The sequence below is a fragment of the Salvia miltiorrhiza genome, chromosome 5 (genome assembly GCF_028751815.1).
Source record: "Salvia miltiorrhiza cultivar Shanhuang (shh) chromosome 5, IMPLAD_Smil_shh, whole genome shotgun sequence".
Classification (NCBI taxonomy): domain Eukaryota; kingdom Viridiplantae; phylum Streptophyta; class Magnoliopsida; order Lamiales; family Lamiaceae; genus Salvia; species Salvia miltiorrhiza.
In genome coordinates, this window is record NC_080391.1 from 40929000 (window position 1) to 41000882 (window position 71883).

General features: G+C 38.7%; 4 protein-coding genes across 11 annotated transcripts; 2 read left to right on the top strand and 2 right to left on the bottom strand.

Annotated features, from left to right (window-relative positions):
* Window positions 1-9388: 9388 nt before the first annotated feature.
* Window positions 9389-15810, top strand: LOC131024447 (tRNA(adenine(34)) deaminase, chloroplastic). The gene is given in 6 exon segments (XM_057953952.1): window positions 9389-12867; window positions 12939-13026; window positions 13808-13935; window positions 15095-15188; window positions 15190-15243; window positions 15245-15810. Coding segments are annotated over 6 exon segments (3792 nt in total). The 5' UTR covers window positions 9389-9559; the 3' UTR covers window positions 15365-15810.
* Window positions 15811-16498: 688 nt separating this feature from the next.
* LOC131024449 (uncharacterized) lies at window positions 16499-20173 on the bottom strand. Of its 2 annotated transcripts, none has more exons than XM_057953954.1 (5): window positions 20158-20173; window positions 19321-19581; window positions 18972-19107; window positions 18391-18519; window positions 16499-17794 (listed from the first exon to the last, which is right to left on the bottom strand). In XM_057953954.1, exons 2-5 carry the CDS (start codon window positions 19491-19493, stop codon window positions 17699-17701), a joined length of 534 nt encoding a protein of 177 aa, XP_057809937.1. In that variant the 5' UTR covers window positions 19494-19581; window positions 20158-20173; the 3' UTR covers window positions 16499-17698. The 2 variants fall into 2 exon arrangements, with proteins under 2 accessions (XP_057809937.1, XP_057809938.1); XM_057953955.1 differs by lacking the exon at window positions 20158-20173 and having other exon boundaries at window positions 19321-19392; window positions 19523-19581.
* Window positions 16687-17640, top strand: LOC131024448 (lysine-rich arabinogalactan protein 19). The gene is made up of 2 exons (XM_057953953.1): window positions 16687-17268; window positions 17354-17640. The coding sequence occupies exons 1-2, from the start codon at window positions 16687-16689 to the stop codon at window positions 17453-17455; spliced, it is 684 nt and encodes a 227-aa protein (XP_057809936.1). The 3' UTR covers window positions 17456-17640.
* Window positions 20174-25837: 5664 nt separating the features above from the next.
* LOC131024450 (SUPPRESSOR OF ABI3-5) lies at window positions 25838-34018 on the bottom strand. 7 transcript variants are annotated; one of them, XM_057953959.1, is made up of 17 exons: window positions 33642-34018; window positions 33205-33275; window positions 32967-33007; window positions 32446-32655; window positions 31873-32305; window positions 31707-31778; window positions 31504-31596; window positions 31346-31425; window positions 30806-30956; window positions 30335-30419; window positions 30168-30259; window positions 30019-30087; window positions 29710-29889; window positions 28841-29030; window positions 27032-27982; window positions 26544-26728; window positions 25838-26277 (listed from the first exon to the last, which is right to left on the bottom strand). In XM_057953959.1, exons 2-17 carry the CDS (start codon window positions 33250-33252, stop codon window positions 26095-26097), a joined length of 3063 nt encoding a protein of 1020 aa, XP_057809942.1. In that variant the 5' UTR covers window positions 33253-33275; window positions 33642-34018; the 3' UTR covers window positions 25838-26094. The 7 variants fall into 7 exon arrangements, with proteins under 7 accessions (XP_057809942.1, XP_057809940.1, XP_057809943.1 ...); XM_057953957.1 differs by having other exon boundaries at window positions 30806-30959; XM_057953960.1 differs by having other exon boundaries at window positions 30806-30959; window positions 32458-32655; window positions 33205-33333.
* Between the last annotated feature and the right edge of the window lie 37865 nt (window positions 34019-71883).

Here is a 71883-nt window from a genome sequence, read left to right on the forward strand (position 1 = left end):
AGCCGAAGAAGCGGTGCTTCTGCGTGGCCTGGTCCACGTCCAATGGCGTCTTCACATCTTTAATGTCTCCGAAAGAGATGAAGGCAGCGTGGAGTATTTGCTCGTTCACCTTGGCTAAACCGCCGACGTAGAGAGTATTTGCACTCCTTCGTTCATGGCAATTTTTTCATTTCTCCACAAATCGGATTAGTATTAATTGGCTAAATTGTCTTCGTTCATGGCAATTTGCTCGAATTATGTTTATAAGTTGTCAATTTTTTTGAAGTGGGTTAGTGGGACGGTTAGTGGGACGGTTATGCATAAGTGAGAATACATGTATAATTATTGGTATCAATTTACGTGGGTTAGTGGAAGTAAAAAGTTTTAAATTATTTTTTAATTATCTTTAATTTAAATTTGAATGTAGATAAAAAGTTAAACTCCATTTGGATTGAGGTATCCGAAAATATGGCATTAGTGTAGTTGAAAACAAAAACTAATTTTTAAACTTTGGCGGTAAAAAATAGCCGTTAAATTGCCTTTTTATATATTATATAGACCGAACCGCAAAAATCACCAGTTTCGGTCGGTTTAAAACCGAACCTACCGATTTTGATTCTAATTCATAGATGGCAAAGACTGAAATACAAATGTTCATTGAAGCTGTGTAACTCGAATAGCCATCTTTTAACCCAGTACACATACAACCACTAACTCACTTTAATAAATGTGTATTTCGAATTAGTTATCCTATCAACACCAACACATTATTGAAAACAAAACATAATGAAAATTAGCAATAGTTAATAAGCATTTTATAAAGTAATAGTATAAATTACCTGTTGCAGTGTTGCTGTCGTAGGTTGCTGCTGAACGGCGGCGAGCAGGAGGGAGGAGGAGGAGGGTCGGTCGGTCGGCGATTGCGAAGGTGCTGTAGTCTGTAGACGGACAACTTTCGCTGCGCCAGTGGAGGATGGATGACTGCCGCGGCGAGGCGGCAGAATGAAAGGCGGTAGGTGGAGAGTGGGGGGCCGGTAGAATGTAAAATAGGATTGTAATTTTGAAATATGAAGTGTGAATTGTGTGTAGTTTAGGGTTTTAAACTGCACCAAAAATCGAACTACACCGAATCTAAAATTCAACCGCACCAATACTGCCCAATTGTAAAAAGAACTAGTACACCCGTGCATGCGTTGCACAATGGGATTTATTTTGAAAAAATATTTTAAGTGAAATAAATATAAATCTAATTTAATACAATGAGCGTTATTTTGAAAGAATATTTTATGTAAAATAAGCATAAAATCATCATAAACATAAAATCTAATTTAGTATGCTCGTTTGTACGATGCATAACCAACATCAAAATTGAACAACATTTAATTTTAAATAAATAAATATACACATTAAAATATAATTTAAATATAAATAAATGCAAACATGAATCTCAATAAAAATTAAAATTATCCACAATATAATCTCAATGAAAAACATGAATTTAAAAATATTTGAATTTTCAAATTAAAAAAAATTAATTGATTTTAATTAATAATGTGAATTTCCTAGACTCCAGCATTCTGCTCATAAATCTCAACTTTAGCCTTTGCATAAGATCATCAGCAGCAGCATCTTTCTCGCCTTCTCGCTCGTCAGCCATTTTCTTTCTATGCAAATCTTAAGTTGTTCGTTGCTCTGCTTGAAGCCGCAACATTTCATGCTCTCTTGCTGCTTCCTCTCGAACCAGGTGTCAACATCCTCCCAAATAGGTTTGGCCGCCAACCCTACTCTCCATCGTTGATTTTATTGGGAAGCGCATAATTGACGGTGAAGATGCGGCTGTAGAATTAGACGTCGTCCATGTTGTCCATGGCGAAAGTGGCGCCTTCTCTCTCTAGAAAAGTGACGAAGCCGAAGAAGCGGTGCTTCTGCGTGGCCTGGTCCACGTCCAATGGCGTCTTCACATCTTTAATGTCTCCGAAAGAGATGAAGGCAGCGTGGAGTATTTGCTCGTTCACCTTGGCTAAACCGCCGACGTAGAGAGTATTTGCACTCCTTCGTTCATGGCAATTTTTTCATTTCTCCATAAATCGGATTAGTATTAATTGGCTAAATTGTCTTCGTTCATGGCAATTTGCTCGAATTATGTTTATAAGTTGTCAATTTTTTTGAAGTGGGTTAGTGGGACGGTTAGTGGGACGGTTATGCATAAGTGAGAATACATGTATGATTATTGGTATCAATTTACGTGGGTTAGTGGAAGTAAAAAGTTTTAAATTATTTTTTAATTATCTTTAATTTAAATTTGAATGTAGATAAAAAGTTAAACTCCATTTGGATTGAGGTATCCGAAAATATGGCATTAGTGTAGTTGAAAACAAAAACTAATTTTTAAACTTTGGCGGTAAAAAATAGCCGTTAAATTGCCTTTTAAAATATTATGTAGACCGAACCGCAAAAATCACCAGTTTCGGTCGGTTTAAAACCGAACCTACCGATTTTGATTCTAATTCATAGATGGCAAAGACTGAAATACAAATGTTCATTGAAGCTGTGTAACTCGAATAGCCATCTTTTAACCCAGTACACATACAACCACTAACTCACTTTAATAAATGTGTATTTCGAATTAGTTATCCTATCAACACCAACACATTATTGAAAACAAAACATAATGAAAATTAGCAATAGTTAATAAGCATTTTATAAAGTAATAGTATAAATTACCTGTTGCAGTGTTGCTGTCGTAGGTTGCTGCTGAACGGCGGCGAGCAGGAGGGAGGAGGAGGAGGGTCGGTCGGCCGGCGATTGCGAAGGTGCTGTAGTCTGTAGACGGACAACTTTCGCTGCGCCAGTGGAGGATGGATGACTGCCGCGGCGAGGCGGCAGAATGAAAGGCGGTAGGTGGAGAGTGGGGGGCCGGTAGAATGTAAAATAGGATTTTAATTTTGAAATATGAAGTGTGAATTGTGTGTAGTTTAGGGTTTTAAACTGCACCAAAAATCGAACTACACCGAATCTAAAATTCAACCGCAGCAATACTGCCCAATTGTAAAAAGAACTAGTACACCCGTGCATGCGTTGCACAATGGGATTTATTTTGAAAAAATATTTTAAGTGAAATAAACATAAATCTAATTTAATACAATGAGCGTTATTTTGAAAGAATATTTTAAGTAAAATAAGCATAAATTCATCATAAACATAAAATCTAATTTAGTATGCTCGTTTGTACGATGCATAACCAACATCAAAATTGAACAACATTTAATTTTAAATAAATAAATATACACATTAAAATATAATTTAAATATAAATAAATGCAAACATGAATCTCAATAAAAATTAAAATTATCCACAATATAATCTCAATGAAAAACATGAATTTAAAAATATTTGAATTTTCAAATTAAAAAAAATTAATTGATTTTAATTAATAATGTGAATTTCCTAGACTCCAGCATTCTGCTCATAAATCTCAACTTTAGCCTTTGCATAAGATCATCAGCAGCAGCATCTTTCTCGCCTTCTCGCTCGTCAGCCATTTTCTTTCTATGCAAATCTTAAGTTGTTCGTTGCTCTGCTTGAAGCCGCAACATTTCATGCTCTCTTGCTGCTACCTCTCGAACCAGGTGTCAACATCCTCCCAAATAGGTTTGGCCGCCAACCCTACTCTCCATCGTTGATTTTATTGGGAAGCGCATAATTGACGGTGAAGATGCGGCTGTAGAATTAGACGTCGTCCATGTTGTCCATGGCGAAAGTGGCGTCTTCTCTCTCTAGAAAAGTGACGAAGCCGAAGGAGCGGTGCTTCTGCGTGGCATGGTCCACGTCCAATGGCGTCTTCACATCTTTAATGTCTCCGAAAGAGATGAAGGCAGCGTGGAGTATTTGCTCGTTCACCTTGGCTAAACCGCCGACGTAGAGAGTATTTGCACTCCTTCGTTCATGGCAATTTTTTCATTTCTCCACAAATCGGATTAGTATTAATTGGCTAAATTGTCTTCGTTCATGGCAATTTGCTCGAATTATGTTTATAAGTTGTCAATTTTTTTGAAGTGGGTTAGTGGGACGGTTAGTGGGACGGTTATGCATAAGTGAGAATACATGTATAATTATTGGTATCAATTTACGTGGGTTAGTGGAAGTAAAAAGTTTTAAATTATTTTTTAATTATCTTTAATTTCAAATTTGAATGTAGATAAAAAGTTAAACTCCATTTGGATTGAGGTATCCGAAAATATGGCATTAGTGTAGTTGAAAACAAAAACTAATTTTTAAACTTTGGCGGTAAAAAATAGCCGTTAAATTGCCTTTTAAATATTATGTAGACCGAACCGCAAAAATCACCAGTTTCGGTCGGTTTAAAACCGAACCTACCGATTTTGATTCTAATTCATAGATGGCAAAGACTGAAATACAAATGTTCATTGAAGCTGTGTAACTCGAATAGCCATCTTTTAACCCAGTACACATACAACCACTAACTCACTTTAATAAATGTGTATTTCGAATTAGTTATCCTATCAACACCAACACATTATTGAAAACAAAACATAATGAAAATTAGCAATAGTTAATAAGCATTTTATAAAGTAATAGTATAAATTACCTGTTGCAGTGTTGCTGTCGTAGGTTGCTGCTGAACGGCGGCGAGCAGGAGGGAGGAGGAGGAGGGTCGGTCGGCCGGCGATTGCGAAGGTGCTGTAGTCTGTAGACGGACAACTTTCGCTGCGCCAGTGGAGGATGGATGACTGCCGCGGCGAGGCGGCAGAATGAAAGGCGGTAGGTGGAGAGTGGGGGGCCAGGTAGAATGTAAAATAGGATTTTAATTTTGAAATATGAAGTGTGAATTGTGTGTAGTTTAGGGTTTTAAACTGCACCAAAAATCGAACTACAACGAATCTAAAATTCAACCGCAGCAATACTGCCCAATTGTAAAAAGAACTAGTACACCCGTGCATGCGTTGCACAATGGGATTTATTTTGAAAAAATATTTTAAGTGAAATAAATATAAATCTAATTTAATACAATGAGCGTTATTTTGAAAGAATATTTAATGTAAAATAAGCATAAATTCATCATAAACATAAAATCTAATTTAGTATGCTTGTTTGTACGATGCATAACCAACATCAAAATTGAACAACATTTAATTTTAAATAAATAAATATACACATTAAAATATAATTTAAATATAAATAAATGCAAACATGAATCTCAATAAAAATTAAAATTATCCACAATATAATCTCAATGAAAAACATGAATTTAAAAATATTTGAATTTTCAAATTAAAAAAAAATTAATTGATTTTAATTAATAATGTGAATTTCCTAGACTCCAGCATTCTGCTCATAAACCTCAACTTTAGCCTTTGCATAAGATCATCAGCAGCAGCATCTTTCTCGCCTTCTCGCTCGTCAGCCATTTTCTTTCTATGCAAATCTTAAGTTGTTCGTTGCTCTGCTTGAAGCCGCAACATTTCATGCTCTCTTGCTGCTACCTCTCGAACCAGGTGTCAACATCCTCCCAAATAGGTTTGGCCGCCAACCCTACTCTCCATCGTTGATTTTATTGGGAAGCGCATAATTGACGGTGAAGATGCGGCTGTAGAATTAGACGTCGTCCATGTTGTCCATGGCGAAAGTGGCGTCTTCTCTCTCTAGAAAAGTGACGAAGCCGAAGGAGCGGTGCTTCTGCGTGGCCTGGTCCACGTCCAATGGCGTCTTCACATCATTAATGTCTCCGAAAGAGATGAAGGCAGCGTGGAGTATTTGCTCGTTCACCTTGGCTAAACCGCCGACGTAGAGAGTATTTGCACTCCTTCGTTCATGGCAATTTTTTCATTTCTCCACAAATCGGATTAGTATTAATTGGCTAAATTGTCTTCGTTCATGGCAATTTGCTCGAATTATGTTTATAAGTTGTCAATTTTTTTGAAGTGGATTAGTGGGACGGTTAGTGGGACGGTTATGCATAAGTGAGAATACATGTATAATTATTGGTATCAATTTACGTGGGTTAGTGGAAGTAAAAAGTTTTAAATTATTTTTTAATTATCTTTAATTTAAATTTGAATGTAGATAAAAAGTTAAACTCCATTTGGATTGAGGTATCCGAAAATATGGCATTAGTGTAGTTGAAAACAAAAACTAATTTTTAAACTTTGGCGGTAAAAAATAGCCGTTAAATTGCCTTTTTATATATTATATAGATTTTTTCTTTTCTTTTCTTCTCTTTTCGTTTTGTTTTGTTTTTGGATGGACGAGCTGTAGCCTATTGCGTTATTATAGATTGGCCCAAAACCATCCGAATCCAAATATATACCTTTTGGTTGTGAATTCAAGTAGTTGTGAATTTGGGGATTTTTAAAGTTTGAATTCACAATTAAAATTAGAATTTATTTTTGTTGTGAATTTATAAATTTGGTTGTAAATTCAAAAATATTAAGTTGTGAATTCATCGAGCTAGTTGTGAATTCAAGAACAATAAGTTGTGAATTCATCGAGCTGATTGTGAATTCATGGATCTAGTTGTGAATTTAAAAACATTAAGTTGTGAATTCATTAATCTAATTGTGAATTCAAGTAAATTACGTTGTGAATTCATAAATCTAATTGTGAATTCAAGAAAATTACGTTGTGAATTCAAGAACATTAAATCTTCAGCGAAGCTCCTAACAGTCAATTCAAGATCTTCTAGCATCACAACTGAATATTAACAAATCTCTCTAGTGGCACTCAATATTCTCATTATATATCATACTGCTACAAACCAAGAAATGATTTTACCGGCATGAAAGCCATTTTTCATCATCAATTTATACTCCCATCTACCTACTAAAATTAACCTCTGCAATTGCTAAAATAAACAGCAAGCTCTGAACATTAACAATGGAAGCAAATTTTGTAGTAAGCACTAAATTTTCTCATTACATATTACACTGCAACAAACCAAGAAATTATTTCATCTGCATGAAAACTATTTTCCATCAACATATACTCCCATCTACATACCAAATTTACCTCTGCAATTGCAAAAACACACAGCCATTATATTCATTCTCTCAAGATAACCAGCATCGTCTAGCTCTGTCGTTTCGACTTCTCCGCCACCCAGCCCTAGATCGAAAATTGCCGCCTCCAATTTCGATTCCCGGCGCGTCGGCAGTCACAGACCGCCACCGCCGTTGCTCCCATCCACCTCTGAACCCCAGCAGTGGCACGGCCACAAGCCGACCTGCCGGATTTGAACCAATGACGCTGGAGGGGAGGTCGAAGGTGATGTTGACATTGCTGGAGTTGGCGGCGGCACTACCGGTGGTCTGGAAGAGAGTGCTGACGAGCTTGCCGGAGGGAGGGATGCGGCGGAGGTCGGAGAGGGAGAAGCACATGGAAGAGCTGATGGCACAGGTGGCCGAGCTCCGCCGCCAGAACCACCAGATCCTCACCAGCCTCCGCGCCACCCACCGCCGTTCGACCCCATCCTCTATTGCCCGCGCCAGATCTGCCGTTCAATGGGCAGCTCACGGCCGCACCAGATCTGCCCAGCCGCTGCAACGACTCCGACGAGGCGAATTGGAACCCTGGCGGTGCCACGACCACAAGCCACCACCGTTGGGATTAGATGCGCCGCCAAAATCTGGATGGGCGGCGTCGTTTTCGGCGCTGCTATGGGCGGAGACGACGAGGCCGGGGCGGCGGCGCTTCGCCGGAGGAGAGAAAGAAGGAGGGAGAGAGGGAGGGAAAGAGAGAGAGCGAGAGAAGTGAGAGAGCAGAGAGAGATAGAGAGAACACGCTAGAGAGATAAACAAATTTAGTGTAGTTGATTTTTTAATTTTTAAGAGAGGGTAATTCTGTCTTTTTGCTCAAAAACTAGCCATTTTTTAATATTTCTATTTCATAGGGTAAATTTTAATTTTACAATATGAAAGTGGATACTTTTATATATTAACTCTATTTTTTTTGCTTTTTGATCTATTAAATATTTTTATATAAATGCAATTAATTAGTATTTTACAGAATCTAATCTAGAAATAAAACTATTCAATCTTATACTTTGATTTATGAGGCAAATATTAAATTAATCATTTTGCTTAAGTAAAATTGATTCTAATCATAAAAATAAAACTATAATTATGATAACCACTACTACCCAAAATGCCCTTTTATTAATATTTATAAAATGAAAAAGTTTAATAAATTTAGAGGTTTTAAATTTCTGGAATTGGTTTTTTACAAGAGAAAAAAATCTGTAAAACCAAATTAAAACCCTATCAATAATCGTCCCCAACCACAAGAGGACACCAAGCGGTGCGATTTCCTGTGTGTGAACAGTGAGGTCCCGAGTTCAAACTCCCACTGCTCCTCCTCCCCAATTCCCCCAAGTAAAAAAAAACCCTATCAATAGTCAAATTAAAACCCTATCAATTGCCGCCACCGAACTGAACTGTGTTGATGTTGCGCTTCTGCCATCGTCCAACGCCGCCATACCAATTGCGACGCGTCATCATCTACCGCTGCCACACTCCATTGCGACTCGCCAGTCGCCACCAACACCACTGTGTAGCCTGACCTGTGCCATCATCGTAGAGACAGAAGAAGAAGAAAATTGAAGAAAAGAAGATAATCGAAAATAAAATAAAAGAAGAGAAGATTCGAACTGAAGAAAAAAGAGAAGACCACCAACTGTTTCTATTCGAAAGGTACTTTTATTTTTTTAAGGGTTAATTGCCCATAAAATACCAAACTTTCAACTAATTATGGTTTTGCATACAAACTTTAAACTGTGGCATGATAATTACTAAACTTTTGATTTTATCTGATTTTGCTACTAATCTAAATTCCGGCCAAATTTCGTCCAAATTCCATGCCAATATTTGACGTGTCGTATTTATTCTTGTGTACCAAGTAGTTCGACTCATTTGCTTTCTTTAAATATTTTATTGCAAATAACATGTACAAATCAAATTAGTCGAATATTGGCATGGAATTTGGATGAAATTTGGCCGGAATTTAGATTAGTAGCAAAATCAGATAAAATCAAAAGTTTAGTAATTATCATGCCACAATTTAAAGTTTGTATGCAAAACCAGAATTTGATTAAAGTTTGGTATTTTATGGGCAATTAACCCTTTTTTTAAACTACTGCATCTTTTGCAATTTTATGGAGCATATAAAATCCAAAAATCAATTTAAAAAATTATAAAAATTTAATTAAAAGGGCAATATTGTCTCTTTCCTATAAAATTGATTAGAATTAATATATTTTTATTTTTATGACTATCATTAACCTTTTATTAAGTAAAATGGTTATTTAGAGGTATTAACACTTGATTTATTACCCAATTATGTTGTGTGTCGTGTAAATTGTGTTTAACTATATTGTTATTGTTATTGTTATTTTGTTAAGAAAGAAATATACGAAAACAGGGAAGAGAACACAAGAAAAACTTCCATCCTAAAATTCTGTGTGCCGTTGCTCACAGATCAGCTGCCGATCTTCGCATCTCCTCACTCTTCGTCAAGGTACTTCTCTCTCTCTCTCTCTCAGTTTCTTCTCTCTCTACGAATTTGAGCTATGCTCAACACTGGTATAGCTTCAGCAATCTCACTAAGAAGTAGAGGATCCCTTTCATTCACCACGACTGACTACTCACATTGCTCAAATGGACGAAGCCCTTTTGACTATTCATCGCTCACGCCTTGTTGTTCTTGCTGTTGTACTTCATCATATGCAGTACCCATTTGCCCCAATTATGGCTATAATTTATACGGGCTTAAGCAATCCTCTTTGATCCAATGGTCTTGTTACAGGCGACCGATTTCAAATGGATTTGATTATTATGCTAGGTTACCAGCTTGTGACATTGATAGAACATGTTATTGTGATAAAGTTTCCAACTTTAGAGAGACAAGTGTGGGTAGGAAAAGAGGGGAATTGCGAAAATGTTTCGTGTATGAGGAAAGGAGTGAAATTTATAATCTTGGGGGTGTCGACGAGGCCGAGGCTATACTTAGCCTGTTGGCTGAGGACATCGGGGAGGAGTGCTTTCTTGAAACGAAGGAGACTCGAAGACTAGTAAGGAAACCGGTGGTGGAGAAAAGAAAGAATGGTAGTGTATGTCAGGAGTGTGGGAGTAAGAAGGATATAGTAGAGCAGGGTGTTTCCGAGAGTGGGCGTGGGCCGATGGTTAGTTCAAGGAAGGATGATAGTAGGAGGAGGAAGGAAATGATTCAAAGTGAAGAAAATAAACAAGCAATTTTAAGGGAAGAACATGAGTGCTCTTCATTGAAGAATCGAAGGGAAGAAAGAGAGAAAGAAGAGAGGGAGGCCTTGTTGAGAAAAGCCAGCCAAAAATCTGTAGATAAACAAGATAGGGAATTGATGAGAAGGAAGAATTTGAAACTGAGGTCAAGGACAGAAGATAAGGAAGAGTTGTTGAGGAGAGAGCATAGGCAGGTGGTGAGGGAGGATAGTTCAAGGAGAGACGAGAAGGAAGAGTTATTGAGGAGAGAGGAGCATATGCAGAAGGTGAGGAAAGATGGATCGAGTTGTTCCTCATATTACTCGTTGTCTTCAAATGGAGACTATGACACTGCCGATGAAGTTGAGCTTATCTCGTCAACTGGTCAGAAGAGTTATTCAAGGAATAATGAACTAGTTTACCAGGATACCGGGGAAGAGGGGCATGAGGGTTACAGAGAAGACCATGGGTCTAGTTTGGCAAATAGGAGTTCATCAAAGGAATTCAATACTGGATTAGGTGTTGTTGAGTGCGACTTCAGAAAGAAATCAGAGAAAAGACTAGCTGATATATCTGTGGAAGAGATTGAGTCGAGAACAGAAACCTCACTTAAGGAATCAAAATCTACAATTTCTCATGAACGTACTCATGAAAAGTCTTCTAACTATGTCGGCTGTGATGATAGGAAGGAAAAGTCAACTGAAAGCACGAAATTTGAAGAAGAGAGGACACAACAGCAAAGAGGTGGTGAAGTTTTGAGGCAATCTGAAACCATGCTGAAGTATAAGCAGTTTGTCGGAAGTCAGGATATCCGCAGTGGAAATGTTGTAGACTCTACTGGCTCTCAAAAAGTATACACTGGAAAGGGTGAGATCTCTGCTAAAGTTGCCGCTTTAATTCAGGGACGTAGTTCCAGAGAGGATGAGTATCGTAGGAATTCAAGTAAGAGTTCTGAAGTATCAGACATCCAAGAGATTGATATTAGAAAGACTTCCATTTCTCAGCAAAGTTTTGAAACTAATGTTAAGAGGGATGACTACTCAACCACTATCCATGGTTCTGTTGATAATGCAGTGCATCAGCAACAAAATGATCGAGTAAGTGGTCAGGTGGAATTTAGGGGAAAATCCCATCAATTAATCAAAAATGATGGTGAGTCGATTTCAAGAAGGCAAACAAATGAATTTGCAAAGCTAGAAGAGAATGTGGGTAGTTCTAGAAATGAATTCGATGAACTGAACAAAGTAATAGTCGCTAACTCTGGAAATACTGGTGCCACTTTGGTGGAGCATAGAAATAAAAATAAATCAGAGACACCAGTAAGACCTCCACAAGATTTATCAGAGATAGGTACGTTATCTCTGGGATCAACAGCTGGGATTGCTACTGATGATACTAATGGTGGAAGTTTACAACTCGAATCAACTATTTTACCTGGAATTAATGTACAGGGATCTTTAGTGGTTCATCCTGAAGCATACGGTGGGGACAAAACCAACAGTTCTCATGGCCAGTCTTCGAGATTCATCTCAGATGAAGATGCAATTGGATCTGCTGCCCGATTAGAGAAATCCTCAACACGCTACGTTGGTGAGTTTGTTGAACGGGTAAGGAGTGAAATTTTGAGTTCTGATATTCAAAGGGAGAAGGAAACTTATACAACTAAGATTTTGCATGGGGAGAGTTCTGGAGATCCTCACTCAATTGACCACAACTTAGTAAGTGATAATCAGCCGTCTGGAACAAAGGGGCCTTCGGATGAAATGTGGAATGTAGATGAAAAGTCAACTCAGGAGCCCTCAAAAGCAGAAGTCCAAGATAATGCAAGCAAAGATAGTGATGTCATTGTCAAGAGAACAGGGAGGTCCTTATGGAATACCATTGGAGATATTGTTCGATTTCGGTGGTTGGCACATTCTGATAGTCATGACTCAGGCAGGAAAACTGGTGGAAGAAGTTCACCAAATCAGTCTACGAGCAGCGAGAGGTGGTTTTCTGGACATGAAGCTGAGGAAAATGAAGAGGTGGTTGAAGATAAGGTGGGGGGAAGTTCCACACTCGGTTTATCTGGCAGGCATCAACAAGGTAAAACAGGTTCCCAAGTTGACAAAAGTTTTAGCTCATCAACTTTAGAGGGCCATCTTGGGCAAGCAGGAATGAATGCCCCCTCTTCCTCAGTTACTCAAGAAAGGAGTTCGCTACAAGCCAGCATTTCTTTGCCTACTGGTGGAGAAATTTCTGGAGATACATCCTCTGCTGTTATAATTGACTCCTCAATTCCTTTGCCTGCATTAAGGCTGCAGAGATCTCCTGCAGTGCGAGGGGTTCCAGAGGCAGGAGAAGCACGTGCATCTAGTGGTAGGAGTGAGCAAATAGATACTGGACTAGTGGAGCAAAAAGAGTCAGTGGTTGATGAGAGGGAGGTGAAACGAAAGAAACTTCAGAGGAAAGACCAAGTTGTTAGAGATAGATTTGATGAATGGGAAGAAGCGTATAGGCTTGAAGCAGAGCAGCGGAAAATTGATGAAGTGTTTATGAGAGAAGCATTGTTGGAAGCCCAAAAGGCTGCTGACAACTGGGAGGTACCTGTGGGAGCTGTTCTAGTGCACAGTGGAAAGATAATCGCTCGTGGGTGCAATCTGTAAGTTGTTTCCGTTTCGTCTGCTTCATTGTTTGTTATATGACTTTTACTTTTTATTGTGCATGTTTCAGGGTGGAACAGCTGCGTGACTCTACTGCCCATGCAGAGATTATATGCATAAGGGAAGCTTCAAACATGCTTCGGACCTGGAGGCTTTCTGTAATATATCTGTCTCTTTCTGTTTACATAATTTATCTGATTGGCTATGGTTTCAACAATTGTGGTAAACAGTTGCCTGGTGAATCTAATGTGATGTACTCCCTCCGTCGTAAGAGAGTATATCACATATGGGATGACACGGATTTTAAGAAAAAGTTGGTAGATAATGTGTTGAGTGGAAATGAGTGGTTGTAGTTGAATTGATTGTGGGGTTATGTAGAAATGAGTGGTTGCGGTTAAAAAGAGAAAGTGGGGTCATGTTCCAAAATGGAAGTGATATTTTCTTATGGGGCGGACGAAAATGACAAATGTGATACTTTTTATGGGACGGAGGGTGTATGTTGTTTGTGATAAACTGCGAGTCTGAGAGCATTTTTAGATTTTGTATATTTATGATGATATGAATTATACATGTTCCAGTTTGGAGTTAGAACAATCAAAATCCTATTCTCTTTCATCCAGAAAGAAGACATCGTATAGTTGGTTTCTATTTTCTTTGAAACTGACCAATGAGGTTACTCCTACCACTTTTAGTATTCTTCAAAATTATTTTCACTCTGGTGCTCCGGTTCAATGAATGCCAACCTGATCTTGTTTCAGCAGTCAGATCAGGTAGGATTGAACTAAAAATAGTTTCAATTTTTTACAAGTAATTATAGAAAGAAGTAGCTCTTGAAAATAAATGATTCTATCTCTCCTAGAGATATTCTGTTTCAAAACTCACCAAGCTATGTGTGATTCACTGCTTCTGCATAACATCCAACTTTGTTTTCATCTGCAGGAAACTACTCTGTATGTAACACTTGAACCATGTCCCATGTGTGCTGGAGCTATACTTCAAGCTAGAATAGACACTCTTGTTTGGGGTGCTCCTAACAAACTTCTTGGAGCTGATGGCAGCTGGATTAGGTAACAGTAATACGTTGATCATTGTTTTATTATACTTGGAGAAGCTTTGAATCCCATTTATAACATTCTGTGCTTGTGCTTTGGTTTTTTTCTTCTTTCTTTTAAATGCTAAATATTTTTGTTGTCTCATGAAAGCACAAAATTTATCTGAGGGAACTAGTCGTTGCTGCTTATAAACAAAAACAACATGGTGTCCCTGTGTGTGTGCTACTCATGGCAAATAGTCGGTCTACAAGAAACCACCCTCCAGCCTAAGCTTAAGATCAACTACTATCTGCTCGACACATAAAGCAGTGAAAACTTTTGACACTTCTGCTACCTATCAAAACCTTGATATGTTGGCAGTATCTGCTTTTAATCCCCAACCCTTGTTCAACCCTCTTGTTCCTGATATGTTATCTTTTGCGACTTAGGGTGCGTTTACTTTGATGGAAAAGGAGAGAGAATAAAAGTTTTCATCCGTTTTTCCACCATTTTCACATGTTTACTTGGATAGGAAATTTTCTCCGGGCAGGGTGGAATATTTTCTCGGGCAGCTCCTTTTCACTCCTTTTCTCTCCAATGTTGGATAATATTAGCTTTGGGTAGTGGACCTAGTGGTATGATTTTCCAACGTTTTCTCATCTTTTCATCTCTAGTAAACATATGATAGAAAAAGGAGAAAAATATAATATTTTCTCGTCTTTCTTGTCCAATCATTTTTCAATGAAAATTTTACAACCAAAGTAAATGCACCCTTAATGTTAATAGAGGGCTGGTTGCTACTAATTCATTATACGAGATGTTTCATATCTGCAAGAGTAGTGCATGAATGCCAAATGTTGGTGCTAAGACATAATTATGCAGTTAGAAATGCACAAACGTTTTCAACTGCTGTTAGTCTCAATAGCTGTGTACCTTATTGAACCAATGGGCATACTGGCCTGGTCCTAATGAGACAGGATTCTGAACTAAGAGAGTAAGTGGAAGCAAATTAAGTTATGCTACTTTAGATGTAAGTGGAAGCAATTTTCAGAGAGTAATTGGAAGTAATATAAGTAATGAGACAGGACTCTGAACTTTTCTAATAAAAAAGCTCAGTTATTTTAGATGTTCCTTTCCAGTTGAATGCAAATATTGACTTTCTGCATTCATTCGTATCTTTGATCCATCTTCACAGGCTCTTCCCCGGTGATGGAGGAAACAGCGCGGAACCAACTGACAAACCACCAGCTCCAGTTCACCCATTCCACCCTAAGATGAGTATTAGGAGGGGGAGTGCTTGCGTCAGAATGCTCAGACGCTATGCAGCAGTTCTTCAAGCGAAGGAAGAAAGCAGGAGAAGAAAGCTGATGCTCCGAAACCACCTTCATGCCTTCCCATTTCGAGCCGTCCCTCCAATTTCATGGCCAAGATGCACGACACCTTCAGCATAATGTTTTGTCTCTAACAGAAACAGCATTCTGTCCCCTTGCTCCAAAATCACGCTCAAAACCGAAAAGCTCGACATTCTGAGATGAGCAGATTTCTCCTTCACGAGCTTCTTCATATTGTTGCCATGTAGTTGTAGTTTGGCACCTAACGGTTCTTGTTATTGAGAATTGTATCGTCGTTGTCGTCATCGTCGTCGTCATCATCATCTCTCTCTCTCTCATCCAACATAATGCATTTGAGTTGAGATATCATTTTCTTGTCAACTTGTCTCAGCCATGTAAGGTTCATGTTTTTTCCATGCAAATCATGGATGGTTTCTTTCCTGCAAAAAAAAATAGATATCCTGTCGTCATTATTACATCCAACTCATATAATCTCAGAGTCTTGAACATTAATTGTATGAATGGATTGAGACATAATACCGAAATCGGGTGGTTTGTTCTAATCAGATTTCACATGAAACTGACAGTTTGGTTTTAGGTATTTTGCAATACTGTTGACAGGTCATCGTCATGAGGAGAAGGCCCCCAATTCTCTATTGTGGAGATCACTTACTTTCTCTAATACCGTTAGAATTTTATTTTCATAATTTTTGTCTTGGGCAAAAAAATATAAGCTTTTTTGGTTCCACAACACGATGAACAATCTGTCTCATTATCTCAGATGGGCATGTTTCAATTTTGCTGTTCATTCTTTTGCACATTTGCTATTTTTTTTCTTCTTCCACCAACCTTTTTCATTTGTAGTAATTCCATTTATTTCGCCAAGAAAGTGATCTAGAAGAAAATTAGCGTCACAAAAGTGTTGGGGAAAATGACAAGTAAAAATACATCCCTTTTTCTCAGTCTGCACGGATTACCCAAATTTACCTTGCTTGTATATTCAAATCATAAATGCATTTGCCTTCACTCCAAAGCAATTTCCAAAGTTGCTTTAATTTCTGAATGATCAAAAGGCTTTGGTAAAATAACCGAAAGCATGATCAATATGCAATACAATAATATGAACAGTGGCGGTGGACGAATCAAAATTAGATGATTGTTGATAGCAACACATGACCAAAGCACAATGTGCTGAAGAAATGATTTCAATCTTGAGGCATAATTTGAAGCCAAATTAGGTGTAACCTTCTCCTGACAGCAAATGGCAATGAGTTAAAGCAGCTATTGCATTCATCAAAATCACAAATTTCTATTTAATTTTATTTTTTCAATCTTGAGGCCCCCTTTTTTTTTGGCATTCATCAAAATGACATATCACCAAACTTTTCCTATTTCCAAAACGTGAGATATAAATGTATGTGCAAGTATCTCTGTGTCCACACCATTCCTCTCCAAAATGGCAACATTTTTATGGGCTTGCGTTTCCAGCTTGTGCATTCTATTAATCACTGCGAATGCGCAAGCACCCGCAGCTTCACCTTCTAATACCCCATCGACGAGGTCCCCACCACCATCTACACCAGCCCCCGCAGCATCACCACCAACTGCAGCTGTAGCCCCAACCACTCCACCACCGGCTTCCAGCCCGATAACTCCACCACCACAACCTCCAGTAAGCCCGCCCGTTGTAACTCCAACACTACCACCGGCTTTACCACCAGCTGTACCTCCACCACAAGCATCTCCCACGCCAACGCAGCAGCCAGCACCAGCCCCCGCAGTAAAAGCACCTGCACCAGCACCAGTATTACCAGCACCGGTGGCACCACCTGTGGCAGCACCGACACCAGCACCGGTCCCAGCACCAGTAGAGGTCCCTTCACCCGCACCAGCACCTGCCAAGCACAAGAAACGAAAGCACAAACACAGGCATCATCATGCCCCAGCACCGGCACCAGTTGTTGTTAAAAGCCCTCCAGCACCACCAACCCAAGACACGGAGGACACAGCACCAGCACCCTCACCAACCTTAAATTTGGTAGTTAAACTGAATTCGTCCTAATATTGTCTGATCAAATATCCTACCGCTATATAGCTTCTGACTGCTCGTCGTTCAATTACAGAATGGCGGCATCTCACTTGATCAGCACGGAAGAACCAGAATGCAGGTGACCGCCGGAATGGCTCTCGCTACCCTTTTGGCTGTCAGCGGTTTCTTCTTCTAAATTTATGCAAGAAGCAGTCTCCTGTAGATACACTGTGGGACCATTTTGGCATTGGAGAATGGCGTGTTGGCATACAGAAGAGGATCAGAGCATCATAGCAGTTTTATCTATATGATATTCATTCTTTATCTCCAAAATGTTTTACTATCATTCTATAAATTTTAAATTTGTTATATTTTTCATGAGATCACAGCAGTTTTTTTTCCCTCAAAAATTGAAATGCTGACAAACTAAAAGCTCTGTCTAGACTTGATCTGTATCAATTTCCTCCTGCAAGTTGTACTCGATAACAAGTCCAAGATTGTCGACAAGCTTGTGGTACTGAGAACATCCTGAACACTGTTCAATAGAATAGTAATAAAAGAATACAGCAATAACAATAAAAATAAAGAATCTAAAGAAGAAGGTAACAGAACATTTTCTGGATTTCGAATGTTCTAAGCATCCAGTAGAAACAGAATAAGCTAAGACTTGGAGGAATATCTGACAGTCAAGAAAAGATTTATTTGGCATCCTGGCTCAAATTTATATAAATATCTTCCTTTCGGTTCAATTGTTTATAATAAGGTTGTATAAGATGGGCATCCCTTATTTTCACTCTCATTTACCTAATTGTTTCTATGAGCAGAGAAGTCCTTAGCCAAGAATAAGCTGTTTGTATAAATTTAACCGCGTCATATGTTGTTCAAGTTTACTAATCTAATTGAAATAACTTTACATTCTTATTTTACTAGCTAGAAAAGGTATGGGTTTTACTGTGTGGGAAACTAGTCGTAGAGATAGACATTAGCCGAAATGACCATGAGAAGACCAGTTGCTAACTAATCAAGTTTACATTGATTGGGGATACTTGCTCACTAGTCATGCTTTCAGGGAAGAAGAGAAAAAGGACGCCATGGAAGAATAGAAAAATATAATAATTAATCCATAATTACCTGCACATAAACAAGCCCACGTTCATAAGCTAGTCTATTTATTAACCTCTGTGACCGAGCATTACAGGCATCACACGTAAAAGTTACTAACAAACGTCTTCTTGGGAGCTTCAAGTCAATAACACCCTCCTGTGAGCAAGAGCATAAGGAGCACAGCTTAACTCAGACTCTTCATCAAGACATTTTTCATAAATAATAAACGTCCACGTACTTTGACTGAATTGAGTAATCTTTGAGCTTGTTGGATATGTAAACCTTCAAATACTCAATGTACATATTGCAAATCCAATTTATCACCCAAAATAAATGTCCAATAATTTTATAAGATAATTAGATCTGCAAAAGCATGAGAGATGCTTCAAAGAAGCCATTGCTAATCTATCAAGAGGAATGCTCGTATATAAGTGCTAATTTATGTAATAACAAACCGACTCCTAATGAGGTAGGGTAGCCAGGCATAATCTAGAAGTTCAAGCAATTAAACAATCACCACGGTTCACTAATAGCATGAATATTTTTTCATATTCACTACTTCTAATCCCTACGGACAAGCAAAAACCAACAGAAAACGGAAACTATACCTGCCGGCAATCCATTGAAGAGGACTGCTCCATTTCTTTGTAGTCTCCAGTGCCATCTACCATCGAACATGAAATGGTTGGCACTCTAAAACATTGCTCCGCACCCTCATTTCCTCGGTAAGAGATCCTCGACCTCCTAAAAGTTTATAGTTGCGGAATATATAAAATCAGGACAAGTACCAAATTAAAAACGAAGTATTTCAATGCTGTTACTAAAATAAGGATCATTGTCAAAAAACTCGACCTTTCCAAAAAAAAAAAATGGTCCATTTTGGATTGAACAAAAGAAAGTGAAGATAGAAGAGTGATGAAAAAGTAAAAACATTCTAGTCTAGGCAATACTGCATACCAACTACTGCGAACGGCGATGGAAGATGACCTCGGAAGTGTAAACTCTCCATGTTTGGCGCCTAAATTAGGTCTGAATAATTGGGAACATGGAAGAGAAAATTTAGGGGCTTTGGCCACAAGGGACAGATAATTATCAAATCCGAGAAATTTGAAGCTGTTAGCGGCGTCCATTTTCAACAGCAGAAGAAGATGAACAGAACCTTCAATTTCGTTGTTCCTCTTTCCACTGCGTTCTTGAATTCACGACGGTTTTGTTTAACTGAAAATGAATCTGTTCGTATTATATTTCCACATATAATAATATTCTAATACTATATTTTCTTATTTAGTAAACTAATTTAACAATTTTAAATGTTGCTCTTTCATATGTTAATTTCATATCTCGTGATTCTTTTACAAAATACTACTAATGGGCTCTTTAATAATAATAAGATAAATATTGAATTTAAATGTTTACTAATAAAAATTAAAAATAATTTATTTTCATATGTTGAAATGAGAAATTATAAATATAAACCATTTTTTCATAGAAATGGGAGATATATTTTGGGGTAATGGCGTTACTAGCGTTTAAATATACCAGTTTTCCCATATTTTTATGTTGTATATGAACTATAAATCAGACTTCAAATATATGAACTTTTATTTTATTTTTATTTTTTAATTTCACACGTAAAGAAATACTTTTAATTCACAATTCAATTGTCAATCCATAACTCGAAATCCTAATCGTGCAAACTTATATCCCAAAATCATAAATCGACATGAATGATTAAACAGTGTGGTGAAGGTGGTGTTTACCAACACTAATTTATAATATATTTTTTCACCTTACCTAGTTTCTGAAAAATGAAATGAGAAGAAAATGAAGATTGTTACTGTGGTGCTCTTCCTCTTCGCGATCACAACTTCTAGATTATTTTCTTCCTCAACAGTCAAGTATTTCAAACTAAAACTCTTCATTCTTTTTGTTTTCGAGTGAAATTTGAACTTCGCATTTTCATAAACGAACCTTCATGCTATATATAGAGTGCATGACCTGAAGGGTATTTTAGTAACTTCACCCCCGGGATGCGGAGGGGTATTTTCGACTTCTTCCTTTCTCCTTCATTATGGATGGGGGCAAAATGGTCCTTTCTATTCGACAACATCTTCTATGTCAGTCGACAATATGTTAGTTACAAGGGCAGGACCTGCAAAAGGGGAAAATGACCACCTATGACTCTGTTACATTGAGTGCCTACAGGTGCACTTCCCTTTTTTCCGTATGCAGTTACTTTTTGTTCGTATTCTCCGACTCTGGCTTGATAATTCCATATCTGAGCATGTTCTCTGGTATCACTCGTTCAGATGTTGTTAATTTGTACAGACCTGGTACCTAGGGGGAGTAAGATTAGGTATCCTCCTACTCTAATAGAGAATTATTCCTCATATCTCTTTTCTCCAAAGGGCTTTCCAGACAAAGTCTCCGTATTTTACCGTTTTCCGCTCTGAATGATGTATTAACAAATTTTTCCCTTTATCGAGGTAGGCAGAGTAATTGATTCTTCCAATTTGTCCCAGAGGTGGGAAATCAATACCCCAAATTTTGTCCTCATCACGGTGGAAAACCCACAATCTCGAATTGTGAATTACGGCTTTGAATCGTGAAATCATTGCTCTCTAAACTTTAAATAATAGTATTTCCTCCGTCCCTCGAAACTTGATCAAATTCTTTTCTGCACGTATTTTAATGAGTTAGTATTTTGTGTGTTAAGTGTGGTAGATGAAAAAGTGAAAAGGTGAATAACGGGATTTTTTTTGCCATATAAGGAAAGTGCTCAAGATTCACGGAACAATCTGAAAAAATATATTGCTCAAGCTTTGCCGGATGGATGGAATAAAAAATAATGCCTTAAATAATAATTTAATTTATATTAAAACTTATCAATACTAATCCAACTACATCGTTTAGAAATATTTCCGTTTAAACCACTTAAATAGTCCGACTTTCACCTCCGCATTCATTCGACAAAGATATTTATTATATGCAAAACTAGAGAATATAAAAAATTGTGTATTTAATAAAAAAAAAAAAAAAAAAACCGTAGTTTATGTGCAAAGTAAAAATTATGTAAGGATTCGTATATTTAGATGCTATTGCCTCATTTATTATTGCGCAGTTTTAAAATTAAGTGTTGTTAAACCAATTGAACTAAGATTTAATAAAGCAAAATTAAACCAAAATCTGACTGTTAAAAGCTTGCCATTACACGGAAACTGAAAATAATAGTATAACACAAACTTCATTGTGGAAAGAGGTGGACATGGGTGAGGGCGCCCGCATCCCATGCGGCCGGTCGACCCGCGCCCTAACCTTGACTCGGATCCGCGCCCCTGACCCGCGCTCATTTGATCCGTCGCCCCAAATTATTACATTTGCTTATAGTAAATGTTACTTTTAATAAGCATAACATATACATTTATTCACATAAATATATACTTTTGTAAATATAAGTATTTATCTTCATTTAATATAAAGTATTATATTTTTTAAACCCTAAATCCTATAAACTAAACCCTAAAACCTAAACACTAAACCCTAATAGGAATATTTAGTTTTAATAAGCATAAGATATACATTTTGTCGCACAAATGTATACTTATGGTAATATAAATATTTAGCTTCATTTAATATAAAGCATTATACATATTAATAATTATTGTTTCTTACGATAATAATTATTTGATCAAATAATAATATTATTATTTATGTTTATTAAAAGTAATCATTGATATGGAGAAATGTAATGTTTCAAAAATATTATATTTATTGTAATTATTGTTGTACTAAAAAGTAATTATTGTTATTATAAAAAGTAATTATTATTATTATTATAAAGAAAGGTAATATTTTTAAACCTAAAAATAAGTATTAACCATCATTCAATATTTTTTAAAACTAAACACGGAATACTAAACCCTATACACTAAATACTAAACTCGAGCCATTCAATAATAAACCCAAATGGAAATATACTCTGTAATGGAAATACTCACTTTTATTTATCATAAGATATACATTTCCATACTTAAATGTATACTTATGTGAATTTAAGATTACCCATCATTCAATATTTTTAAAACCTAAACACTGAATACTAAACCCTAAACACTGAATACTAAACCCTAAACCTTGAATACTAAACCCTAATCCTTGAATATTAAACTCTAAATAATGAATACTAAACCCTAATGGAAATATTCACTTTTATTTATCCTAATATATACATTATTGTGCATAAATTTATATTTATGTGAATATAAGTATTACCTATCATTCAATATTTTGTAAACCCTAAACATTGAATACTAACCCTAAATAGGGAATACTAAACCCAAAACACTGAATACTAAACCCACCATTCAATAATAAACTCAAATGGAAATATTTACTTTTATTTTATTAAGATATACATTTTCATGCTTAAATGTATACTTATATGAATATTAGTATTAACCATCATTCAATATTTTTTAAACCTAAACACTGAATACTAAATCCTAAATATGGAATACTAAACCCTAAACACTGAATACTAAACCCTAGTCATTCAATAATAAACCCAAATGGAAATATTTACTTTATTTTATGTAAGATATACATTTCTATGCTTAAATGTATACTTATGTGATGTAATGTAATGTTTCTAAATTATTACATTTGTTCACGATAATTGTCACTTTTATTTTAAGAATTTGTACTTTTAGTTATTTGCTCAAATAAATATTACATTACATCATATCATTAGTTACTTTACCTCACGACAATGATTACTTGAATAATTATTTGATTATTATTTTTCTTTATTCTAGTATTTATTTATACGTTATTCAAAATAATAATTATTATTATAATGAAAAATAATTATTGACATGAAGAAATGTAACGTTTTTTAAGAAATATGATATTTTAAAATATTATATTTTTCACAAAAATACATAACAAAATACAAAAGAAAAACAATAAATAAACAAAAAATAAAAAAATACCGAAAGGATAAAAAACTAAAATATATTAAAAATGCAAAAGAAAAACCGTAAATTTAAAAAAAAATACTGAAAAGAAAAAAAAACATATAAAAAATGCAAAAAAGAAAAAGAAAACGGGAAAAGGAAAAAAAATATACAAAAAAAAAAAGAAAGAAAGAAAACCATTAAAAAACCCAAAAATTGTAAGGAAAAAAAAAAGCCAAAAGACAAAAGGAAAAAGGAAAAAGGAAAAATGAAAAAATCGCAAAAAAGGGGGACAATAGGATTCGAACTGGGAACCTGTAGTTTTAAGGGATTGGTATCCTATTACCACTACACCACCATGCAATTATGTGTAGTGTCTCTTAAAATATACTTCCTCCGTCCCTGAAATAAGTTCATCTTTTTCCTTTTTGGGACGTCCCCAAATAAGTTCCTCTTTATTTATTTTCATTTTTGGACAACTACCCCACCACTAATAATGCCTTATTTATTCTTACTTTTCACTTTTTCACCACTTCCAATACTAATTATAACACTTTTTCACCTTTTCACCACTCTCAATACTAATTATAACATATTTTTCTCCACCATCAATACATTTTACCATTTTTCCTTAAAACATGTGCCGTCCCCAAAGAGAAACTTATTTTGGGGACAGAGAGAGTATATAAAAAATAGGTTTAATAGGCGGGTGACCGCATCGTATGCGGACACCCGCACACAAGTTTTTGCCTTGTGAAAAAATTGATTTAATCCCAATAATTTCAAATTACTATATACTTACGTATCCAAAACAAAAATGGATAGCAGAACCTCTGTCCGAAAAATAATTATTTTTGTCATTTTGATGTATATATATAAAATATTCCTTTTACATTTATAAGTATTATTCCACAGTATATTATTTTCAGGAGGCATATACTTTGCATGATTGATAAACTATATGATTGAATATTTTTATCCTCAAAAGTAAAATTTCTCTTATCCCAGTCTTTCAATGTAATAAAAAACAAGCAAAATTAACTTAAATAATAAAAATAATCAAGGGCGTTGGGATATCTCAAAATTTCAATTCATTAAAGTGAACAAGTGAATAACTTTACTATATCTATCAAGACTAATCCTCCAAATAAACACCCCCTTAATATATCAACTTATTTACCTGTTCAATCACATAATGGACTTTTCTCCATTAACAATACAATTAATTATCATTATCTTTTAATTGTAACCCTTTCTTCACTCATGAATAGGGATGGCAGTGGATCTTGGACCCGGTCCATATCCGTGGATCCAGATCCGTTTTTACGGATCTGGATCTCAATTTTTTGGACCCGACGGATCTGGATCTGGATCTGGATCTCAGTTTTGAAAACGGATCTGGATCTGGATCTTGAAATTTTAGATCCGGATCCGGCCCAGATCCGACCCTTGGATCCGTTTTATTTTATATATATTTTTTATATTTTATATTTAGTTTAATAATAATATTAACTAAATTAAAAATAATAAATAAATTATATTCAAAAGAATAAAAACTAAAAGTAATTAGATAAAAGTATTTTGTGTTATATTTTTCATGATGGAAATTAGATGTTGTTGATTTTGTGAATTTTTTTTAATTTAATTTAAAAATAGTAGATCCATGGATCTGGACCCGTGGACCCGCGGATCTGACGGTTCTGGATCTGAATCCAAAATTTTCAGATCCACTGATCTGAATCTGGATCTGGTATATGAAAACGGATCTGGATCTGGTATTGGCCAGACCCGGTCCAGATCCGGCCCGTTGCCATCCCTACTCACGAATCACAATACATTCAACCACTTTAATTAAAACTTGTATCACATTAAGACTGTTTTTAAAATAGTAGTACTTTCTTTTATTAAATAATACTCCATCAGTCCATTCCATTAAAACTATGAGATGTTTAACATCCACTAAAAATATAACACTTTCTTTTTTAGCATATGATCATATTTTTTCCTTATCTTTTACAATTCACAAATACATCTAATTTATATAAAAATAAATAAAAAATCGCTCATGACTTACACTTAATTCAACTCCAACCACTTATTTCATTACAATGATGAGATCACGTCAACTATATAAAATCACCAAATATTGCATTAAACCTGTATCGAACCAAATTGATATAATTCTCATGAACGGTGGAAATAAAGAAGAAGAAGAAGAACGTGACTTTTAAAGTGTGACGAACTAAATCACCACATTTTCAAATTGTACAATTTCATCCCCCCAATCACGTCCCTTCATATTTTCTCAAATTATAAAAAGGTATCCTCTACTGCACCATAATTTTTAATATTCAACAATTTTATTGCAAACAGCGTCGTAACATGAATATTATGTGGCGAACTAATCCATGTAATCTGCAACTAAATAATCTGACGACTGAAAAAGATTAATTGGACGAAATTGCAAAAATTGAAAAGGTGGTGATTTAACTTGCCACATTTCAAAAATCATGTTAAAATTGCAATATCGAACTAGTTCGTGATTTTATTTGCCAACAATAATAATAAACACAAGGCAATTTTCATGCCATAAAGAAGTGGCTTTAGTCTTGTTCCGAAATGGAACAAGCAGATGGAAGAAGAAACAAAATGATATAATATGAGTAGATATGTATATATGCTACAACGTGCAACTCTGAAGCTAAGAGCACAGCAACATCACCTACAACTCCAATCTGGACCTCTACAGTCTACACCATTGCTTGCCTCACTCACCTCACGACATTTCTCGAAAGCGGGCGATGGCCTTCTTCTGAATGACAGCTTTGTAGCTATCTCCGGCCTGCACCTCCAGGCTCGGATCCACTTTCTTCGCTTGATGGATCCCTAGTCCCGCTCTCGTTTCTGTGGCCTGAGCCTGGACAGGCTCTACCATGCCACTCCCATCTCTCCCCAGCCCCTGGACCACAAACCAACACAAACACCAACCAAAAGTATCGCCAAACAAGTCAGATCTAAAATACAGACAGAATATTGTTGCTGGCCACTATGCACCCGCGCCTATACGGCTGTTGAAGCTCCAAACTAGAAATAAGGTTATGGTTGAGCAGGACTAGGAAAAGCTACTAGTGTTGGCAGATTAAGGAGCAACTTAGTGATGAAAGTATCATTATTAACTCAATTTGCAGAACATCAAAATTAGTTTTAAGGGTTCAGAGATGATACCGAGCCTTCATGCCAGCCCATGCTGCGGAGCATCCGGTTGCCCACATTGCTCTCATCAATGGCCCTGTCTGCTGTAATCACCTCGTAACTCTGGATATTTGCATCTCCAGTACTTCGTCCCCCACCAACACCAGGAGGGAAAGGCATGGAGTCCAAAACACCCCGCCTATATGCTGGATCTCGATCTTGAAGTACACGATAACAAGAACATAAATTTTCTCACAAGTCAATACAGAGTCCGTGGAGAAAAAAACTAGCAATTCGACCATAGGAATGATTCTTCTCAATTTTTCAACACATAATTGCAGTTGTCAAAGCTGGGGTCTAAGGACAAGCTATCCAACTATCGCCTACCACACACCTTAACTCTGTCAAATCCCAGAATCATACAACCACAAGAAGCTAGATATAAAGTAGGGTCTAAAAATTCACTCAAAGAGAAGATTGAGATAAAAATAACATATAATCCATTATCAAAGAAAGCTTACTTGAATCTCCCATTCCAGCATTTAGGTCATCATCCCCAAAAGCCGATGATGAACCATACAAGCTTCTCCTTTCAGCTGCACGATCTCGATAAGTTGATTGAGACTGTTCTTTGTTTGTAACTGAAGTGGTGGGCATCTCAGAAAACCTTCTTTTACCACTTCCAGCAGCAGAAGATGGTGCGTACCCGCCTAATGCAGATGCGCCTGTTCTAAATGGTGTAACCGGTGTGGAAAATTCCGCGTATGTCAATGAAGAAGATCCTGCAGTAGATGCACCAAATGACGAAGCAGGTGTACCTTCTGGTCCCGTATAAACAGAGTCATATTTCACCACACCCATCCCAGAACTCCTAATCACTCCTTTTAAGGTTCCACTAGGACTGGCGCTGATGGGCTTTGTCCTGTTCTGGGATTCCATACCAGCAGATTGAGTTGAGACACTCGTCAATCCTGCAGAAGCTATAACATTCTCTTTTGCTGCCAGTCCTTCATTTTTGAATTTGCTCTTCATAGATGATGCTGTGTTAGATCTCTCCTCAATTGATGTGGACGGCTGATTGTCCTCAAGAGCCACACGTGGTGCTTGTCCTTCATTACTCCTTTGCTTCCACATGGTTAAGACATTATTCATCTTCTTCTTGTTAGCCATTATGCTACTTTTGGAAGCAAGTCTTATCTCTTTCTGTTTCTCCTTTTCTTTCTTCTCAGCTGCTATTGCAGCCGCAGCTGCAGCCTGGACAGCATCTGGTAATGAAGCTGCTTTCTCATTTGATGTTATGGTAGCAGCTGGTGCAGAAATGATGACTTTTCGATTATTGGAAGCATCTGATGTCTTAGAAGCATCATTTTGTTTTTCAGCTGTCTTGCCATTCTGATCGGTACAAGGAATATACTGCAGAGTTTGTTGATCATAAGAATACCAGAGACCATTATTCCCATCATAATATAGACCTGCAGAGCAAACTTTTTTAGCCATCTTCTTCAGCCTTTTCAAGAGAAAGGACCTATGAGGTCCCATATTTTTCGAACATCCACAACATCAACACTATGATGGACCTATATACTAAGCATTTTCATATAGAATGTAAGACATGATTGATTGGAAAAAGCCTGGTGACTATACATGTCTAAGAAAAACAAGCCGACATTGCAAAAGTATATAACAATTGAAAACGGATATGTCTCCACATAAAGAGCTTACTCAAGTGAGGTATAAATTAATAAACAACTACAACAATGGTATATCTGGCACATCGCAAATGTGGGCCATTATGATCACATAATGGAAAAAGTTCAAAAGAAAAATAAAGGTAGGGTATATACTATAAACTGACAACCACATTGCAGTCCACGTATGTGCAAAGTAGTTGAACAAATTTTAAACATTAATCATGGATAGATGATCTATTAACATGTTTTTCAAGTAGGAACTTCATAATCTTCCATTACTTAAATCATGGGTAAGGAAATAAATCTGAGTCGTATAACCAGTACAGAACAGAACATGATATTTATACCAAGGAATGTAGAGAAACAACAGGATTATTTCTCAATACACAAAGCCGTAGATTAGATGCAACTTGTAAGAGTGTACGCAGAGGAATACAAAAGAGAACGAACTGTATCATGGAATGCCAAATATATGTTAATGAAGACTGCAAGGATTAAGAATTTTAAAAATCACCAAAACGTATCTATAACAAACATAGATACGAAGTTGGCCCGAAATAGTGACAGACATTATCAGGTCACAACCAACTCAGCAGATAAGGAAACTTCAAACAGAAAGCAAGGAGAAAGTTGGAAAACCTGTATTTCCATCATAGTAGAAACCAGAAGTAGCATCGTAGTAATAGCCAGAGGCTTCATCCCACACGAAACCAGATTGTGGAGCTGAAGAATCTGTTTGTCCTGCAACATGCCCACTCTGGCCATGACCACCACCAGATTGGTTGTCCTCTGGATTGTATTCTTTTGGTGCCCAACCAACAGCATCATACTAATAACATATACAGAGAGAAATATATAGATTATCTCCTTGTATTAATCCAATACAAGTAGCCAAACACCAGTATCAAGCAGGAATAGATAAGTTAGAAGAACTTCCACACCCAAAAGAATAAGAAAAGGCCGAGGGAAAGATAATGAACCATGTAAAACAACTATCATGATGCACACAAGGCCTATTTATTCTCTTTTAAGGATGCCTCAGTCTCACAAATGCTTTTCTTTGTCAGATATGACTACCTCAAAATTTGACTGTTAGATAAACTAAGGACACTAAAAAAGGTCAAAATTTTGACAAATAAAGGAAAATCAATACTTAAAAATCTGCTTTAATCAGCAATACAATTTTCCAGATGTACCCAGAACCAAGCTTGTATAATAATAATGATTCCTCATGTATATTTAATGGTTAAATGGTTAAATTTTGTATAATCTACAGCATGAAGGCACCAAGTGTCTTTTAACCATACCTATCTGGCAGCATATACAAGGAGTGCAAAAAAATGGAGAACTTAGGTTAATGGTTATCATTAATTTATTAAGCACAGCAAGTGAACTTCAAATACTATTAAAGAAACATTAGAGGAAACTTCCACTATTGTATATAATATATGCTTGATGCAACATATGACCAACTTTCACATGTTATGAGAAAAGGCCAGACATCAAACCTGCTGAGCAAATGTAGCTGCTTCAATCGCAGCAGCAGCAAGACTGCTCGACTGAGAAGCTCCTGAAACTGCTGATCCAGGTCCAACAATACTTTTGGCATAGGCAACTCGAAGAATCTGACCGTTCTTCTCCAACGTAGTACCATTTGTTGCTTCAAGAGCTTTAGTGGCATCCTCAACCTGATGATCCGTTTTCACATTACCAACAAAGTCAATGAAAATAAGCATACGATCAGTAGATGAACCCACAATAAATCTGCATATTAACGGTATTAACAGTACGCACAGCAACATGAAAGTGAAACTTACAGAATAGAAATGGATAAATGAAAATCCTCTTGAAACATGTGTGAATTTGTCTCTAACTAACCGCAAATCCTGAAAAGGTAAGATGTTTATTGTCAATAGCAGACTAATAACAAAACACCACCAAAAAAAAAAACAATTTTTTTTCAAACCTTAATAGGAGCATGTTTAGAAAATTCATAGCGTAGCATTTCCTCATCAGCATTCTCATCCAAGCCACGGACAACAAGAACATGTGTTGGGCCTGAAGCATATTCAGGTTAATGTTCTTCAAAATTAAGAGAAGTACCACCAAAAGGATTCTTCAAGAAAAGTAAACCTGCTTCCCCTCTCTTGCCAGTTGGAGTGAAATTTGATGATGCCATATCAGCAGGGGGAGCATCTTCTGTTCTTGGCTCATTACACTGATTGAAAAGATAGAAAGATGTTCAATAGATGAGGCCGGTGCGAGAAACAAACTTCTGTAGTAAATTACAGGTTTAGGAGAAAAAAAATCAGATTTCTGAATGAAAACATGCTAATCGACTTGCAGCATACTTCACATCTACATGATATTGATGTAACTTGAAGTGAGATTTGGGCTTATGAGCACCAGTACCAGATATAGCACCTACTACCTAGCAATGCTGTATCCCCAAAAGAGAGATATTCACTTGCAACGAAGTCACCTATGGGAAAAAATGTTCAACCAGATAGAATAAAGCATCCAGACCAGTGGCACTTGCTCATGGAAAATTTGCCAAAAAGACATAAAATTTCACATAGATTGAGATGAAGAAAGAAACTAAACCTGAAAACAAGATGTCCTTCGGGCAAAATTGACACAGCCACATATTGTGCACATCCAATCAGATGAAACCATCATATTTCTATAGCTACCATGGCCTGATCTTGATGCACTGTCCATCCCAAGAGATCCATTAGCTCCACCTGTTGGCTTACTACTGCAACAAAGGCCAGGAATCAGAAAAAACTTCCAAAATCCTGCTAGGCCCATAAAAAGTTAAAAACCATGTAATTTGACGAATGTCAAGTGCAATGTTTATCATTCTGAAGCTCGCAATAAAAACTGTGACGCCGCTTCTGCAACTAAATCAATTTTATTCTTCTATATGTATATCATGGAAATCAACTGTCCCTAATGTGTGCAATCAACAGAAATCTGCCAACCAAGTTATCTTACACTATATGAACAAGGTCAAAATGCATGATACCAATCAATGGGTTCCACTGTCTATTCATAAATGAGAAATTTGCAAATAGTGCTGATACACTGAGTTTAGGCGGATTGACTTGTCAGGGGCCAACAACAAACATTAAGTATGTCTACCTGTACTCAAAGAAGAGCTTCCTGCCATCGACAAGAAGACCTTCATGCCCGAGCTTATCCATCATTGCTTGTGCAGAATCCTATACAAGAATGAATTTCATTTTCTAAGGAGCATAATGATAAATATCAAGTACGTGACTGAACCTCTACTTTCATACCACAGAGGGGAAATCAATAAAAGCAAATCCCCGAGAGATGCCAGAGTTTCGCTCTTTAATAACTCTAACATGACGTAGGGGGCCCCATTCCGCCTGATACAGAAAAATGAGACACATATCATATCATAATGAAGTCCACTCCACAAATGAAGCAATAATAGCATTTTGGCAAACTTCAAAGGACAGGTGGATAAAGGAGTTACAAGAATCTGATACAAATCTTCTTCGGTTGTCTTTTGAGAAAGACCCTTCACCACAACGGTGGCAGAGGGAGCCTATAAAGAGAAAATGGAGCTGCTTAGTTAAGTCACCAAAAAGAAGAGTAGATCAAGAAACTAGTAAGAGCTGACAAAAACAAATGGAGCATACAACAGAGTAATGGTTATGTTGACGCCTATCTTCACGATCCCTTCGCCTGTCACTTCTATCATAGCGACTGTCCTCATAACTGTCTTCCCTATAACTTCGACCATGACTGCGGCCTCGAGGAGACTTTGACCTAGCCCGATCATCACGACCACGAGAACGAGAACGAGAAGGGGAATGCTCATGCCTCCTATAAGGACTTTCATCCCTTTCGCGACTCACACCTCTCTTGTCCCATTCTCGATCCCGAGATTCACGTCTTCTCCAGTTACCATCTCTTCTACCACCCCTTTCATAGTCAGAATCATAACTGTGTCTTCCATGATCATAATCCCTTTCACGGCTGTCATCCTTGCTTTGATGAGAAGCACGAGATCTGTAGTCATAATCATCATAGCCATAATCCTCCCGATCACGGCCACCATATCTAGCAGGCCTGTCAAATCACAATCATGACCCATGATCATAATAACCGTCAGTATGGTGACAGTCATCACAGAATTCTATTAATGTTTCAATCTCAGTATACTTATCAGCTACACCAAAAAATAGGGATCATAATATGAAACTACATACGGCTTTTCATGCCTTCTAATATCCCTATCAAAAGAATACTCTTCTTCATAGCTTCTCCTCCTCGTTTGAGGCCACATCCCAACTGATGATGGCGGTGGAGGATAATTATCCCTCTCCAGTACATCTCGATGAAAGGCACCCCTTGGGTAGACATTTTCCCTTGAGAACCTTTCATCTATAAACCTCCTATCATCATATGATCCATCATCCCTGCCAAAACAATATGAGGCAAGGGCCCATAGGAAGAAGTGGAAAGAACAAAACGCAACATGCTTATGTAATTGGCGAAAAAGTACCAAGAAAGTTGACATCTTTAAGATCATTTAGTTGACATTTTTAGAAATATAGACACCAATAAAATCAAAAACACGGATTGGGGGGGGGGGGGAGTCAACTGCCTGTTATGCAGTTTTGCTAATAAATCATCTGAAAACTAATTAAGAAAATTGACATCTTTAAGATCCTTCAGTTTAACCACAGGAAATCAACCCTCTTGGAAATAAGCATCACAGTGCACTCACCGAAAATTTGTATCATGAACTGCACCATACCCCTCCAAAGCCTGTGGATTCAAGAGAATAAGTTGTGTCAGCAAGTAATAATCATGGTAAACGTAGGCAAACGATTCCACATCCTCACTGTCCCATGGCTTCTCTCATGTTCTTTAAGGAAGAGATACCGGAAAAAAATGGACAATCACATGATCCTAATTTCTTGTATTTCATCCCATATATGTGATGTAAAGGAAACCACAATTACGCTGTTATTTTCCCATCCTTGATGAAGACCATAGCGTCCAGGGTCCATTGCTCTCACGGATCACCCTTTTCCTGCAAATGTCTATCTAATTGTTGGAAAGTTGTAGATGCAAGACGAATGGAACCTTTCCTGTAAACATTGGAAAAACATGAGCTATGCCACGACAGAAAAACAATTTCCATCCATTGGCTTTTCCCCCTAAAGAGCCTCCCTAAAATCATAGTCTTTCAGAGAAATCTCCATTCACACACTTCCAATACATCTCTTTTTAAACTCGGTTAACACATACATCAAGGTGTGTGAGCAAGCAAATATATTATATCACAACAAAGTAGAGCTAGTTTATATAGCCAATGTAGTTATAAGGAACTGTGGGAGATTGTATACATGTAAAGCAATTCATTTGAGTTTCCACTGTAGGTGGCTATTGCACATACCGACCAATTTCAAGTCGATTTCGATGAGACAAGGTCGTGAGCAATCGAGGTTGACCGGAAGAAAGAGGGAGAGAGACAAGAGCGACCAAGGGGGTCGGAGAGGGTTCCTGTTTTGCTTCGGAGTCGACGACTCAGAAACGTGAATCGCGGAAGAAGAAATCGTTCAAAGCTCGAAGGGCGACGGCGTGTATTATGATGTGAAAAAGAGAAAGTCGATGACAGAAACGGAGATGAAGTCACATAGGCGTAGCGAGGGTTTGAGAGAGGCGGCGGCGGAGGAGGGGGAGAGAGGGAGGCGCAGAGGCGGAGTGTGGGTTTGGGTTTCAATGTCTAGAATTGGGGATCTGGGTGTGGCCGTGCGGGATTTACCAGACATTAACCAAAAATAAATAAAATACTCTTTATCAATTTATTTACAAATTTTATAAAGATAAAAATAAAGTTCCTCGAGTCCTACTTCTTTTTGGATGAATAAAGATAAATATATGATCCAAGTGAGAAAAAAATAAAAATAAATAAATAAATATATGATCCGCAAAATTTAAATAGCTATTCAAAAGTTAAACACAAATTCATCTTTACATATAACCAAAATAATTATATTATGATTTTATCAAACATGAAACCACGATAATTTATACTCCCATGTTCCGCTATTAATGACTAATTTTTTTTCGACACGAATATTAAGGAGCGTTTTATTAAGAGAAAAGTTGTAGGGGCCACCTTCACCCATTTTTCTAACATAATCTTCCTAATATTTAGCAGCAGTTTGTTGAGGTTTTATGTTGATATATTTAACAGCAGTCTTCTTGGCAATTTAAGAGGTAAATCAAATTTTAATTCTTTTAAAGAGAATGTATATTCACCCACTAATCCACGTTCACCCACATAATATATCTACCAGTTTAAATCCACCACGTGTACATCAATATGTATACATCCATTACATTAAAATAGATAGCTAAATAAACAAAACAATAACTTTTCTAATTTTACACACACGTCTTAGCAGTTACATACATTGCTTATAAATTATATCATTCACTTTGCACCACTTTTATTTCTCAACATTCAGCAGCTTTCTTCTAATTCTCCACACCTCTTACTACTTCAAAGATGCCTCATCTTTTTGGTTCGATCAAGGATTTGGAGCTGGAAAAGAGTAAAATAGCATTACAACTAAGGTTGGTTCGTAGCTATGACATTCCACAATATCATAACGAGAATGAAGTTCTCAACCATGAATGCATTTTTCATGACAAAGAGGTATGTAACTTTTTTGTCAAATTCTGATTTTAATATAGATTTGTATTGATATTGTTGGGTCCCGGAAGGTCAGAATAGGTGTATGGGGGGATACACCTATAGGCTATTTTCAAAAACTGGTCGTCAATACAATCCTTCACTGATAACTGATACTGGAACATTTGAAAGGATGACCAGTTATGGAAAGATTGAAGACTGAAATAAGCAAAGTCTCAGACTTTGACTGATGCACTCAAGGAGCTTCAGTCTTGGATTGATCAGAGAGGTGTTATGAATCTTACTGACTATCCGAAGATTTATCAATTAGACTAATAACACACGTAGCGGAAAACTTGTAGTTTTGAAAAAGCCTTTGAGCACGTTTGTCAGTTAGAGTTTCACTTTGCAGTTAATTAGTTTTCAGTTTAGAATCAGTTTAACACAGAGAAAAAGTAAAACTGAAAGCAGTAAACGACAAAGTGATTTTTACGTGGTTCGAAAAATACTTTCTACATCCACGGTCAGTTGATCAGGCTGACAAACACTCTGGGCATGTACTTGCGGGTGCACAGCAAACCTTCAACTGAAACAGCACGCTTCAGTACCAACCAACACAGTTGGATTTCTCAAACCACTTAGCGCGCTGTTCAACCTAAAGTATACTCTTTAGATTGCTCGCAAGAGAACGAGGTCAATCGTAGAGTGACAAGTTGACCCAAGTCGTATTCCACGAGAAAGACTTAGCAGGGCTAATTATCTATGTGTTAAACACGTGAAAATAAAAACACCTAAACATTCTAACCAATTTTCAAGTGATCAAGTAATGTATCTAAAACAACGAGAAATAAATTCAAAGTAATAAATCAAACGGAAATTCAAGGATTAAAGATTCTAGGGCGACGGATCATCTTCTCGGGAAATCAATAAACAAGTGAAGATCATGCACAATTAATAAACTCACAAAATTCTCCTAACGTAGGTGCTCAAACCATAGTTTTCACATTCAAGTATGAGTCTACGCTAATTAAATCACATGAATTCATCAATTATTAGACTATACGTTTCCGATTAAGTCTAATTCCAATTCAACCACGGTCAAACAACGAGTTCTTCTCTCGATCTCACACGTTGCAAACACAATCAAGCAGTGATCAATTGCTAAATCGAATATCAAACAATTGAATCGGATAAAGTGCATCAATGCATCACAAGCAAATCAATTAAACCCGATTGAATCTCCAACCGTAGATTATGGAAATTAGTTCATCATGTTGTAGAATTCAAAGTAGGAGAAAAGGTAAATCGTGGAATTAAAACAAAGAATAAAGATAAAGAAATAATTGTGAAATTCAAAGTGCAAATCCGTTCCAATGCGTAAAGAAAGTGAAATAAAATGGTAAACCAAAGTTCTCCTATTGTTCTTGCTTCAAAAAGGGAAAAGGATGGAAGTTCTAAGTGAAAAAAGTGTATTTGAATCTCTAAAAACCGCCATTCTTATGAGAAATCCCGTCAGAAAACTGTCAGGGTCAGCCCGGTTGACTAGTGCGCCGCGGCTCACTTCACATTCTGCCCATTTTCCTTCAAGCAGTCAACCCGGTTGGCTAGTGCGCCGCGGCTTACTGCCTTCTCTTCTCAATCTTCTTCTAATCACCCCCGATTCATTGTGAGCCATGGTTAGCATGTCTTAAACACTCTCTTTTGCGTCGTTGCGAGCTTTCTTCACAATCTTCAAATGCTTAAACATCGACATTCTTCATTTAACACCTAAAGCATCACAATTAACCATTAAGCTCAAATTAACACAAAATCACCACTACTCTACACAACTTTTACAATAAAATATGACTAAACTAATAATAGACAATGTCACAAACACGACGAAACAAATCCCCCCACACTAAGCATTTGCTTGTCCTCAAGCAAAAATCTAGTTCAACGTAGTAGAGTTCGAACTTAAGAGACTTCATTTTCGGTTAACTCAGCATAGACATCATATCCTCTTCAGAATCATGGTCAACCATTTCCCAACATCAATGAAAATCACAATTAACCCGAAGCATGTTACTCGTCTATGAGATAATCAATCGGATCAGACCCAGTCCCCCATAAGAAGTGAGTTACCTAATGCAGCTGTTTTTATCAACAAGTCTCTTTACATTTATTCAACAATAACGAAAAACTAAATGAGGTACATCCCTCTTATTCCCAAACTCTCAACCTTTTTTTTTCTTTGATTTTTGTTGCTTTTTTTATTTTGTTTTTTTTTCTCTTTTTTTTTTCTTTCCTTTTCATTCGTTTTTTTTTTAAAGGCAACTCCTCAAATTCCAACGAGTACAAAATCTCAAGAATGAACTACAACCAAATCAATTCGTACAAGATGGAACACTTCTGAATTAGAGACAAGTATTTAAGCAACTGCAATGATAACACTCCTTCAAATTTCAGTCGGACAAATAACCTCAATCATATTTCATAAACTTGCCCCACAACAACAAGTATAAAAATGACCTCATCTCAGTTAAGTCACAATCAACAATGAATTCCAAAGGTTCAACTCAAATCTAGCCGACTCAACCAAAAACAAACTAACTTAAATCAAGCCTCTACTATGCAAAACTAAATTACTACAGGGATTCACAAATACTCACACATTCCATACAAAACAAAACAAATATCACAACACACGCAAACTCATCAATTCACATGAGAAACAACGACCCCCCCACACTAAAACTGAGCAATGTCCTCAATGCTCAAGTGCAATGAAGTAGTGCAAAGGAGAAAAATGAAACTTCCCTGAAACTCGATGAGCCGGCAACAGTGTGATTCATTGATCAATAGCTTCGTCGACCCTGCATAAAAATCTATCACCAAACAAAGAAACGGATCAAATGCACCTGCAGAAAGAAGGAAAAGAAAATAAAACAAAACACAGAAAATAAAATAACACACAAATACTAAGCCTAAAGCCTTCCCCGGCAACGGTGCCAAAATTTTGTTCAACCTAAAGTATACTCTTTAGATTGCTCGCAAGAGAACGAGGTCAATCGTAGAGTGACAAGTTGACCCAAGTCGTATTCCACGAGAAAGACTTAGTAGGGCTAATTATCTATGTGTTAAACACGTGAAAATAAAACACCTAAACATTCTAATCAATTTTCAAGTGATCAAGTAATGTATCTAAAACAACGAGAAATAAATTCAAGAATAGACCCGTTGGCGGAGATGGTCTTCAAGAATTCATCCGTTGAGAGATTCAAATCTCGGCTGAGTCTTCAATCTTTGAGGTTCCTTGTTTTGGTGAGAAATGTCTTCTCAGATATAAGAGGTAGAGTCCTTCTGAAAAGGTAATCACCAAAAAGGAATGGCTCTGCAGAGAAAGGACGATCCTCAGGATCTCTGCATTTAATGCGGCTGTACTTGCGGATGGAAAGCTTCATTTGTAAGCGTTGGAGGTTCAGTCCGAGGAAGAATGTTGGCTGATACTTAACGTTAGTATCAGTCCGCAATTTCCACGTAGCCACATTTAAGGAATCATTTAAGACTGATCCTTACTTAAGTCAAATTCTAGTATTTCACTTCTGTCGTAGTTCGCAGCTTCAGTTGAGTTCTTCAGTCTTCAGTCTTCGTCTTCTGGTCTTCAATCTTCAGTCTTCATAACACTATAAACTAGAGAATGAACTCAAACAGTCGAGTTCAAGAAGGGTCTAGTCTATTACAAAGAAACCTTAGGAATTTTGGTATCATCAAAACTTAAGGGTGGGAATATTTCACAAAGTTCCCAACAGATATATACATATACATATACATATATATATATATTTCATTTTGTTTGTAGAATAATCGTATCCATGCAACAATTCCACAAAGTGCACTATTAACAATGAAGCCCAAACTTCTGCTAAAATAGAAATTTTATTAAAAAGAAAAAAAGAGGGAAAAAGGACTTAAAAAAACCCTTGAGAGCACAGACTCTAAGAAAGGGCCGAATCTCAAAGGATTCGTCTAAAAGCAAAAATAAAAAACAGCCTAGAAACACCCGCAAAGGACCACGGGTAGTCGAAAACAAAGAAAACGAAGGCTAAGAGAAAAAATTTAAAAAGGCATCCTCGTCTTCATCATCTTCATCATCCAACATATCTCCCCAATTTTTCTTTATTGTAGAGACCACTGCCGACATAGTTCGGGCTGCATCGGAAGAGGAGAGAATCACAAAGTTTTGCAGAATCGCTCCTCTAGACTGAGCATTCTGCACTTTATTCAAGAACTCCACCAGCGACGGAGTGTTAAGAACGGCGCCCTGCAAAACGGCACCAGTAGCACGGCCTGCAGCTTTTTGGAAATCCGAAGACATACCATTATTGATTATGCGCCTGAGTCTATGCTTCAAAGAGGAATCAGGAACCTTCCATTTCTTGGTAGTCCCCTTCGGACGCCCTCGGTCGAGAGTTATCAAAGCCAAATTTGGTCTGCTATAGTGCGCAACCGAGTCCGAAGTCGGGCAAGCCTGATCAATCTTCGAAACAGGAGGCGTTCGGTCAGCCTCAGACTGGTCAGAGACGGCAAGAACAACAAGCGGCTGGACTATTAGAGGTTGGGCTGGTCGGCCTGCCATAGAAGTTATGGCCTTGCCAGAGGAGACCGTCAAAGCAGAAGAATCATGTATAATCTCTATATCCTCTCCATCAGCAAAACTCATCTCCTCACCAACATCAAATTGATCGAGAGTAGCCAAGGCAGAGAAAGAATTGTGAGTATCCATACCCATTTCTGTGTAACTAGAAGCATCAGATGACCCACCAGGGTTCGGTTTGGGAATTTGGGCAGTAGTAGTCGGACCAGAGAATTCTGGAGGAATTCTCAGGCCCCCACTGGGTGAAGAAGAGCGCTTGGACGTTGAGTCGTTGGCTGCCAAAATTAGGACACGAGGACTCTGGTCCCCAGTGCCGATAAGATCCATCACCTCAGTAGTTTTGGGAACCTGAACGACCTCTAGCCTTCTTGTTTTGCTCTTTTCTATTCCTTTTCTTTCTGAGGACATTCTGATCATCATGCACACTAGTTTTTACCTGCGCGATGCGCAGTCAATATTCTTATAATTAGCACAGTAAGAAAGGCATTATAGGATGTACATAATATATAATTTGTTAAGCAACTTGTACGCAGACAGTACTGTTAGGTCCGGAGGGTCTCGAATAGGTGTATGGGGGGGAATACACCTATAGCCTATTTTCGATCTTTACAAGAGATCAAAATGAAACTTCAAACACAAACTCTGACACCTGTTTACTGAAAAGAGTTTTGACCAAAACAGGATTGACGACTGATACTGAATACTCTTCAGTAAGGAGTTATCTATTAAGTCAAAAGAACTTAACTGATGCACGTAAGGCTTCAGTCGAGTTTGATAAACAAAGATGTTATAAATCTTACTGACTATCAGATGATAGATCAGTTAGACTGATAACACACGCAGCAGAAAACTTTTGTTTCGCAATAGCCTGTGAGTTGAGCACGTTGTTAATCTTAAGTTTCTCTTTGCAATTAATCAGTTTTCAGTTTACGAAAGGAAGAGCACAAGTAAGAACGTAAATACTGAAAGTTGTAAATAACACATAGATTTTTACGTGGTTCGGAAAACACTTCCTACATCCACGGTCGGTTGATCAGACCAACAACTTCACTTTGTAAGTGCTTACTGGTGCACTGCAAACCTGAACATGTGCTTATGGGTGCACACAACCGAAACAACCAAAGATCCAATCTTTAGTACCAACACACCTTGTTGGATTTCCCACTCCTAGCACGCACTGGGCACTAGGATCTCACGGAGACAGAATGCCTTTCTGAACTCCTTTACAACACAAACACTCAATTCAGTCGGTTGAAGGGAGGTTTGAAAACTTGCTAACTAAACTTTAAAGAACAAGTTCTTTGCAGTAAGTTTGACCTAGGCTTTGGATAAACAAGGTTTGCCTAAGGTCTAAGAGAATTTATGTAATCAGCAGTGACTGATTTTTGGCTTTGGGATTCTCTTCTTCGATTCAAACTTTGGAGAGTCTGGGCTTTAGTTGAGAAACAATTTTGGCAGAGTTTCAGCTTATGTCGTTGAATCGGTGAAGATTAAAGTGATCCTCGAGCGCTATTTATAGGAGAAGTCTTGAATAGATCCGTTGGCGGAAAAGGTCTTCAAGATTTCTTCCGTTAGAGAGTAATTTGAACTTGGGCTGGGGCTTCAATCTTCGAGGTTCCTTATTTGGTGAGAACGGCTATCTTGAAGAGCAGGAGATGCGACATCTCTGAAAAGGTAATCACCAAAGAGGAGTGACCTCTGCAGAGAAAGGACGATCCTGAGATCTCTGCATTTAATGCGGTTGTACTTCTGGAGTGTGTGGCTTCCTTTGAAGGTTGGAGGTTTAGTCCGAGGATGAATGTTTAACTGATACTTAACTTTAGTATCAGTCTGCTGATTCTACGTGGCACGCATTAAGTAATCAGTCAAAACTGATTCTTCGACTGATATTTCAGTTGGCAACTTCAGTTTTCAGTCTTCAGTCTTCAGAACAACAAGCTAAACTAGAAAAATAACTTTAACACTTGAGTTCGAGCAGTTCTAGTCTATTACAAAAGAAACCTAATGATTTTGGTATCATCAAAACAAGGATTAGGATATTTCATTAAGTTCCCAACAATTTCCCCCTTTTTGATGATGCCAAAACTACACAACAGTTCTAAGCAAGAAAGAGACAGAACTCAAGGCACAAGTTATTAAACAGGGTGAATACTATTCCCCATTAACAAGAGATCCTAAAACTTGTGCTCAGAGAGAATAACGCAACAGTTCAAACAGAACAAGGACAAGACAGAAAAACATTAATCAGAGCCTGGACAAAAAGTCATTGTCTTCAGGTTGAGATGAAAAAGAAGTTCTTTTTCATTTAAAGAAAAACTGATGAAAAATCAGTTTGAATTACAGGAAAGGTAAGGAACAACCAAAGAAGCGAAACAAAACACTAAGGCTTCTGACCATACAAACTGAAGACCACCTTCCTGATATTGTCATAAGCTTCTGAGTTGACGTTTGTAGGCACATTCCAAATGTTGCAGATGCTCTTGACTTCCCTTTTGATAGAATCTCTATTGACGCTGTTTCTGATTCTCGGAGGGCAAACCGTCGTCTTCAGGGAATTTGAGGTCGGAATTCCAGCTTTTCTTTGGGCTGACTGCATTCTCTGAACCATTGCTCTTTCAGGCCAATTCACAAGAAAGTATTTCCATGCTTCATTTTGGAAAACTCTACTCCTGTTGAGATTGGCGAAGACAACCCATTTGGTGTAGCATTCTTTCAGCTTTTCCCACCATTCATTCAATTCAGTTGGTACCCACTGATCTTGTGGCTCAAATTTATCCAAGTAGGATACCAAGAGACCTTCGCTGATATATTGCATCAGTTTTTGTTCTTCTCGAAGCCTTTGTGGGAAGGGTTATTGAGTATCTTCGCCCATAAGGAGAACTTTCTTGGCCTTGGGCTCTGGGTCTCTAGACGATGAGGTTTCTCCTCTTGATCTCTTTCTGTTGAATTCTCTTGAGGCAGAAGGAGCTTGTGCAGAGGGGTTGGTAGTACGTGAGAAGAGAGCTTGAGCTTTGGCAAAATCCTGTGCCAAATCTTCAGGGAGAGAGTTGACTGTCCTTTGAAGATCCTTGATGTCGCGAAGCATCGATTGAATGAGCGATGGGTTGGATGAATCATGAACCATGTTCAGCTCACTTTCAAATTTTGCCAGGCGAGCAAAGATGGGACGGAGTTCTTCTGCGATCATAAGTTTAGCATCTGTAGCAGTCATGAATTCGATGCGGAGTTTTCCAAGGTGATTTTCGAGATCGAGAAGTTGTTGCTTGGATTTTATCTCTGCTTCCAAGACTTGTTGCTGTAGCTCGTTGATGTCCTTTTGAGCTTTTGGAAATCCCTCTTGAACTGGAACCAGGTCATTTTTGAGATTAAGATGATCAATTTCTGCTCACAGAATTATTCTTCGGAGAGCGATGATGCTAGCATCATGATTGATCATGTCATCTTGGGCCTGTGCTTCAACAACAATGAGATACCTTAGGAACTTGGCGCCGTAGATGTCCTGACGTTCTCTCTCATGCTTGAGCGTCTCAATCGCGTATTGTTGATCAGAGATGACATCCAGCAAGGCATCAATTGGATTCTCAGTGCCTTCAGGGATTTTGAACTGAGAATGGACAGGTTCTCTCTTTTTCCATTCAGTGAGATAGCCATCAGTGTCAACATCTGAGTCATATCGAATGACACCTGGTTTGCGAGTGAGTTCGATGACTTCATCTGGTTGCTCAGGAGGAGCAAGAGGTGCCTGTGCTTGCCCTTGAGAGGTTGAAGCTTCATAAGATGATGTAGCAACATCAGTGGCTATGGTTGGAGCAGGAGGGAACACTTCTTCATCTGTGGGAAAGGAAGGAGCAAAAGTGCGTCATTATCTGATGTTGTGGCCCTCGGTTGGAGTGGGCTCATCAGTGGTGAAGATTGGCGGTGAGGAAGGTCGAGGAGTTACTGTGATGTCCTCAAGACGTCCTTCCAGAGAGGAGGGATCAGTATCGTCAACTGATTTCATCTCAGCTGCAGGAGGGGAGCTCGGATTTTTAGCCTTGTCAAAATCACCGGGCTGAATATCCTCAAGGAAAGATGGCATGTCAGTTGATGTTTTTGTCATTGACTGACCGATTGGATCAGTCATTAGCTGATCCGAAGAAGCGAAACAAGTTGCAGAGTCAGCTTGAGGAGCAGACTCAGATGCAGGGGCTTCTTGAAGAGTGACTTCTGGTTCTGAATTTTGATGAGGAGAAGGCGATGGAGCAACAGAATCAAGGACTAGAGTCTCTTCAACGATTCTCGAAGTGGATGTTCCAGTATCTATGTTGAGAATCAGGGTGTTCTTGGAGTAGCGTCGTGATTCAAGATAATCTATGGCGAACTTGTCAAAGCCATAGATCACATCCCACACTCTGGTGAATTGGAAGATGCTGATCAGAGAGGCTTCTTCAAATTCAAATGAATGTTCAGTTTCAATGCTTTGAAGATCATTGACCTGAGGGCAGGGAGTCATCTTCAGGAAGGTGTAGGTAAGAAGTCTGTGAAGATTCTGGTAGACTTCTAGAGAGGTATCAAAATCACTAAGAATATGCAGTAAGTGATTTGTTGCATCTTGTCTGGCTTCAGACTGCATTGCTGTGACTGCTTGGATTCTTGCTGATGAACCAGTGGGAGTAGGTTCAGAAGGAGTCTGCAGTACAGCCTTTCCTTTGGATTTGGAAGAGATTGGAGTTCTGGAAACAGCTTTGGGCTTTGGTTTGGGGATATTTTTGGATGTAGTTTTCGGAAGAGAGGAGCGAGGATGATGAGGTACGTTTGAGGTATGGGGAATGGGATGCTCAGAAGTGGGGGGTTCAGGGAGTTATGATTCATTGGACTCAGGAGAGGAGAGAACAATTACCTTTGTCTTCTTGAAAGGCTTAGGTCCACCTTTCACAATCTTGAGAAGTCGAAAGCTGTCAGTAAATGACAGCATCTCCGGCCAGAAAACTACAGGGAATTTCTTCGTCCCTTGTATGATGATTTGGGAAACCCTATTTCCCTGTCTGAGCAAGTTTGCAGGCTTGGAGTTGCGAGGCTCGTTGAAGAGGAGATTGAGATAAGCCTCTTCCCAGTTGAAGGGTCCTTCCTTGAAGAGAGCGGCCAGAATATTCTTCTGGGGCTGAGAAGCCTTGTCCGGAGTTCCTGTTGCGCCTATCCAGCACTTTTGAATGATTTTGCCTAACAGAGAGTATTCAGGCTTGAGTAGAGATAGAACGAGAGTTCCTTCAGTTGACTCGTCTGCTTTCTTCAAGGCAGATTTGAGAGTGGCATTTGCTTCTTCATCTGAAAGAGATAAGAGTGACGGACCACTGTTCGGAAGATTGAACAGATCTCTGACAATGTTTGTAACATTTAGATTTTCTTCTTGTTTGTCAGAGAGGTCTGATGCAGTGTAGACTGTAATTTTGGAGAGGAGCTCGCCAGAATCATCGAAACGCAGATTCTGATAGAATTGTTTGACAGCATCAGTGAGAAGGTAATTTGCTTCCCTGGTCACGAACTTCATCCATTGATGTCGAGTCAGAACTTCTTCTACTTCAAGGTGCTCCGGCTTCTTCTGAAAAGATGGAGTATCAAGAGACTGTTCGTATCTGATTCTTTTGGTGGTGTAGTCGATTTCCTTGGTGTCAAACTTCTTTCCATCGGATTTGGTCATTTTTGTGAATCTGCAGAAAAAGAGTTTTGGGACTGGAAAAATCTCATAGTTGATGGCTGTGGAGGGTGGTTAGTTGGAATGCGAGAGAGAAAGAGTAGGATGTGAGACGTGGTTTGTGGTGACAGAGTGCAAATGTGAGACGTGGTGACAAAGTGTGATCGTGGAAGATGAGCAGTTACTAAGGGCAATTGAAAAGACATCGGCGGTTTGAAGTCCGCGCGCCAAATCGTATTTAATGATTTTTGAAATCCGTAATAAATGCCCGTCAGAGAAATACCTTAAAATAAGAGATTTTAAATGATGAAGAATATTTGACGTAATCTCTTACTCAGGAAAAAAGGCGGAGAACCAATCATGCGATGATCAGAAAAAGATAAGTTCAAATAAGGTATTTTGAATTAATCTCGTTCATCAAGAAAACATGGTCACCAGTTAACAGCAAAAAGTCATCTCAACTCTTATCAGTTAATGTTAAGAGCATTTCAGTCAAGTTCTCAACAATCAGTCAGGAAGCATATCATTAGCTGATTTGAACTGAACAACGTTCCCCCTTAGTTTGACAACCAGTAATCAACAGAAAAGTTGACTGAAGTGGATAAAATGGGAGAAACAAACATAAGCAAGGATAAACTAGTTCCAATGCATCAACAGTAAAAAATTGCAAAACAAAACTAAACAAAAGGAGGTTGTCAAAACAGCTCTAGAACATCATTTACAAGTATGAAGTTAAAGACAATTGACATTCTTAACCTTCTTTTATCTTTAGTTGATGCGTAGTTTCTTTCTTGATTTCTTCTGTGGACTTTCAGTTGTCTCTGCAGTTTTTTTCCCTTTTCCTTCTTGTCCTCTTCTTGCTTCTTGATGTCGTGAGATTCAGGCACGACGTTGTCTTTGGTCTGAATTCCCAATTGCTGTTGAAGATCTATGACAATAGATTCAAGGAGGACAAGTTTGACTTTGAGATCGTAGGTCTCATTTTCTTGTATGAGCAGCCTTTCATCTAGCATTTGAATTTTTTCATCAGAGAGAGGCCTTGCTGATTTCGGAACTTCATCAGTTGAGTCTTCATTCACTGTATCGGAAGGAAGAGTTTGACGAGTTGGAAACTCAGGATGAGTTTCATCATCATTGTTGTGATCTTCCTTGAGAAGACCTTTTGACACCAGGTACTGTCTAAAGTTGGGAGACCAATCATGGATTGCATCCCAGAGATTTGTGACTTTGAATTTATCAAAGACACTGTCTTCGAGAGCGTCCATTTCAGCGTTTGAAAGAACTTCGTCAATTCCATGAAATCTGGATCTGGGCATCGTCTTAACGAAGATGAAGAAGAAGTATCTGACGAGGTCTTGAAATTCTTCAGCATGTTCGGTTGCCATGATTGAAGAAAAAGTGGTAGAGACACAGTGTTGAGAAAAAATTGTTAGATAGTTCTTGAGAAGAGCGAGCGGAGTCACTGAGGATGAAGATGCAGCATTGAGATCAGCAAGTTCTGCAAACTTGACCTTTTTGTTGAAGCCTTCAAGGCAGAATTGGAAGAATCCGGTGAGAGGAGGATGAAGCTCTTCTGTTGGACTACCTTCTTTGTTAGCCGCTTGTGACCTGTTTGGCTGTTGTTCTTCTTGACGTTGTGGAGGAACAACAGAGGATGACGGTGTTTGATGAGAAGTTTTGTCATTCGGAATTGGTACTTCCTCTAACGTCTTCTGTGCAGCTTCTTCAGAGTGTTCATTGAATTGTTGCTGATGAGAGTCAAGAAAGATCTTGACTGGAGTTGAAGAACTGTCGAGGTTCCTTTTGACTGAGCCTCGAGTTCTGTAGTGAGCCTATGTAGTTGAAACAGGGGTTTCACTAATCACACAGGGAATCCCTCTGGTTGAGCTCTTTTGCCCTTGAAAGAGATGAATTGTTGAAGACACTTTGGCGGTGTTCTTCCAGAAGCATTGAATTCTTTTCGTGCTATGAATGATCAATGATGACACTCTTGTCCCTTGACGTAAATGTCTGGAGGAATGAGTTTCTCTATTTTCTTCAGCAAGAATTTGAAGATATGCCCTTTTCCAGTTGAATGGGCCTTCTTGAAGTAGTGTGATCAGTACAAGTTTGTGCGGTCTTGACAGATGATCAGGTGATCCAAGATTGCCAAACCAGCATTTCTTGATAATTTTGGACAATGGGTCTAAGATGGGGATGCAGTCTTGACATGCTCTAGACGTTCTTGATGTTCAAGTAGGAGGAGGCATCATCCATCAGGGCTTGTCTCATGAGGTTGGTGGCTTCTTTATCTGAGAAGAATGGAGCAGGTCCTTCAGCAGGAAGATTGAACAGTTCTCTTGCTGCTTGAGAGATGTTGATAGTAAACTTTATTGACTCCGAAAAATCTTCGTTGGTGAAGATGTTGATGTCTGTTGTGTAGTCACCAGTCGACTCATCAATCTGAATGGTGTCATAGAACATTTTGATGATCTGTTCGTCGAGAAGGAATTCTGGTGCATTGTGAAAAAACTTTGTCCATCCATGTCAGCTCAAGATCTCATTAATCTTGTCGTATTCAGAAAGTTTTTAGAGAGCCTCAGTTGTGACGAAGGGTTCGAAACAAACAACTTGTTGAGAGGCGGATTTCAAAGATCTTGCCATGAGTGGAGTTTGAGAAGAAGGGTTTATGCAAAAATCTTGAAATTTTCTCACAGAGATTGAACTGTGGATTTCACGGTGAGTCGAGAGAAAAGAAGACACTTTTTAATTTGAAGCGAATGAGCTCTCAGAGATTGAGTAAATCTTTTTACAGAAGATGAAATGATTTTGAAGAGAATGTGGAAGATCGTGCACAAGGCGGTTTCAATGATCTTTTGAAATCCGTGCAAATAGAGACGTGACACGTGTGGTGTTGGATTTGTATACTGAAAGCAAGAACGTTTTATGCTTGTATACAATGTTTCCTAAGTTCACTATCCAATCTCCTATCTGATTGTGTTCATGATTGCATATATATGTTCTCTATCTCTATACAAGTAGATTATATGGTGTGTTGTAGATCACAGAAGACCATATAATTGGATTAACCTTAAGAGATATAATATGATCACAGCCGAGATGACTTTAGGACGAGTCATCGATTTAGGCTGCGGTATAGATGGAAGTAGTTTATCTTGACTACTTGTCTATACTGGTACGTCATAACGTATTGATAGGACCACAGTGAGATGTATTCTTCTGTCTAACTTAAGTGAAGAATCAAGATCTCGGTGACTTAATAAAATCTTAATACTAATAAGATTTCGAATATATATGTTAATTCGTGTATCACTTTGATTTACTATGAGTGAGAGTTATATAGTAACTTGAGTACTCTGTATCTTGGGTGATAGTGGTTAATATATGATATTTGATTATCTGTATTAGTACTCGTATCCGATATAGGATAATGACATCCCCTTAAGGAGCTCAATAATATTTATTGCGCTAAACCCTGCAGGTTGATTAAGTTTAGGCGCAATAATAAGGTTTGAGTGGTACTGCTTAAGGATTACAAAGAGATTAATTAATTTAAGCTGTCAGAGCTCTAATTAATTAATGGATGTCGGATATTTTAAATACGGGGATTTAATAAGTCTAAATACAAGCCCCGACTCATCACCGGCAATAAAGGGGTAAGTTAATATTGGTTCTCGAGTGGAATGAACTGATATTTATAAATTAATTATGGTCTGGGCTGACCATAGATAATTAATTTATTTGAGGCCCATCTTTATTCCTTGTATCTGGTCCCTGGACTGGCCCAAAGTCTCCTAGCCGAAGATGGAGAAGAAAAACGCCTAGCACAGAGATCAGGCGCCTCACACGTATTTATTTTATTATAAATACAGCTGTCAGCTCTCAGGAAAACATACAGATAAAATTAGGGTTTTTGAGAGCAGTGAGTAGCGCCGATCGTGCATAGCACTTTTCTCTCCTGGGACTTTCATAGAACGTTGTCCATCCAACGGTGAAAGCTGAGCGGGATACAGTTCAGAAGATCAGAGCTGGAGTCAGATTTTTCGCAGGAAATCAAGTTCTGGCAGTTTCAGGAGAACGACCATAACTTCCTCCACAGAACTCCGATTCAGGTGAAACAGGCAGCCACGGAAATCTCTCTCGAAGACGAAGAAGTCGTATTTCTGGGCAGAATACGATTTGAGGACGTTTGAGGCTTCAAACGAAGGCTTGAAGCTGACTGGTCTGTTCAGTTGCGAGTTTGACGAATTCTTCTGAATTCTTCAGGTATTTCGGAACTCCAACGTGCAGCACTTAAATTCATAGGAGCATGTTAGGATTAATCGTTGTATGATAAATTAATAATAATCCAAGAAACGATCATCGGGCAAACGGAGCATTAATTCAGTTTAATATTCCTTCATGTGGATCAATCCGTTTGTTAGTAAAAAGGGCGGGATCGTGCGAACGTGTGACAAACATATTTAGACAAAAATTCTAAGAGCATCAACAACCCTTGCACCCATAGTGGGTGCAATAGCCATGGTCCCACTTCTATTGCACCCACTCCAACAATGGTATTGCACCCACTTGGGTGCAATGGATTTTATTTTATTTTTGATATAGTTTTATTCTAGTTTTCATTTTAAATTTACAATAATTTATAAATTAAAATTTCATTGAATTCAAATTCAAATCCTACATTGATTGAAATAAAGTTGCAATACAAGAAATTAAAATCTTAAATTACTTAAATTAAAACAAACATAAAATAAAAAATCCTAAAAATCTAGCGGATGTTGTTTCGTTGCTTGATCTCCGCCACCTTGCACATGTGAAACGCCAATTCGTCGGGATTCATTTGAGAGGTGTCCCGGCTCATCAACATGCTATCGGCGAGGTCACGTTGAACTTGGGAGAACGTTTCCATTGCAGTCACCATATTCGCCATGTACCCGAGAGCTTTTTGGTTATCCTCCGACGTCTCTTCGGCCTTTTTCTTGCCTTTCCGTTTGTCTCTCTTGGCCGCCTTTTGCCCTTGGGGCCTGGTGGAGATACTCACATCGCTAGAAGTCGTTGTGGGAAGACCGTCGGAGCCCTTTGATCGTTTGTCCGAATGGACATCAGAGTGGACATCCTCGCCGAGACTTGCAAATTTCTTGGACTCGCGCAAGATCTTCCATGCATGCGGATACCGGAACGGAACACGGTACTCGGCTAGCCACATTGTCTCTGCTTGCTCCACGATTTGACCATCACTCATGCCTGATTTCCATTGATCGTGACATTTTTTGTGCATGGCCTCAAACCTGTTCGAATCCTTCGCCACCCGTTGAAAGTGAGATTTGATTTGCGTGACGTCGCGTGAAATAGATCCTCGGGGCTTTTCAGCGTTGTATTGGGTGCAGAGGGAGCCCCAAAACTTCGCCCCTTTTTGGTCGACACCCACCACAGAGTCGTGGGTGTGCTCGTAATACAAACGGCAAATTAGCACCGTTTCTGGCGGATAATAGTTGCTACGTTTGGCCGCCGGCATAGAAGCAATCTCCTCCACGTCGGGCTCAGGGTCGGCAACGGCGGAAAAGCGGGGGTTCAAATTGGTGGCCGCCGCTTGAAAGGCATTCGATTCTTGCGTGAACGGCGAGAATCCTTGCCTGGAAGCATTTGATTCGCCGGGGGATGGATTTTGAGGGTGTTCACGCCAATAGTTGCTCCAATCACCTTCCATTGCTATTTGTTGAAATAATATAAGTAGAAGATGAAGAAGAAAATGAGGAGAATGATGAATGTTTGAGGTATTTGTTGATATATATATAGAGGTGCTATAAGAATTAAAAAAAAAAAAGCCAACGGATACAAAAAAAACGGATAGAAAAAAACGGCTACTGCCGATTTTAATTTTTTTTTTCAATTTTCCTTTTTTTTTGGTTTGAAAAGGGGCGCGTGTAAACACGCCCCCTCCTTCGCTCCCACAGCAGCCTGGTGCGTTCCATCGCCCCACTCCCTTCACACCCGGGTGCAGCAACGCCGCTGGGTGCGATAGGCCGGGTTCGATCCGGCCTTCGCACCTAGCGTTGGTGATGCTTTAAGTACCATTAAACAAGAAGGAAAAGATATTATCATGACAAATCAGCCTTTTAATAGTTTTCAGTGGAGAGTCATAGATGAAAAATAGTCATTAACGCTTATGAGCTCATTAAGAGAAACTTACACATCAACGAGTTTTGAATTGGACGTTAAGTGCAGTGGAAGCTCCCCCTTAATAGATGACTGATTCTTCTTTGGGCACTCCGGTTTGACTGTTATTGCACCTGCTTCACTTGTTTCATCTTTCTTCTGGTCAGCAAAATTGCTTCATGGATCACTCTTTCAAAAATTTCCAATTTTTTCTTGAAGTTCATTTCTGTTTCTTCAAGATGAGTTAGGAGTTCTTGCTTTTGGGACTGTAGAAGTTTCAGCTTGTTGATCAGTCTGCGCTCTTGAACGTTTCTGTTATCAACTTCGTCTTCGTCTGAGATATAGCGCATGACGTTCCTTTGAGCATCTTGCACAAGGAGAATTTCTTTGATGATTTGCCTGTGCTCCCTAAGGAGATTTTCAAATCTCATTCTTAGGTCTTGATACTCTTGACGAACTTGATCATATTTGCAAGTTTCTCCTGGAGGTGAGTGGGTTGGACTCTGACTTTCTTCTGGAAAGATGAGTCTGTCGTTGAGGTCAAAATCCAGTGGCCCAATTTCGAGCTCGTTGACTCCTCGAAAGAATGTTTTGATATAGTCGCTGGAGGAGTCTTTCTTGATCCTGTTCATGAGGAAGAGAAAAGGAAACACACAGGAACAAAGAAAAGAACACATAACATGCAACCTCAATAAAAATCTTGAGAAAATTTTGACCAGGGAAAATAACCCTCTCAAGGATCTAGTTCAGTTAAAACCTAATTAAAACAGAATTGTTCTTGCGAACAACCTGCTCTGATACCAATTCTTAGGTCTGGAGGGTCTCGAATAGGTGTATTGGGGGGGGGGGGAATACACCTATAGGCTATTTTCGATCTTTACAAGAGATCAAAACGAAACTTCAAACACAAACTCTGATACCTGTTTACTACAAAGAGTTTTGACCAAAACAAGGTTGACGACTGATACTGAATACTCTTCAGTAAGGAGTTATCAGTTAAGTCAAAAGAACTTAACTGATGCACGCAAGGCTTCAGTCGAGTTTGATAAACAAAGATGTTATAAATCTTGCTGACTATCAGAGGATAGATCAGTCAGACTGATAACACACACAGCGAAAAACTTTTGTTTCGCAATAGCCTGTGAGTTGAGCACGTTGTTAGTCTTAAGTTTCTCTTTGCAATTAATCAATTTTCAGTTTATGAAAGGAAGAGCACAGGTAAGAACGTAAATACTGAAAGCTGTAAATAACACAGAGATTTTTACGTGGTTCAGAAAATACTTCCTACATCCACGGTCGGTTGATCAGACCAACAACTTCACTCTGCAAGTGCTTACTGGTGCACTGCAAACCTGGACATGTGCTTACGGGTGCACACAACCGAAACAACCGAAGATCCAATCTTCAGTACCAACACACCTTGTTGGATTTCTCACTCCTAGCACGCACTGGGCACTAGGATCTCGCAGAGATAGAACGCCTTTCTGAACTCCTTCACAACACAAACACTCGATTCAGTCGGTTGAAGGGAGGTTTGAAAACTTGCCAACTAAACTTCAAAGAACAAGTTCTTTGCAGTTAGTTTGACCTAGGCTTTGGATAAACAAGGTTTGCCTAAGGTCTAAGAGAATTTATGTAATCAACAGTGTGTTGGATTTGTATACTGAAAGCAAGAACGTTTTATGCTTGTATACAATGTTTCCTAAGTTCACTATCTAATCTCCTATCTGATTGTGTTCATGATTGCATATGTATGTTCTTTATCTCTATATAAGTAGATTATATGGTGTGTTGTAGATCACAGAAGACCATATAATTGGAATAACCTTAAGAGATATAATATGATCACAGCCGAAATAACTCTAGGACAAGTTATTGGTTTAGGCTGCAGTATAGATGGAAGTAGTTTGTCTTGACTACTTGTCTATACTGGTACGTCATTACGTATTGATAGGACCACAGTTTGAGATGTATTCTTCTATCTGACTTAAGTGAAGAATCAAGATCTCGGTGACTTATAAATCTTAATACTAATAAGTATTCAGATATATATGTTAACTCGTATATCACTTTGACTTACTATGGGTGAAGGTTATATACTAACTCGAGTACTCTGTATCTTGGGTGATAGCGGTTGATATATCATATTTGATTATCTGTATTAGTACCCGTATCCGATATAGGATAATGACATCCCCTTAAGGAGTTCAATAAGGTTTATTACGCTAAACCCTGCAGGTTGATTAAGTTCAGGCGTAATAATAAAGTTTGAGTGGTACTGCTTAAGGAATTATAAAGAGATTAATTAATTTAAGCTGTCAGAGCTCTAATTAATTAATGGATGTCGGATATTTTAAATACGGAGATTTAATAAGTCTAAATACAAGCCCCCGACTCATCACCGGCAATAAAGGGGTAAGTCAGTATCGGTTCTCTAGTGGAATGAACTGATATTTATAAATTAATTATGGTCTGGGCTGACCATAGATAAATTAATTTATTTGAGGCCCATCTTTATTCCTTGTATCTGGTCCCTGGACTGGCCCAAAGTCTCCTAGCCCTAGAAGGAGAGAAGGAACGCCTCCTACATTATTTCTGGCGCCTCCTACGTATTTAATTCTATTAAATACAGCTGTCAGCTCTCAGGAAAACACACTGATAAAAATTAGGGTTTTGAGAGCAGAGGGAGGCGCAGGAAACGTGTGTGGCCATTCTGTCTTGGGAATTTCCATAGCTCGTTGTCCATCCAACGTTGGGAATTGAGCGGGATACAGTCGAGAAGATCAGAGCTGGAGTCAGATTTTCGCAGGAAACCAAGTTCTGGCAGTCTCCGTAAAACGGTCATAACTTCCTCTACAGAAGTCCGATTGAGGTGAAACAGGCGGCCGCGGAAAGCTCTTTCGAAGACGAAGAAGTCGTATTTCTGCACAAAATACGATTGGAGGTCGTTTGAGGGGTCAAACGGAGCGTTGAAGTTGGCTGACCTGTTCAGCGACAGATTGACGAATTCTTAGGAATTCTTCAGGTATTTTCTAACACCTGTGTGTAGCTGTTAAATTTATAGGAGCATGTTAGGAATTAATCGTTGTATGATAAATTAATAATAACCAAGAAACGATCATCGGGCAAAGTGGAACGTTAATTCAATTTAATATTCCTTGACAGTGACTGATTTTTGGCTTTGGGATTCTATTCTTCGATTCAAACTTTGGAGAGTCTGGGCTTTAGCTAAGAAACAATTTTGGTAGAGTTTAAGCTTATATCGTTGAATCAATGAAGATTGAAGTGATCATCGAGCGCTATTTATAGGAGAAGTCTTGAATAGATCCGTTGGTAGAGAAGGTCTTCATGATTTCTTCCGTTAGAGAGTAATTTGAACTTGCGCTGAGGCTTCAATCTTCGAGGTTCCTTGTTTGGTGAGAACGACTATCTTGAAAAGCAGGAGATGCGACATCTCCGAAAAGGTAATCACCAAAGAGGAGTGACCTCTGCAGAGAAAGGACGATCGTGAGATCTCTACATTTAATGCGACTGTACTTCTGGAGTGCGTGGCTTCCTTTGAGCGTTGGAGGTTCAGTCTGAGGAAGAATGTTTAACTGATACTTGACTTTAGTATCATTCCGCTGATTCCACGTGATACGCATTAAGTAATCAGTCAAAACTTATTCTTCGACTGATGCTTCAGTCGGCAACTTCAGGCTTCAGTCTTCAGAACATCAAGCTAAACTAGAAAAAGAACTCTAACACTTGAGTTCGAGCAGTTCTAGTCTATTACAAAAGAAACCTAATGATTTTGGATCATCAAAACAAGGATTATGATATTTCATTAAGTTCCCAACAAGTACCTATATACCACATGACTAAAAACGGGTTCTTTCAAGAACAAACCAACACGTTTGAAGGATTGACCTTGACTTTTGTTAATGGTTGAGCATAAGAGACAATGGGCGGAAATTGTAGCCGTTGAAACTTGAATGGCAACTTGGGATCTGATGGAGTAAGTGACATTCTTGGAATCAACACTTCGCAACCTGCATTCTGACCGATCATAACTTTGCCTGTAATACAGGACTGTCAAATCTTGTAATATAACCAGTCTAGTTCCATTGCATAAACCGTTAGCACGATCAAGATTCCTAAGAAGCATTACTGGTGTTCCAATTTTAAAAATAACTCATAATTATGAATACCAGAACATCTAATACTATTTAAGAATTATTGAATATCTTATAATATAGAATCATTTTATTTTAATATGCATGGTGTATCTAAGCTCAAGTATGATTCAGATTCACTTTCATTCAACAAAATCATATGTTGGTTAATAAACCTTACAACATCTAAAGTTGGTGCCAAAATTGCACGTTCTTGTAAATAACATGCGGTGTCGATGGCTTTATTGTCCGATGAATAAATGTAATCAACAATGGTAGCAATAGGATCTTCGTAGCAAAATGTCATATGAAATATCAATGGTTGCTTCTCCATCATTAGGACTGATAACACTCATGTTTCCATTGTTTTTACTGTTCATATGATGTTAATTTTATAGGAAATTGAGTGTTGGATGATTGTTTTGTGCTTAATTTGCTTTATCTTTTGAAACATGATTCTTACTCAAACTTTGAAGGAAATTTCAGGTTTATTGAGTTCGAATTTGGAAAACTTATCTGAGATAGAATTTGTATATCGTCTCGATACGAGTTCGTGAGCGCAAACGGATCATAAATCGGAGTTCGGACGAGAAAGTTATGATCAAAACAAGAAAGTCGGCGCATCAGCAAAACAGCGGCGACCCCGCGGCGACCGGGCGGTGACCGCCGCCTGAAGAAGGAAATTTGTGAAGGAGCCGGCGACCGGGCAGCCCGCCGAGTTTTTGGCGCCAGCGGTGTCCGCGCAGTGAGCGCCGTCCGATCGCCGCCAGACCGCCGCGCCTCCGTGTTTTTGCGTTTTTTATGCATTTTTCAAGTCCTTTTCGAGCTCAAACTCTGTATTTTACCCTGATACTATAAATAGGTCTTCTTTTGACCTATTTTGGGGTTCCTTTTTCAGTTCCTAGCTTTTATTTTTCAGTTTCATAGCTTTAGAATTTATTGCTTTCCAGTTTTTATTGCTGGGATTGGATTTCCACAAGATTGAATATTCAAGCTGCTACAATTGTTCTTATTCAGTTTTTATATAATTCAGTTCTTCCAATTGCTGTTCTTTTAATTATATTTATGTTTTATTTTATTATGTCTGGCTAGTTTCGTTTAGCTGATTCTAGGGTTTGTAAATAGTTGATTGAATTTATGTGATTGATTTGTTAATACCTTTGTGTCTTCCAGTTTATGATTCATAATTTCTGGTGCTTAATTTCTTGTGAATTATCTGGCCAATAATTTGCATGTTTAGCTATTCGGTTTGAGACCTAGCGGAGATAACTGTTTAGCGGATTCAGGAATGTATGATATGATTTTAACCTTGAGACCTAGCGGAGATCAATGGATCATAGGGAGCTATTTTTTTTTTATCGGAAAAAGAACGATTATATAAATGAGAGAGAGCGTCAGCACCAGAGGTACCAACAGCTCGAGAGAAAAGAAAGCGACAAGAAGCAGAGTACAGACACCACCTCCGCTCGCCCCATGGGGGTCTCAAGACAACGCCCCCCGGCCCCTCTCAAACGAGAGGCGACAGCATCGAAACAGGAAACCCTTTTCTTACACAAGACAATTAGAAAAGTCATCAGTACACCAAGACGACAAAGGGATCTCTCTATCGAGAAGATTGAGAGAAGAATTCCAGCACCTCATCCTAACCTTGATCTCGAGGGTCGTGGACTTCACGTCTCTTTGTTTCCCTTCGAACCTCCTATCGTTGCGTTCCTTCCAAAGTTGCCAAATGGTACAAACCCACAAGGCTGGCATGAAATTTCGGCACTTCTTTCTCGGTCCCAGATTAGTGAAGGACAGGAAATTTAGTTAGACAGGAAACCCATAGGGAGCTATTCTTAGGAGCTATTGGGAGTTAGTAGATTTTCTTGAGACCTAATGGAGATAGATAATTTACTAATCTACGATCGTTGCTGCTCTAGCGAGAGTGATTGATTAATTAAGTGATCTCTCATCATAACTGGATTAAACTGGTACATAGGATTAATAGATTTATTGCGTAGATTTAGTTAATGAATTTACTACCCTAGGATCAGTTGTCTTTAATATTTGATTTTTCTACGTGCTTTGAATTATTGCTATTTGCGTTTTAGTTTAAGTCAATCAATCTCTATTTTCGTTTGCTTGTCTATTGTTATAGTCTGTTTAGGAGATAGCTAGAGTGATTTCGATTTTTCAGTCCCTGTGGATACGATACTCGATTACTTATTGCTTGCTACAATTACCTGTGTTAGTTGCAGTCATTCTTGTTGCTAAGAAATTAGTGATCAAGGACCTCCAATTGTCTTATCTCCAATACTTGCAATCCACTTAGAAAAAAGGTCCAATTGAATTGATTCATCTTATGAGCATGTATTATGAAGTCTCATGTTTTTGGTTAGCCTTAATATTGTGCAACTTTTCCAGAGATAAGATACATTGATTGTAGCATTCACAACATCTTGTCTGCTGCCTTTGGAAATGACTGGTAAAATTTGTGAAAATCGCTGCCAAAGACTATTATTTTACTGCTAAAGGGAAGTTTGGAGCTCAATGGATTGCAAAAGCTCATAAGATCTCGTAATCTTTGCTTTTATAAGTAACTTAGCAAGTGGACTTCCATGTTTATGTTGCATGTGGAATCTTTATTTGCATTAATTACAATTTTACAACGTGAATGTGCGGTCCTTCCACCAAGCAATAGAAGTAATGCTATTCCACTCGAAGTAACATTTATAACTATTACCCCTTTTGACTGCAAAGCAGCTGACAATCCCTTCCAAACAAAAGCTTTTTCAATTGTTCCATAACTGTTTTGTTACTTCATAAACTTTGAGTTACTTGCATGATCGAGAGATGTGTGTTGATTGTAAAATTTTGAATTGACTTTGTGAATGTTTGGATGGAAATTAGCATTGTTGAAACCAATCTCTTCCTAGGATTCATACGGATTTTGCTTGAGGACAAGCAAAAGGCTAAGTGTGGGGGGGTTTGATTTATGCTTAATTGTTCTAAATTTTGGGGTTTGCATGTGTGTATTTTAAGATAAATCTTCTGGAAATTGGTGCATTTTATGGTTTGTTTTATGCTTTGCAGGAGATTTAGGTTTTATAGATGGAAGAGTGCAATTTTGGAGATTTTAGATGAAAATGGCGTTTTTAGGAATACTCTGCCGTGCAGAGCTGAAAAGCCCGCGCCAGAGCCGAAAATCCCGCTGCAGAGCAGAGCATAGAAGCTCGTCAGAGCAGAGCTGCGAGGATAGCTCTGTAGCAGAGCAGAGCCAAGTTGCAGAGTCAGAGCTGAAGTCTCCAGAGCTGAACTTCCCTATCAGAGCTAAAATCTCCAGAGCAGAACAAACTTGTCAGAGTAGAGCTAAACTCGGAAGAGCAGAGCTAAATCGACAGAGCTGACTTACGCGCCAGAACTAAAGATCGACAGAGTCAACATATGCAGAGTCAACTTTATAGAGCTGAATTTTCTACTCTGCACTTCTCGCCAGAATTAAAATGGCTGTGTTAGGGGAGTCGGTGTCCTTCTCTGTGCATGATAGTCGTACACTGCCGTCTGCAAGTTTTATCAATGAATGCTCATTTATAGATCCTATTGATGGCTTGGTTGAGACGGTATTTGTGCAGGAGCAGGAGTGTGTGGACATTTTTTCAGGATCGACCGATATGGAGGAGCTAGCTCGGGAAGCTGACGAGTTCAGCTCTGCCGAATTCAGCTCTGCACTCGCCAGCTCTGAACAGACCAGCTTTGCATTGCCTAGCTCTGCACTGCTCAGCTCTGAAAAGGCGTGCCTAGATTAATTTTAAGATTAATTTATAAGTTCAAGTTTAAATTCACGTTTAAGTTTATTGTTTTTAAATCAATTCTTTACTGTTTTTCCTACGATACAATTAGAAGCCCTTAAAAATCTTCCTTGAGAGATGACACCGGGTCAATGACTCAACTAGAAACACCTCTAGTTTGACTTGCAATAGAACAAGGACATCCTAGCGATGGTAAGTTAACCCAATGTCGTCTCTCAAGGAAGATCTTTAAGGGCAATTAATTATGTCACAAGAAAGCTATAAACTAAGGATTGAAAGCTGTAAAATTATCTAAAGCTGGGAAATAAACTTAACTAGAAACTTAAACTAAAGAATTATCTAGGCATGAAAAAGAATTATTAACTAATGCTTGTAATTTAAACTTAAATAAATCTTAATCTTAAAATTATCTAGGCGTGAAACTATTAAACCCTAGGCAAGAATTAAACCAACTTAAAGTAAAGAATTAACTAGACAAATTGAATTTAAATAACTTTAATTAAAACTTCTAATCTAATCTAACTAGGCAGAAACCAAAGTGCATAATTTAAAGAAAGCATCATAAAAACGCATAAGTAAATTTGCAGAATTTAAAGAAAGCATAAGTAAAAGCAAATAAATAAACTTGATTAAAGAAATACCGTAAATCGTCTCGAGAAGTAATCTGTCACGTAATTACAACTCTAAACGGGAACTAATCTAAAACATGAATTAAAAGAATTATACTAAACTAACTAGAACAGAAATCGAAACTAACACTAGAAAAGCAATAAACCTAAGCTTTAGCTAACTTGGCGAAAACTAAAGATTAGGGCAAAAGGATTTATCTAACTACACGCCTGGAGGCAAAAGTATTTTACAATGAAAACTAAACCCTATTTATAGACCTCAAATTAATCTAGATCACCATAGAAGTTGCCATGCAAAGTAGAACTCTAAAGGCAATAAAATCGTGCAAGATAAGGCAACTCCAGCTGGATGCGCGCTCTGGAAAAATGCAGAGCTGAAAAGTCAGCTCTGGTGAGTAGGGCAGAGCTGAACGGTCAGCTCTGGCATCGCGCGTTCTGAAAAGTACAGAGCTGAAGGGTCAGCTCTGTCATAGTTGACTCTGGCAGTTTGACTCTGGCATTTTACTCTGGCGTTTTTCTCTGGCATTTTACTCTGGCGTTTGACTCTGTAAAGTACAGAGCTGAAAAGTCAGCTCTGGTGGTTGACTCTGGCACTTAGCTCTGCTCTGCTCTGGAGATGTCTGCTCTGCTCTGGTACAGAGCTATCTTCGCAGCTCTGGCGCGGGCTTTTAACTCTGGTTAGCTTTGGCTTTTCAAGTCAGCTCAGCTCTGGCGACAGAGCTATGCTAAAAATGCCATTTTTAGCCCAAAAATCTCCAAAATGGCATTCTTCCATCTATAAAACCTAAATCTCCTGCAAAGCATCAAACAAACCATAAAACGCACCAATTTCCAGAAGATTAACTTAAAATATGCACATTTAAACCCCTAAAAGTAGAACAATTAAGCATAAATCAACCCCCCACACTTAGCCTTTTGCTTGTCCTCAAGCAAAATCCATATGAATCCTAGGAAGAGATTGATTTCAACAATGTTAATTTCCATCCAAACATTCATAAAGTCAATTCAAAATTTTACCAACAACACATATCTCTCGATCATGCAAGTAACTCAAAATTTAAGAAGCAACAAAAGAGTAATGTAAGCAATTCGATCAGACCCAATTCTCCGCTAGAAGTGAATTCCCTAATGTGATCGCCTTTATAATCGATATCACCAATTTCACACTTTGTGTGTTTAAAGTTTCGACAATTGAGCCATAGTTCGTGAAATAAAAACCATTTGAATGTAATCCAAAGTCTTTTCACGTGGTTTCCCATGCTCATAGTTAGACTAGAGGAGCAGAGACTCAGAGCTGTCACGTTTCAGAACAGGCCAGATGTTTCAGAGCTGGCAAAATTAGAGCTGATATATATCCAGCGTTTTTCACAGATAAGATACGATCGTAGGCAATCACAATGACAACACTCCTTCTAGCATCTACCGGACAAATCACGTTTTACTTACTTACAATCGTGTTGCAACAAAACTTATAATTCTTTGCATAATCAAGAGACACATATTAAAAGTAAAACAAGAATAACCATTATTCATTCACAAACCCGAAATTCACATCGAAAACCATCTCTTCTTCCACAAATTCATAAAAATTCGCACGATTCAAAGACCAAAAACTAAGCATAGAAAGACTAATCTCGCCCAATTGAAAATATAAGCACAACAAAACACCTCCCCCCCCCGCACACTTAAAGCATGCCATGTCCTCAGGGCAAAAGAAAAAGAGTTAGAAAACATCCCTGATTATCGGCATTGCAGAGCTGAACTATCGTGAGAGGCGATGAAGAGTGAGGTTTGTGGCCTTGGCAGAGGAGAAACGGCAGCGCTGCACAGGGCAGCGCTGAATCTGAGCGGCGCTGAATTTGGGAGGCGCTGAATCTGGCAGCGCTGAAAATTAAGCATGAACACCAAGCATCAAAGTATCCGCACAAGCAACCAAAAACTTAGGAAACACCAAAACAAAAACGGAAAACAAAGAACAAGAAAAACAAAAACAAAAACCAAACCACGGTGGGTTGCCTCCCACCAAGCGTTAGTTTTAGAGTCACCAGCCCGACGTAGAGGATCCCTTAACCAAAATCGTTATGAAACATCAGCTGAATTAGTCCTCGTGAAAGCACATCATCCTCCAGTTCAGCTGCGGGTCCTCTTAATGAGCAAGCAGAGCTCATCGCATTCATCATTCTCTCGAACCAAGAGCTATGTCGAGATCTCTCCTCTTTCTTCTCTTCCAAAGGTGGTGCACTCTGCACTCTTAGCACAGTATCATCCTTGCATGGCAGCACATCAGCCCGTTCTTCCTCAACGGTTGCATCCTCTTTCACTGTAGAGCACGAATTTGTTCATTAGTAGCCATCGTATGCAGTGCCTGAAAAAAAGAAAAAAAAAGAAACAGTAAACGCCTGAAGTACTACTAAGTCCTATCGGAAATATTAAAGTAACTTCTTATCATTCCCCGGCAACGGCGCCAAAAAGTTGATCACTAATTTCTTAGCAACAAAAACTGCAACTAACACATGCAATTGTAGCAAATAATAAGCAATCGAGTATCGTATCCTCAGGGACTGACACAACGAAATAACTCTAGCTATCTCCTAAACAGACTATAACAGTAGACAGACAACAGAAAGTAGGAAGATTTGATTATCACTAAATTCAAATAACAACAAATAAAATAAGGTAAAAACTCAAATAATAAAAGACTCTGACCCTAGGGATGTACTTTTACTAATTAATTACATGCATTTAATCTATTGATTCAATTACCAATTTAATCCAACTCTTATGAGAGATCACAGAACTATTCACAAGCTTCTCTAACGAACACCTATGAAAGTAGATTAATTTACCCCCCTTCACATTCAAGACTCCAAGGAATAAATTAACTCCCAAGCGTACACAAAGAATAGCTCCCTATAGTTTCACCTATCCCATTCAAGTGTCAAGGCTACTTCTATAACATGCATTCCTGAATCGGCTGAACAATTATCGCATTCAAGACTCAAACTGAACAGCTAGACATGTAAATTATTGGCCAAATAATTCACAAGAAATTAAGCACCAGGAATCATGAATCACAAGTTGGAAGGCAAATTGATATCAATAAATCACACACACATAATTAAATAGCTATGTACAAACCCTAGGTTCAGATAAAAGAACTAGCCAAACATAATAAAAGAAAGCAAAAATGTAATTAATGAGAACGCAATTGAAAGAACTGAATTAAATAAAACTCTGAATAAAACAATTGTAGCGGCTTGAATCTTCAATCTTGTGAAAATCCAATCCAAGCTGTAAAAACTGGAAAGCAATAATAATCTAAAGATATGAAACTGAGAAAATAAAGTTGGGAACTGAAAAAGGAACCCTAGATAGGTCAAAAGAAGACCTATTTAAAGTATCAGGGTAAAATACAGTGTTTGGAACCCAGAAGAACTCTAAAAATCGGAAAATCTCGCAAACCCGCCAAATTCGGCGGTCAAACTCGGCGATCGCCGAGTTGACCGCTGTTTAGCCCTATTTTGTGATGAATTTGTGGGTGTTTACGACTTATTTTGACTTTTATTTTGGTCTCTTTCAGTCAAGAGTTGATTGATTTGAGCTTTTGTGCTAATTTTGTTGTCTCAGGATTTTATGCTCAAATTGATTGATATGTGGACAAAACATAAAGTCAGAATTTAGTTGATTGGTCTCAAGAAGAATCGAAGTTCGTCTCGATACAAGTTCCTAGGCGAAAACGGATCCAAAATCCGAGTTGAAACGAGGGAGAACGGACCAAAACAAAAACGCTGCGCATTGCAGTCTGCGAAAGGCATAGACGGCGGTGCCGTATCACGGCGGGCGCCGCCGTCCGTACGGCGGCCGCCGTCACTGGGCGGCAGTTACGTTTTTCCATTTTAAAGCCGATTTTTAGGGTTTTTGGAGGTATTCTCGACCCCAGCAGCCTCCTAGGCGATTTCCACTTGTTTTCTCTTAGTTTTAGAGTAGTTAAACCATCAACAAACATATTTTGGCTTGTAGATTGAAGATCATGTTAGTTTTCATTACATCGGATTGAAGTTTCGGATTGTTCTCGCTGTAAGAATTCAGTTTATGTTTTCTTTGGATTGAATGTTAGTTTATTTCCTTTGCGTAGATTATTGTTGCTTCGAGTTTACTTGATGAATTAGTTGTTCTTTATTCTCGCCTAGATAATCGTTGTTTATGATTTATTGAATTATCTAATGTTTTCTAGATTGCCAGCTAGAACCCTAGGTTTATTAGTTCCCTGCGTTCTTAATCTGCTTCCTATTTTCGCCTAGATAGATTTATATGCTTTCTGTTGATTCTGCATTAGATAATTTTACAAGCTTTATTTAATTACGCCTAGATTTAAAGAGAGAGTGTCAGACCCAACTACCCGATTAGAGTGTTCAGGTTTATTTCCCGTTTTCTGTGCGTAGCATGATCAGAGCCCTGCTTAGCCTTCCTTGAGAGACGACTTGGGTTAGCTTATTACACTAGGACGACCTCGTACGATTGCGAGTCAATCCCTTAGGTGTTTTGGGTTGAGTCAAATTTTGGCGCTGTTGCCGGGGAAGGCTTTAGGCGTTTGGTTGTGCTACTTTGTTTTCCGTGTTTATTTTATTTTTATTTTTGCTCGGTTATTTTCTTTCTCCCACTGGTGCGTTTGATCTGTTTTGTTGAGTGTTGTGTTGCTAGGAAGTTAAAGTCTTAACAGGAATTTGGCATTCTATTTGACAACACTCACCGTGCACGCGAGGTGCCTGAAGCCTAGGAGAGGGTACCGAGTCTCTTTTGTCTAGCGTTGGAGTTGAGAAGATGGCAGGAAGAAATTTGCAGTACATGGGGGATTTTACCAGGCCTTTCATAGAGGCCACGAACTCAGCTATTGTGCTCCCCACTGTAGTCAGGAATTACAACCTGAAGCCCAATGATTCAAGTCTGCTCTCTCTCTTTTATGGGCTGCCGAATGAAGATGCCCTGCAGTTTATCCGGGACTTTTGCACCCAAGTGCAAACTTTTCCACTGTTGGAGATCACAGAAGATCAGCTGAAGCTCAAATGTTTCCAGTATGCACTTAAGGATCGGGCAAGGACTTGGCTTCTCTCCTTACCGCCTAGTTCTATCACTACTTGGGGAGAGGCATGTGAGAAGTTTATGTTGAAGTTCTACCCAAATCACAAGACACAAGAGATTAGAACTCAAATCATGAACTTTGTTCAAGGAGCCGACGAGCCACTTCATGAGGCTTGGGAGAGATTCCAGGAGCTCCTCCGCCAGTGCCCGCAGCATCAGTTAACCCCAGTGATGTTGATGCAACTCTTTTATGACGGGTTGCTGCAGACTTCTCAATTTATGGTGGATAGCACGGCAGGAGGCAACATTGCCCGGAAGACAGCTGATGAACTCAAGGAGATCTTCAACATACTTGCCGCGAGTTCCCAACAAAAGTCGGTAAGAGGAAGGAGGGTTGAAGCTAATGCAGTAGCTCCAAACAATGAGCTTCAGAAGCAAGTAGCGGACTTGATGAGGCAAGTACAGCACCTCAGGATGAACCAGGAGGAGGCTCCACCCGCTCACGCGCCACCAGCAGAAGGTTGTGGCATATGTGGCGAATATGGCCATGGAGCCAACGAGTGCCATAGGATGGGCGAGCGTACTTATGAAAGAGGAGTAGAAGTCTTTGCTGCACAAGGGTATTCGAGTAGGCAACTCCAGGGTCACATGCAAGGACATGGGCAGAGATCTCAATACTGTCAATTCCACCAGCCTATGGGTTATCAGAACCAGCAGCAGTTCTACCCACCTCAGCAGCACCAACCTCCAGGCCCCTTATTTGAAGATCAGATGCAAGCTAGCAAACAGGCGATGGAGGCTCAGAGTGCTACCATCAAGCGCCTCGAGACTACAGTTGGGCAACTAACAGGAGCCTTGAATCAGCTGCAGCAACAACAGCCAACTGGGAAGTTCCCAGACCAGGACAAATAGCCGCATCAAACTCATGCAGTGGCGGTAGTCAAGGAAAATACCCCAATAACCATGGGGAAATGGAGAAGCAAAACCGTGAAAGCAATCAAGGCTACCCAATGCCCCAGTGAACCACTACCACCTGTCACTGTTGCACCAGACCAACCACCACCCAAGCAAGGAGATCCAGGTAGCTTTATTTTTGATATTAGCTTAGGTGGGGTCGAAAAGGTTTTTGGAATGCTTGATTTGGGCGCGGCAGTCAATTTGATGCCGCTTGATATTTTTGAGAAATTGGGTAATAAAGAGCTGAAATGCACGAATATGAAGATAGAGCTAGCTGACGGCTCTATTAGCAGCCCGCGAGGCCTTGTTGAGGATGTTGAGGTTGTTGTGAGGGGGATTAGAGTTTTGGCTGATTTTGTTGTCCTTGATGTGGGAAAAGGGATTAGAGGAGAGAATGGGCATCTTGTTTTGCTTGGCCGACCTTTTATGGCCACCACCCATACTCGTATTGACATGAGTACTGGAAATTTGAGTATGGCGGGGGCAGGGAGGTCTATAACTTTCTCTGTTTTTGATAAGAAATCTCCTACTCGTACCCCCTTATTGCAAAACTGTTCTTATGTTGAGACTTTTGATGTTTTGGATGAAGACTGTATTGTACAGGACTTTCTTTATAAGTTACAGGAGGAGGACGAGATTGTGGAAGAATTCCTTGCTAACTTGCAGGATGAGGCTGACATTGAGCAGGAATTTCTGGAAAAACTGCAAGAGGAAGATGATATAGAGCAAGGCTTTCTGTGTGCCTTGCTACTGGAAGAGAAGCTTGTTGAGGTTGTGTCACTCGATCTCCTTGGATGTGTGGATAGAAGACCATCTCATGATATGAGCATGGAGCGCTCATTTGGAGGACCCGCAGCTGCAATTCACGAAGACGTGTTTACACAGGCACTTAAGCAGCTGACGCTTCAATCGGATTTTGGTTAAGGGATCCTCTTAGTCGGGCTGGCGACTTAAAAACTAGCGCTGCATGGGAGGCAACCCATGTTTTTCTTGCTTTCCCTTGTTTTCATTTTTCTTTCGTTTTGTTTGGGTTTGTGTTTCTGTTGTTTGGTGCAGGTTGGTGCGTTGGGGACTGTTTGGTTTATAGATGAGGATTGGCAAACATCGTGGGATACTACGGCTCGCCACTTGGATCGATATTCAGGGAAGTTTTTCTCTTTCACCCCTCTTTTTGCGAGCACTGAGGACAGTGCTAGATTTTAAGTGTGGGGGGGGGGGGTGTTTGTTGATCCTATGGGTGCCTTTTTGTTGTGTTTTTGGGCTTTCTTGTGTGGGGCAAATGGTCTCCTTTATCTTGATTGTTGCTTGGCTTCAAGTAATAATGCACACTTTGATGATTTGTTCACAAGTAAATTTCATGAATTGTGTTGGCTTGGTTGCTATCTTTGTCTCTCAGGCTATGCATATTCCTCACTTGATGTAAGTTGTTTAATGTTTTGGATGCAACACCCTTATGAGCTATTCTTGACGTGATTTGTCCGGTAGATGCTAGAGGGAGTGTTTTCATTGTGATAGCCTACGATCTTATCCCTTGAGTTTGAATGTTGGTTTGTTGTGAAGTTTTCTGTAGCTCTGGGTCTCTGCTCCTCTGACGGTAGTGTTATGAGCATGGAAAACCACGTGAGAATATTTTGGATTACCTCCAAAAGTGTTGATCTCACGAAAGTTGGCCCATCTATTGATAATGGAATAACATCACCTTGAAAAGAAAGATGTATAAAATTGAGATTTGGTTTGATTGTTTATCATCTTCAAGGGAAATGGGATTTGATTATAAAGGCAATCACATTAGGAAACTCACCTCTAGCGGAGAATCGGGTCTGATCGGATTGAATTGTATCATGTGGTTGTTGCTTCTTAAAATCTTAACAATGAACATCTCGTGAGGAATGTAATGGCTAAGAGACTTAGATTGGTTGGAGATGTGAATGGTGAGGAAGTTTTCTTGTGAACTATCATTTGGTGTCGTGACTTTGCTTGAGGACAAGCAAAGGATCAAGTGTGGGGGGGGGGTTTTTAGCCCTATTTTGTGATGAATTTGTGGGTGTTTACGACTTATTTTGACTTTTATTTTGGTCTCTTTCACTCAAGAGTTGATTGATTTGAGCTTTTGTGCTAATTTTGTTGTCTCAGAATTTTATGCTCAAATTGATTGATATGTGGACAAAACATAAAGTCAGAATTTAGTTGATTGGTCTCAAGAAGAATCGAAGTTCGTCTCGATACGAGTTCGTAGGCGAAAACGGATCCAAAATCCGAGTTGAAACGAGGGAGAACGGACCAAAACAAAAACGCTGCGCATTGCAGTCTGCGAAAGGCATAGACGGCGGCGCCGTATCACGGCGGGCGCCATCCACGGCGCCGCCGTCCGTACAGCGGCCGCCGTCACTGGGCGGCAGTTACGTTTTTCCATTTTAAAGCCGATTTTTAGGGTTTTTGGAGGTATTCTCGACCCCAGCAGCCTCCTAGGCGATTTCCACTTGTTTTCTCTTAGTTTTAGAGTAGTTAAACCATCAACAAACATCTTTTGGCTTGTAGATTGAAGATCATGTTAGTTTTCATTACATCGGATTGAAGTTTCGGATTGTTCTCGCTGTAAGAATTCAGTTTATGTTTTCTTTGGATTGAATGTTAGTTTATTTCCTTTGCGTAGATTATTGTTGCTTCGAGTTTACTTGATGAATTAGTTGTTCTTTATTCTCGCCTAGATAATCGTTGTTTATGATTTATTGAATTATCTAATGCTTTCTAGATTGCTAGCTAGAACCCTAGGTTTATTAGTTCCCTGCGTTCTTAACCTGCTTCCTATTTTCTCCTAGATAGATTTATATGCTTTCTGTTGATTCTGCATTAGATAATTTTACAAGCTTTATTTAATTACGCCTAGATTTAAAGAGAGAGTGTCAGACCCAACTACCCGATTAGAGTGTTCAGGTTTATTTCCCGTTTTCTGTGCATAGCATGATCAGAGCCCTGCTTAGCCTTGCTTGAGAGACGACTTGGGTTAGCTTATTACACTAGGACGACCTCGTACGATTGCGAGTCAATCCCTTAGGTGTTTTGGGTTGAGTCAACCGCCGTTTTTGTGCTAAAAATTGACCAAATTCGGCGCCCGCCGAATTTAACACTCGCAGTGCAAATCTGAAACAGAATTTTCGGCGACCAACTTGGCGGTCGCCGTTTAGGTCGCCGAATTTCTTCTTCAAAATGCCCATTTTCGGCGACCAACTTGACTGCTGCGCGCGACGTTTGTGTTTCGGCCATAACTTTCTCGTCCGAACTCCAATTGATGATCCGTTTGCGCTCACGAACTCGTATCGAGACGATCTACAACTTCTATTTCAGAACATTGTTCCAAATTCGAAGTCATTAAACCTGAAATTTCCTTCAAAGTTCGAGTAAGAATCGTGTTTCACAAGATAAAGCAAATTAAGCACAAAACAACTATCAAACACTCAATTTCCTATAAAATTATCATCATATGAACAATTAAAACCATGGAAACATGAGTGTTATCAACTCCCCCAAACTTAAGCCATTGTTCGTCCTCGAATAATGAGAAGAACACAATCAATAACACGAATGGGTAAGAAATCTAGCTCATCGATGCCTCCGAATAATAAAGAATGATAGAATTCTTAAATCCTCAATAATTAAGCACAAAATTCAGCAATAAACACAACCTATAGCAAAATCAACCTTGACATTCCAAATAATTGAATCTCACAAGGTATGTGTGTCACTCAACTCTCAATTTGATGGAATAGGACGTGTATACTCTCATCGAAATTCAATGCAATGCAGATCACTTACCATAAGCTTGCCAATCGTCTACAATCTCCATCGCTAAAAGTGTGCCAAGACTAAGATCAAAAAGGTCTTTTTCTTTGGGTTATAATGTAGGGACATTGGTTAAGGTAGGGAAATATAGGCTAAGTGACTCAAAATAATTTAAGAACACCAACCTTATAGCTTCACAAATCACAAATCAAGTATGGAATAAATTCCATCTTCCACCCAACTATATCACCATAATCAACACAACTCAAGGGATTTAATCATCACAATGCAAAACTAACCACTCTTTTATGCTCTCCATTTATTTCCAACACACGAAGTCGATTATCTAACAACACTCTCAATATACACTCGACTTCACACTTTTCTTTTCTTTTTCTCTTTTTTTTTTCTTTTCTTTTTCTTTTTCTTGAACATTTTTTTTCTTTTCTTTTCACAACTTTCTAGAGCTTATAAGAGTAAATAGTAGCTCAATATCATCCCTTCTTTTTCACAACCCACTATGAATATTCACCACACGAAGATCCCCATATACTTCATCACCCCCTATCATCCGGCTAAAGAATAAAAGCTAAATAGGCTCAAAGAGGATAACAAAGGATAATTTTTTTTTCAAGGATAGTGTTTGGGAAAAATTGTGGCTAACAAAAGATGGCCTAAAATCATCTCATAATCTTGGGCACAACAACAACCTCAACACAGAAACCATGGCAAGTTTTAGAAGATCACCACATGGAATGACAAAACTCACAACAAAGAATAAACTGTGCATGATAAACAGTTATGGCTCAAAATCTCACAGGTTTATTCAACGTCCAAAAGTCAAGGTCAAAATCACTCTAGAATTATGCAAATTAGTTCCAATTATGCTTAAATCATCAAAGAAAATCAAACTCGATTTTTTTTTTCACAGAAATCATCATTGGCATCTCACCAGAAATCTAATGGAGCATTAATCATCTCAAAAACAAAACAAACACACACCACCAACCAAGCAGGATAAAACAATAAAGCCAACAAAAATAATAAAAGTGATACACATATCTACTCCCACCCCCTCCCCCAAACTTATTACAGAACATAAGTTCGAAAATAAGTTTGGAGTGATGATGATATGTGTGTCACTACTCACAGAAAAATATGCTCCATGGTGGTGGTATGAACAAAGTGCGAGTTCCCTCATCTTCCAAGCTCAACACTGCACTAAACTCCCAAAGAAAACAACGAAACAAAAAGAAACAAAAAGAAACTAAAAGAAAGAAAAACAAAACAAAGAAAAACAGTTGGGTTACCTCCCAACAAGTGCTTAATTTAACGTCTAGAGCTCGACGATACCTCATGGTCTCAATGAACATCAAACGCTGCGGGCGTGATAGACCGCCTAACACGAACAGAGATAGAGGACTCATGCGCATCAGCTGCGTGAAAGATGACGCTTCCATTGGGCACATCTATCATAGCCCTCCCCGTAGCTAAGAATGATCGACCAAGAATCAACGGCGGATTTGCATCTTCAGGAATATCGAGGACCAAGAAATCCGTAGGGAAGACGAGCTTGTCAACCTTCATAAAGATGTCTTCAAGCTTTCCTCTCGGCTTCACTCTTGATCTATCCGCCATCTGAATCTCCATTGAGGTCGGCTTGAGATCTCCAATTCCCAACCGCTTGAAAACAGAGATGGGCATCGCATTGACATTAGCCCCTAAATCACAAAGAGCCTCGGGAAAGAGCTCTCCTCCAATCTCGCACTCAATGGTGAAGCTACCCGGATCTTTCTTCTTCGAAAGTAGCTTCATTGGCAGCTCAGTGCACACAGCTTTCGCCTGCGAGATTTTCTTATCCTCATCCCCCATCTTCTTGGTGTGAACAACTATATTTTCTTCTTTTTCCTTGGGATCCTGCAATTTTGAGAGAGTTTGAGGCTGTGCACGTCGGTCCGATTCTTCAAGTAGTCTCTCTAGTTCATCCACTATACATCTATGCTCTGTCTCCTCGGGATTGACAACTTTTTTCTCATTCTTGCAATGGGAGATCTCCAACTTGATTTCCTTGGCATCCTTGCCGTCCCGCTGCTCTGGATGATCCCGCTGCTCTGGATGATCCCGCTGCTCTGTCCCGCTTCTCA

What these genes read in the sequence shown, in the direction of transcription:
- LOC131024448 (XM_057953953.1), top strand. Translation starts at nt 16,687, where the DNA reads ATGGCAACATTTTTATGGGCTTGCGTTTCCAGCTTGTGCATTCTATTA. An exon ending in CCTCACCAACCTTAAATTTG is followed by an intron (nt 17,269 to 17,353) that starts GTAGTTAAACTG and finishes GTTCAATTACAG; the next exon opens with AATGGCGGCATCTCACTTGA.
- LOC131024449 (XM_057953954.1), bottom strand. Translation starts at nt 19,493, where the DNA reads ATGGACGCCGCTAACAGCTTCAAATTTCTCGGATTTGATAATTATCTG. An exon ending in CTTCAATGGATTGCCGGCAG is followed by an intron (nt 18,520 to 18,971) that starts GTATAGTTTCCG and finishes TCTTGCTCACAG; the next exon opens with GAGGGTGTTATTGACTTGAA. An exon ending in GTGGGCTTGTTTATGTGCAG is followed by an intron (nt 17,795 to 18,390) that starts GTAATTATGGAT and finishes TCTATTGAACAG; the next exon opens with TGTTCAGGATGTTCTCAGTA.
- LOC131024450 (XM_057953957.1), bottom strand. Translation starts at nt 33,252, where the DNA reads ATGGACCCTGGACGCTATGGTCTTCATCAAGGATGGGAAAATAACAGC. An exon ending in AAGATTTGTATCAGATTCTT is followed by an intron (nt 31,597 to 31,706) that starts GTAACTCCTTTA and finishes TTTCTGTATCAG; the next exon opens with GCGGAATGGGGCCCCCTACG. An exon ending in TGCTGGAATGGGAGATTCAA is followed by an intron (nt 26,729 to 27,031) that starts GTAAGCTTTCTT and finishes GTGTACTTCAAG; the next exon opens with ATCGAGATCCAGCATATAGG.